This window comes from Rutidosis leptorrhynchoides, chromosome 7 (assembly GCF_046630445.1).
Source record: "Rutidosis leptorrhynchoides isolate AG116_Rl617_1_P2 chromosome 7, CSIRO_AGI_Rlap_v1, whole genome shotgun sequence".
Classification (NCBI taxonomy): Eukaryota; Viridiplantae; Streptophyta; class Magnoliopsida; order Asterales; family Asteraceae; genus Rutidosis; species Rutidosis leptorrhynchoides.
The window spans coordinates 321374982-321447070 of record NC_092339.1 but is presented as its reverse complement, the minus strand read 5'-3'; the positions used below and the strand labels follow the sequence as shown (position 1 = coordinate 321447070).

Sequence of the window (72089 nt, the reverse complement as noted above, 5' to 3'; positions counted from 1 at the left end):
ATACGAAATTAAATGACCCCGTTATTAACAGTTCAATGAAGAAACTTTTTAAACGGGTTATTGATGCTAAAAGTAAGGGGAACTTTAAGTTATATAACCGGTTAGTATCCAATCTGTCACCTAAAGAAAAGGCAAAGCTAGTTGAATTTGTGGATATTACGGAAAAAGCTGGTCACTGGCTTAAAGCAAAAGTCACAGATATGCAAGTTGATTATGGTCCAAGAGAAATTGACGATGAAGTTAATCACAATTTCGACACCACAGCTACCTAAGTGTGGGGAGATTCAAGTGTTCTAAAAAGAAAATGCTCTCTAGAGTTAGTTGTTCTGTTCTCGTGTAGTTCCGAGAATGGAATCCGATTGGTCTTTTCCGCTAGCAGACACTAAAGAACTAGTTTTCTCCCCCCATTCTGAATTTTGTTTTTTTGTTTTTTAGGTTTTATATGAAATTAATATGTTTTCTTTTTAAGTTTTGTGTGAATTTAAAAACAAAAATTTACTTTATTTCATTAAGTTAAAAAAAATGATTTCTAAAATTCGTCGTGAGTTGAAGACTAGGTCGTTGAGCCGAAATTACTTTACCCGATGGCGGGGCGAAAAATTTTGTCATCATTATTTTTAATTTTATTGATTTAAAGTATGCAAAAAAAAAAAAAAATATTTGATTTTATAAATTTTTGAACGTGGGGTAATATACCCAACTTTAAAAATATGTATATATGTTTGTATTTTATCATGTAAACAACAGGGTAAAACAACGCACTTTCAAAGACTAACATTAAGTTCAGCAAAAGCTACTGATTTTGACGGCAAGATGCAAAACAACAAATGTGATATAATAAATGAAGGAATGATCGATGAGGCGCGCCATCTATCATTCGACGAGCTTTGTAATTACAAACTGGGTATTTTTAATCACTTTCCTACACTAATCACCCTCATGAATTTATAATTATAGTCTGATTTCATGCAAATGAGGGCATTGCATGATCTCAAGTGTGGGGAAGGGTTATAAATTTTCTCGGGTTTATACTTGGCTTATTTTCTAAATATTATGAAAATTTTAAAATTTTTTAACTAAATGAATTCAAAATCATGTTTATACATATTTATGAACGATAAAACTAGGTGTTAATGCCGAAATTATTGTTACCTCGAAAAGGACATAAATTGAGAAACAACTAAAACGCTTGAATTTATTTATTAAGATATAAAAAGACGCATGAAAAAAGCCAAGTGTGGAGAGAATGTACCAAGTTATTCAATTAAAAACTATCTATCACATGTTTTTGTAAAGTTATTGCAGGTGCTTTTACTTTGGACTAAATTAACTGGTTTACCCGATTTACTGTAAGAAAGATGGATCTACACGATGAATCAATTCCATCATTAAAAGGAAGTAAAGTCTTCCGAAAAAGACACGCGCTTCTTGATTTAGGTCATGAAGTTGTCGTCCAGACCAGCTGTAGGTTGACGAAAAATCTAGAAAAGTCATCACTAAAATCAGCAGGAAATCCACGGACCTCAGCATCAAACAGGGTTGCCAAGTGGTCAGATTTATCCTAACCATGAGAAGGATTTATCTCGTACAATGGGGAGGCACCGTGCAAATTAGCTTGATAAGACTAATGAATCAGATCCCCAGAAAAGGATAATCTCCTTAAAGATTAAAAATCAGCTTTTAAGACTGATAATACTCAATCCTAGAGATTGACCTTAAAGATTGAGAATTCAAACTCATGGAATTCGATGATATCTAAACTCGAGCTTGAACGAGAAAATATTTTGATCAAAAATACAAACCGATTTGTTTTCTGAAAAACCATTTTCAATGCGTTCATTACCATTGAACGTAAAATCCTAAGAAATTCACCTTGAATTCATTAGGTCACCTGAACCAAATCGGGTGTCAACCGTAAGAACGGTGGTTGCATAGCATGGTCGGAGACAGGACCTTGTGCCAGACCGAAAAATTATAGGATGATCTTTACTATCGCTCCTACCAAGGATAGTTCTAGCATCCGACACGTTAATAAGACCATAATCATCTGCATGTCATGGGACATTGCCTTAACAGTTTCTTGTTCATCGCTTTCCTTTACAACCGGACGGTAGTTTGCCGAAAGGTAATATACGGGACAAGTAAACTGGACGTGTTGCTTTCCTAATACAAGGTTAGCAAGTGGGTAACACAAAACCACAAGTGTTGAGCTAAAATTTTCAAATCTGAAACCCACACAACCCACAAAAATATTTTGCAAACACCGGTGAAGGGTTATTCCGGAAAACTTATCTAGGGTAAAAGCTAGATTAAATTTTCAAAAAGATCAAATGTTTTCATAAAGATCCAATTTCCTTAAGGATCTACATTTTAATAGTCATGTGGGACTGTAAACCACCTTTCAAATGTGCACTTTGCTTTGGAAACCGAAAGTAAATCGGCTATTTGATTGCAAGTGTCGTTGACCTAAACCCGAGGCAACTGTGGATGACACACCCACCTTTAACCATCATTACTGTCATTGTTTATACCGCTATATCAAAATCACTGATGTACAAAGTGTGATGAATAAAAAAGTGATTCATGTATGTTTTTATTTCAAGTTCTGTATTGCTTGAGGACAAGCAACGCTCAAGTGTGGGGATATTTGATAGTGCTCCAAATGAACATATATTTAGTAGCAATATCGTTCCAATATGTAAAGTTTTTAAATGTAATTTCCTTATTTTTAGTTGTAATAGTTAAATAAATAAGTGCGAAGACGAAAGACGCAAATCGCTCGAAAATGAAGATTTAAAGACAAAAACAAAGATTTGAAAGACCAAAACGTCCAAAAAGCTCAAATGTACAAGATACAATTAAAAAGGTTCAAATTATTGATGAAGAACGTCTAAAAATGACAAGAGTACAAGTTACAAAACGCAAAGTACACGATATAAAATAGTACGCAAGGATGTTCGAAAATCCGGAACCGGGACATGAGTCAACTCTCAACGCTCGACGCAACGGTGTAAAAATTACGAGTCAACTATGCACAAGAATAAAATATAATATTTAAATAATTCATAATAAGAATAATATTAAATAATAAAAAGTTGTTAATTTAGCATAGTTCAGGGGTCGTAAATGAAAATTCAATTTCATATTTTGCCTATAAAAGGCGATGATTGTCGATGTATTTTAGGCATCCCTTTTTCTATCCTAAAAATCTATTATCAATATCAATATCTAAAAATCTCTATCATAATGTTAATGTAATAAGATATAACAATAATCTTAATTTTAATTTTAAATTATGATAATAATAAGATTTATGATAGAGATCGTTTGAGTGTGTAAGTCGAAATTCTGTCCGTGTAACGCTACGCTATTTTTAATCATTGTAAGTTATGTTCAACCTTTTTATATTAATGTCTCGTAGCTAAGTTATTATTATGCTTATTTAAAACGAAGTAATCATGATGTTGGGCTAATTACTAAAATTGGGTAATTGGGCTTTGTACCATAATTAAGGTTTGGGCAAAAGACCGACACTTGTGGAAATTGGACTATTGACTATTAATAGATGGGGGGTATTGTCTAATTGAGTGACAACTCATTGGAGTCTGTCGAACCTATCTTCAAATTAATTATCCTAATAATTAATAATGATTATGGTTGTCCTATTTAGTGACGTTCATATGGAATCTATTATAATCATTTAATTAATTATTCGGGTTGGGTAATTGATTATTCAAACTGATCAAGTGGGTAAATTAATATTCATATCTAATCAAAACAGGGGTAGATTACATACAGTGATAACTGGTGTAATTGTTGACAGAAGTGATAACCGCGTCACAGTTTAAATCCTTAATTAGTTGGAATATTTGACTTCGGGTATAAGGGTAATTTGACGAGGACACTCGCACTTTATATTTATGACCGATGGACTATTATGGATAAAAACCAGATAGGTATCAAATAAACCATGACAAAGGACAATTAACCCGAGTAACAATTAATTAAAATCAAAACGTCAAACATCATGATTACGGAAGTTTAAATAAGCATAATCCTTTTATTTCATATTCTATCGCAATTTTATTTATTGTTATTTTATTTATCGTCATTTATTTATTTTACGCACTTTAATTATTGTCATTTATCTTTACGCTTAAAAATATAAAATCGACAAACCGGTCATTAAACGGTAAAAACCCCCCTTTTATAATAATATTACTACTTATATATATATATATATTTATATAAATATAGTTTTATAAAAATATAGTACGTAATCACTAGCTCCCTGTGGAATGAACCGGGCTTACTAAAAACTACACTACTCTACGATTAGGTACACTGCCTATAGTGTTGTAGCAAGGTTTAGGTATATCCCATCCGTAAATTAATAAAACTTGTGTCATATTTTGTAGTATTTCCTAGTAAAATAATACTATTTCGTACCCTCACGCTACAACATCACCCGACACCCACTAGTGATCCCGGCGCTTCTACTTCCGGAGCTGGTACTAGTGCACCTCCCCCAGTGTCTGCTCCCGGACCCTCGAGGTCACAGCCCCGCATTGGTGGTATTGAGATCCCCGCGGAGTTCGGGGAAGGGCCGTTTCGTAACCACATGCGCACACCTTGCCGACGCACTCCCGACGGATGTTTAGTCGTGATTCCTCCAGGCAGACACAGACAGATGTTGGCCGCCTTCGGACGCTTCAGATTACCAGCTCAGCCACCAGTGTCACCACCACACGATTCAGATGACTCATCATCCGTCGATTCTTCATCATCAGACGACTCCAGCGATGATGAGGATCCTGCTGATAGACCTATTCAGGCACCCTCCACCCCGCCGAAGAAGCGGTACAGTTCCGACGGCACCGTCATTCCAGGGGTGAATGGAGGTCGTGCTTTTACTGACGCTTTTTGCCATCGCCGTAGGGTTACTGCTCGTAAACGAGTTGTGCCATACCCTGCCGACCCACAGATACGTAAGGTTCCCCATTATGTATTGACTATTCCTGGAACCGTACCACCTAGATTCAGATACGGACCACTTACATCTAGGGACGTACCGTCTACATCCGGAGCCAGACCATCTACATCAGCACCACCGGCACCACCCGCCCCACCTGCACCGCTTGCCCCACCAGCTCCCTCTAACGAGGAACTGATGAGGGAGACTGAGACACTCCGAGTTTGAGTCACTGAGCTCGAGGAGCAGTTGGCTCGAGGAGCAGTTCACCCGCCTTCACCGTAGGACCTTGTATTTAGATTTCATGATGTAATCTAGATATAGTTTCATGTATTTCATATGTATTGTACGAACTTATTCAGATGTATGAAACTTATTATTATTAATGAATGAAACTTTGCATTATTTAATTCTTACACGATGTTCTATTTACATTGCTGTACGATGATTCTGTGGTATTTGTACCTAGATGCATTATTTAATAACATGTGATGTTTTGATTCCATGTTGGTCACTATATACTGTATTATTACTACTTGCATGCTGGATTTTGACTTGGGTCAAAATTTTTGTTTAGAATACCATGGCTAACGGAAGATCCACACCTACCGCCGCCCAGATTGAGGACATGATCAACGAACGGGTCGCTGCAGCCCTAGCAGAAAGAAATCTCGAAGCTCCACCACCACCGCCACCGGTTATTCCACCCGTTCGAAATGGGTGTACATACAAGGAATTCCAGAGCTGCAAACCGCATAACTTCAGCGGCACCGAGGGACCAGTTGGTCTCACCAGATGGTTCGAGAAACTTGAATCAGTATTCCAAGTTAGCAACTGTTCGAAGGATAATAAGACCAAGTTTGCATCTTGCACGCTATCTGACGGCGCGCTAACGTGGTGGAACACGTTAGCTCAAGCGAAAGGTATCGATGAGGCGTATGCTACGCCATGGGAGGAATTCAAGGCGGCTATGATTGATGAGTATTTTCGAAGAACCAAAATTCAGAAGATGGAAATTGAATTCATGCAGTTGAAGGCCGTAGGGAACGACCTTAACAGTTAAAATCGTAGGTTTTTGGAGTTAGCATTAATATGTCCGACCATGGTCACCCCCGAATTCAAGCGCATGGAGAAATACTTCTCGGGACTTCCTAAGTCCATCAAAGGAAATGTCACCTCATCCAAACCACCGAATGTTCCCGAAGCAATGCGCATGGTGCATACTCTCCTGAATCAAATCATCCTTGATGAGCCGGAGAAGGCTAAGTTTGAAGCCGGTAGTAGTGAAAAGAGGAAATGGGATAACAACCACAACAACCACAACAACAATAACAACAATAGGGGTAGAAACTATGATCAAAACCCGGCGAAGCGACATGAAGGGTTCAGGCAAAACAACAACAACCCCAACCCCAACAACAACAACTCCAACCCGAACTACAAGGGCACTCTACCACAATGCAAGAGGTGCTACAAGCACCACACCGGGTATTGTAATGCTGTTTGTGAGAAGTGCAAGAAGAGCGGGCACATCGGTAGAGACTACAAGACTACCACGATGACAGGGAGGCCGAACACCAACGGGCCGAAAAAGTGTTATGAATGCGGGCAGACAGGCCATTTCAGAAACGAGTGCCCGAACAAACGAAAGGATGGCGGACCACCGCGTGCTAGAGCTTTTAATGTTAATGCAAGGGATGTACGCGATAACCCCGACTTGGTGACAGGTATATTCACAATCAACAATCTTTTAGCTTCTGTCTTGTTTGATACTGGTGCGGATAGAAGTTATGTATGTAGACATTTTTGCGATAAGATTAATTGGTCATTAGTCCCGTTAAAAGAGAGTATGCTTGTCGAGGTCGCCAATGGAAAACTTGAAAAGGTTGACCATATTAGTCGTGGAGCTATTATCAACATAGCTGGTGCAGATTTTGAAATTGATTTGATACCTATCAAACTGGGAAGTTTTGACGTGATCGTCGGTATGGATTGGTTGAGCAAGATAAAGGCCGATGTTATCTGTGGAGATAAAGCACTTCGCATACCACAAGGAGATGGCGAACCACTGGTTATCTATGGAGAGAGATGTACCTCGAAGTTGAACCTCATTAGTTGCGTGAAAGCGCAAAAGATTATGAAGAAGGGACGTTTTGCTGTCCTAGCACATGTGAAAGCAGTAGAAACTGAGGTAAAGAGCGTGAACGACGTTCGAATTGTGAACGAATTTTCCGATGTCTTCCCAGAGGAATTGCCTGGATTGCCGCCGCAGAGAGCCGTAGAGTTTCAGATTGACTTAGTGCCAGGAGCTGCACCTGTAGCTCGTGCACCCTATAGACTTGCACCTTCCGAGATGCAAGAATTACAGAGTCAACTACAAGAGCTACTTGACCGAGGATTTATCCAACCAAGTTTCTCACCTTGGGGCGCACCGGTTCTGTTTGTGAAGAAGAAGGATGGATCCTTTCGTATGTGTATCGACTACCGTGAGATCAACAAATTGACTATCAAGAATCGGTATCCTCTTCCACGAATTGACGATCTTTTTGATCAACTACAAGGATCGAGCGTTTTCAAAGATCGATTTGCGATCCGGATATCACCAGCTGAGGGCGAAGGAAAGTGACGTGATGAAAACTGCATTCAGGACCCGTTATGGTCATTATGAGTTTCTCGTGATGCCATTCGGTTTGACAAATGCACCTGCCGTGTTCATGGACCTCATGAATCGTGTCTGCAAGCCTTACTTGGACAAGTTTGTTATCGTCTTGATAGATGATATCCTCATTTACTCTAAGAGCGAAGAAGAACATGAGCAACACCTCCGATTAGTGCTTGAACTCTTAAGATAAGAGAAACTTTACGCCAAATTCTTCAAGTGCGAATTTTGGTTGAAGGAAGTACAGTTTTTGGGTCATGTTATGAGCGACCAGGGTATCAAAGTTGATCTCGCCAAGATTGAAGCCATCAGCAAGTGGGAGACCCCCACTACTCCAACGCATATTCGCCAATTCCTAGGTCTCGCCGGTTATTACCGAAGATTCATCGAAGGATTTTCTCTGATTGCGCGTCCTTTGACCGCGCTGACTCACAAGGGCAAGAAGTTCACTTGGGAACCCGCACACGAATCAGCATTTCAAACTTTGAAGAAGAAGTTAACCTCCGCACCTATCCTATCACTTCCTGAAGGCAGTGACGACTTTGTTGTTTATTGTGATGCATCGAAGAGTGGTTTTGGTTGTGTACTGATGCAACGATCAAAGGTTATTGCCTATGCCTCCCGCTAATTGAAGATTCACGAGCGGAACTACACTACACATGATCTTGAACTTGGAGCCGTTGTCTTTGCACTCAAATTGTGGAGACATTATCTGTATGGAACTAAGAGCACTATCTTCACCGACCACAAGAGTCTCTAGCACATCTTTGATCAGAAGCAACTAAATATGAGACAGCGTCGATGGATTGAGACGCTCAACGACTACGATTGTGAACTCCGTTATCACCCTGGCAAGGCCAATGTTGTAGCTGACGCTTTAAGCCGAAAGGAGAGGACGGCACCTCTTCGTGTTAGGGCTCTGAACATCACCATTCATTCGAACCTCAACAACCAGATCAGAGTAGCCCAAGTTGAGGCTCTCAAGGAGGAGAATATATCTCATGAACATTTGAACATACTTGTCTCTCGATTCGAGGTTAGGGAGTCTGGACTCCGATGTTATGCTGGAAGAATTTAGGTACCTCTTTATGGAGATCTACGGAACCTGATACTTGATGAAGCACACAAATCGAGATATTCGATTCATCCTGGAGTGGGTAAAATGTACCACGACCTTAAAGAACAGTATTGGTGGCCGAATCTTAAGAAGGACGTTGCAACTTATGTTGGGAAGTGCTTGACTTGTTCGAAAGTTAAGGCCGAACATCAGAGACCTTCTGGGTTACTTCAACAGCCGGAAATCCCACAATGGAAGTGGGAAAGGATCATAATGGATTTCATTACTAAGCTGCCGAAGACGGTGGGCGGATACGATACTATTTGGGTTATTGTTGACCGCCTTACCAAATCTGCACACTTCCTAGCGATGAAGGAAACTGATACAATGGAAAGACTTGCCCAATTATACATCAAAGAGGTTGTATCTCGTCATGGTGTACCTTTATCGATCATCTCTGATCGCGATCCCCGTTTTGCTTCCAGATTTTAGCGTTCTTTGCAAGAAGCCATGGGAACTCGTCTTGACATGAGTACTGCTTATCATCCTCAGACTGACGGGCAAAGTGAACGAACGATTCAGACCTTGGAGGACATGCTGCGTGCATGTGTCATTGATTTTGGAAAGGCCTGGGAAAGGCATTTGCCACTCGCCGAATTCTCGTACAACAACAGTTATCACTCTAGCATTAATGCTGCACCTTTTGAAGCATTGTATGGCCGTAAGTGCTGATCTCCTATTTGTTGGGCCGAAGTAGGCGAAAAGCAAATCACCGGACCCGAGGTAGTCCACGAAACCACGGAGAAGATTGCTCAGATTCAAGCTAGACTTAAGACTGCCCGTGATCGTCAAAAGAGTTATGCCGATCTTAAACGTAAAGACTTTGAATTCAACTTTGGTGATCGTGTAATGTTAAAGGTTGCACCTTGGAAAGGTGTGATCCGTTTTGGAAAATGTGGAAAGTTGAACCCACGATACATTGGTCCTTTCGAGATCTTGGAACGTGTTAGACCAGTTGCATACCGTTTGGATCTACCAGCACAATTGAGCTCAGTTCATCCTACCTTCCATGTATCGAACTTGAAGAAGTGTCTTGCTGCACCCGAACTTATCATACCATTGGAAGAACTTACTATTGACGACAAACTCCACTTTGTGGAGGAACCTGTTGAAATTATGGATCGTGAGATCAAAAATTTGAAACGCAACAAGATTCCGATTGTACGAGTACGATGGAATGCCAAACGAGGACTTGATTTTACTTGGGAGCGAGAGGATCAAATGATGCGAAAGTATCCTCACCTTTTCCCGACTCCTCCATCTACTTCAGCTTAAATTTCGGGACGAAATTTTCTTTAACAGGTGGGTAATGTAACGACCCTGGAATTTCCAATGTTTATTTATTAATAATTATTATTATTAATACGTATGATTAAACGAATGTACGTTATTACATTTACATGTTGCCATGATTGCCCGAACTTGACTTTTAAGTGCCCGAAACGTCTTTGTGACACCCGGAACTTGCACGAATAATATTTTCAAGTATTATTTACATTCATGATTAGTTTATTATTCATTTTAATTAACTAAGGCTATTAGTTAGTTACTTGGGCTTTAATTGGTTTAACTTGTGATTTATTTGAACTTGGGCTTTGATTATTTAATGGACTCATGAATTAAGACTTGCAAGCCCACCCTACATTATTAATGGACTTAGTTAGCCCATGTCATTCACTTGTAAGTATTATTTAGTGAAAGGAACTAGTTAGTTAAGAATTGGAATCTAGTTTGCATGTAATCCCCATGAAACCCCACCTATTAACCACCTTTGTAAGACTTTTCATGCAAGAGACCACTAAACAACCCCCCCCCTCCCCTTGATGAAAACCAACGGCCATATGGCCATATGGGGAGTTCAAAATCTTTTTTTTTTTTACTACTTATTCTCATGTATCTTCATTTCACTCACACACACTTACTTGCTACTTCACTTTTCTCTTATCTTTTCTCTCTTTTTCTCTAAAAGATTGTAAGTAACTTGTGACTTTTCTTCTCTTCTTTCTCTTGCAAAACCATAGCACTAAACCCTCATCATCATCATTCTTTTGTTTAATGTTACTTGTCTTTGATTATTATTTACTTACTTGTAGTTACTAGTTGTTGTTCTTTACTAGTTTCAAGAATCAAACTTACTAGTTTCATTCTTCATTTATCTTGTAATTTCAAGAACACCCAAGAACTAAACTTACTAGTTTATGTTCTACATATATTGTTTCAAAAGATATAAGCTCATTGTTGTTGAAATCATACTTGTAAGTCATGGAAGTAAACTTAAAGTTTACTTTACTTAAAGATCAACTTTGGTTGAATCTTTAAAGTATGAGCAACCCTTGAACTAATTACTTGTTTAATTAACTTGTTTCTTTATTTTATACACTTTAATTTCATGTAGTTAGTTTATATGGTCAAGTACTACAAGTTAGTCTTGATCTCATATCTCTTGAACAAATTAAGTTAACTTTGAAAGTTCAAGAACACACAAATAAGTTTTCCTTAAATATAACTTTGGATCTAGACATTTGAGTCTTGGATCTTCAAGATCAAACTAAGAACTATGTTCTACTACTTATGATCTTGATTAGTTAGTTTACTTTCAAGTTTGTAACTTGTTATTAGCTTTAAAGTCCATGTATGTGTTAGATCTAAGACCTTGATGCAACTTTGGTTCATCAAACTTCATACAACTCTTAAGTGAGTTGTGCTTCATGTCTTAGACTTGCACATGGGTTATGATGGTCAAGACTTGGTTAAGATGATGTAGATACATCAATGAGTTGTACACTTGAAGCTATATGCATCAAGGATGAGAACCATGATGAACATCAAGCACCAAGACCACCGGAACCCTTTTAAACTCACTGTTCTGTCCAAAACCTACTGACCTGATGCTTCTGGAACAGACCAGTAGACCTGGGCTATTCTAACCTTGATTTTTAGATAGAACTTTTCGAGTAGATAACTTTTCATATAGGACTCGTCTTAATCCGAGTTACGGTTTAGTATTTATGGCCCTCCGATCGTTACTATGTCCTTTAACGTTGTGCAGAAATTTCTGACCTACTCGTACTTAGACCGTCGCCACGGTCAAACCAAGACGATTTTGCTTCTGTAAATTTTACCACACTTAAGGGACTCATAGACGGAGCCGTGGCCACTGGTCTCACCTTAATTCAGTAAGGGTAGAGGCCGTGGTGACTGACTGAAGTCAGACTTTGTTTTAAACTACTTTCATAAACGAAACCTACTTTACGCCTTTTGTTTAATGATGATTGATGATGACCCTTAAGACCTTAATTACATACTTTTAAACCTATTAAGACGATTTACTGACTTAGTACTATTTGACTTAGGTTGAGGACTTCGGACCATTTACTTGCACACCTCTCCCGACTACTACTTTACCGCTACATATCATTGTGAGTTATAGCATTCCTTTTTTACTTTAACTTATTTTGGGAACTGAGAATACATGCGAATTTTATGTTTTACATACTAGGCACGAGTACTTAAACTTATATATGTGTGGGTTATATAACGGCAGAAACATTCCCTTTAGCTCGGTAACGTTTAATCATTGGTTTTTGAACCGTGAACGCGAATCTTAGATATGGATCCATAGGGTTTGACATCCCCACTCGGGCTAGTCGCGCTAGCAGTCAACGAGTGTTTAATACTTCGTAAACATACGCACTTACCAAGTGTACTTTCAGGGGGTATTTTAAACGTTAAGTTAGTTACCAAGTGCCCACGGTTAACATATACTTTATCATACTGTTTTGAAACGCTCTTTGTAGCACTGAAATCTCGTGGCCTACCTTACATACTGTTAAACTTTTACTACAGCTCACCAACCGTTGTGTTGACGTTTTTAAGCATGTATTTCTCAGGTGCTTGAGGTTGCTTCCGCTGTGTACTAGTCGTGCTGTAGAACCCGCTGCTTAGAGTTGTTATCGCATGACTACTTATCTTGCATTCAAACTTATTTACTTTTGAAACTATGTTATGTAACGACCTTTGGGGTCACGTACACTTATTAATCTGCTTCTACTTAGTGAAGCATGCTTTTGAAATGTATAACATTTGATGTCGGTTATGACATCACCTTTTTATCGTGAATGCAACTTCTTTAATTACAGCATATAGTACTTAACCTTGTAATGATCCTGTGGTTGATGATTCGTACACGATGGTTTTGTACGGGGCATCACATTTAGGATTCGCGTCAATTAGGGTGTCTGTTCCCTAATTCTTAGATTACCAGACTTAATAAAAAGGGGCATATTCGATTTCGATAATTCAACCATAGAATGTAGTTTCACGTACTTGTGTCTATTTTGTAAATCATTTATAAAACCTGCATGTATTCTCATCCCAAAATATTAGATTTTTAAAAGTGGGACTATAACTCACTTTCACAGATTTTTACTTCGTCGGGAAGTAAGACTTGGCCACTGGTTGATTCACGAACCTATAACAATATATACATATATATATCAAAGTATGTTCAAAATATATTTACAACACTTTTAATATATTTTGATGTTTAAAGTTTATTAAGTCAGCTGTCCTCGTTAGTAACCTACAACTAGTTGTCCACAGTTAGATGTACAGAAATAAATCGATAAATATTATCTTGAATCAATCCACGACCCAGTGTATACGTATCTCAGTATTGATCACAACTCAAACTATATATATTTTGGAATCAACCTCAACCTATAGAGTGTCTATGGTTGTTCCGAAATATATATAGATGTGTCGACATGATAGGTCAAAACATTGTATACGTGTCTATGGTATCTCAAGATTTCATAATATACAATACAAGTTGATTAAGTTATGGTTGGAATAGATTTGTTACCAATTTTCACGTAGCTAAAATGAGAAAAATTATCCAATCTTGTTTTACCCATAACTTCTTCATTTTAAATCCGTTTTGAGTGAATCAAATTTCTATGGTTTCATATTGAACTCTATTTTATGAATCTAAACAGAAAAAGTATAGGTTTATAGTCGGAAAAATAAGTTACAAGTCATTTTTGTAAAGGTAGTCATTTCAGTCGAAAGAATGACGTCTAGATGACCATTTTAGAAAACATACTTCCACTTTGAGTTTAACCATAATTTTTGGATATAGTTTCATGTTCATAATAAAAATCATTTTCTCATAATAACAACTTTTAAATCAAAGTTTATCATAGTTTTTAATTAATTAACCCAAAACAGCCCGCGGTGTTACTACGACGGCGTAAATCCGATTTTACGGTGTTTTTCGTGTCTCCAGGTTTTAAATCATTAAGTTAGCATATCATATAGATATAGAACATGTGTTTAGTTGATTTTAAAAGTCAAGTTAGAAGGATTAACTTTTGTTTGCGAACAAGTTTAGAATTAACTAAACTATGTTCTAGTGATTACGAGTTTAAACCTTCGAATAAGATAGTTTTATATATATGAATCGAATGATGTTATGAACATCATTACTACCTCAAGTTTAGTAGGTAAACCTACTGGAAGTGACAAGAAATGATCTAGCTTCAAAGGATCTTGGATGGCTTGAAAGTTCTTGAAGTAGGATCATGACACAAAAACAAGTTCAAGTAAGATTTTTACTCGAATTAAGATAGTTTATAGTTATAGAAATTGAATCAAAGTTTGAATATGAATATTACCTTGAATAAGAAAGATAACCTACTGTATATAACAAAGGTTTCTTGATCTTAGATGATTACTTGGAATGGATTAGAAAGCTTGGAAGTAAATTAGTAAACTTGAAGGGATTTTTGAAGTGTTCTTCCTATGATGATTATAGCTTGATTCTTGAAGTGATTTTTGATGAAGATGATGATTAACTACTGGAAAAATACGTTCATAATAGTATGTGTGTGTTGAGAGAGAATTAGAAAGAGAATTGGAAGTGAAATGGAGTGAATGATGAGTGGTAATTGGTGAGTGGTGAGTGGGGTTAAAAGGAGTTCTAGTTAGTTGACTAGCTCATGGTAGAAGTTAAAATTGATTAGTCATACATGACATAATCAAGAGTGGAATCCCATGCTAGTTCCTATTGGTATATACCCATAGTAAGTACGTTTTGAAGCTATGTATAATACGGGTAAGAATACGACTAGAATTCTTGATGCAAGAAAAGAATGGGAAAGTAACTGTAACCATTTTCGTTAAGTATGAGTGTTTTGATATATGTCTTGAAGTCTTCTAAAAGTATTTTAATACATCTAAATACACTACATGTATATACATTTTAACTGAGTCGTTAAGTCATCGTTAGTCGTTACATGTAAGTGTTGTTTTGAAATCTTTAAGTTAACGATCTCAATTAATGTTGTTAACCCATTGTTTATTATATCTAATGAGATGTTAAATTATTATATTATCATGATATTATGATATATTAATATATCTTAATATGATATATATACATTTAAATGTCGTTACAACGATAATCGTTACATATATGTCTCGTTTCGAAATCCTTAAGTTAGTAGTCTTGTTTATATGTATATAACTCATTGTTAATATACTTATGGAGATACTTACTTATCATAATCTCATGTTAACCATATGTATATCCATATATATATCATCATGTTATTTTTACAAGTTTTAACGTTCGTGAATCGCCGGTCAACTTGGGTGGTCAATTGTCTATATGAAACATATTTCAATTAATCAAGTCTTAACAAGTTTGATTGCTTAACATGTTGGAAACATTTAATCATGTAAATATCAATCTCAATTACTATATATAAACATGGAAAAGTTCGGGTCACTACAAAAACTAGTTCTTTAGTGTCTGCTAGTGGAAAAGACCAATCGGATTCCATTCTCGGAACTACACGAGAACAGGACAACTAACTCCAAACAGCATTTTCTTTTTAGAATATTTGAATCTCCTCACACTTAGGTAGATGTGGTGTCAAAATTGTGATTAACTTCATCGTCAATTTCTCTTGGACCATAATCAACTTGCATATCTGTGACTTTTGCTTTAAGCCAGTGACCAGCTTTTTCCGTAATATCCACAAATTAAACTAGCTTCGCCTTTTCTTTAGGCGACAGATTGGATACTAACCGGTTATATAACTTAAAGTTCCCCTTACTTTTAGCATCAATAACCCGTTTAAAAAGTTTCTTCATTGAACTGTTAATAACGGGGTCATTTAATTTCGTATCAACTATGGGGTTCTTTATTATCAAGTCATCATTAGGTGTTACTTCATTTTCCCCACACTTAGGCGTTCTATTATTGTTACGCATTACCGTTGGAGTTGGTAAAACAATATGGTTCTTACCAATCGTTTTTGTCGGTTCAACGGTTTTGGTTTGTGGATATTTAGACTTTCGAATCATAAAGGTGATCGATTTCTCATCATTACTAAGTGTCATTCTACCCTTTCTTACAGCAAATAACGCCCCGGTGGACGCTAAGAATGGTCGACCTAAAATTAGAGGAACGTTTGAGTCCTCTTCTATGTCAATGACAATGAATTCGACTAGAAAGGTTAAATTACCTACTTGAACGGGTAGGTTGTCAGCAATTCCAACTGGGTGCTTAATGGTTTGATCAAGGAGTCGAACACTCATATCCGTTGGACTTAACTCACCTACACCTAATCTCTTATATAATGAAAGAGGCATAATACTTACACTCGCACCTAAATCTGCTAGTGCATCATACATGACACAATCACTAAGTAGACAAGGAACAATAAATTCACCTGGATCACCTATCCTAGGTAGAGGATTTGGTGGAACTGTCTTCACCGGGTTTACTTCTACTGTTTTTGTTTCTTGCACTTTTTTATTCTTCTTCTTCTTCTTCTTTCCAGAGGTATCACAAACTTTATTACCTATTACTTGCTCATACTCAACTCCTTTTCATGGAAACGGGATGGGTGGTCTGTATGGTGCCACCACTGGCTTTACATACTCGGGTGGTGGTGGTGGTGTAACTTCTTCATTGTTACTTACATCTAAAACTTTCCCATCTTCTGGTATTGGTTTTTCAGAATTTGTTGATATCATGTTAACATTTTCATTCCGAGGATTTACTTCAGTATTACTCGGTAGCTTTCCTTGTTTCCTTTCACTCATCAATCTTACAAGAGTACCTACTTGTTTTTCTAGATTCAAAATGGAAGCTTGTTGAGTTCTAAATGACTGATCAAACCTCTCATTCGTTTGGGTTTGAGTTTCAATAAATTGTGTTTGAGATTCAACTAGCTTAAATACCACTTCTTCCAGATTTGACTTCTTCTCTTCGGTTTGTTGTGGTGGTTTATACAAGCCAGGTCTTTGTTGATTGAAAGTGTTGTTTTGAGTTGGTTGGTTATTCGTACCTTGTTGGTTGTACGAGTTATTGTTGGTTCCATTTGGATTGTAAAGAATGTTTTGATTTCGATTGAAGTTTAGCCTTGGCGGTTGATAATTATTTCCCGATGTAACACCCTAGGCAAATCCCACATCGCCCACGAACATGAGTGATCATGGGATTATAAGGTAATACTCACGCTTAAATGACACAACGCGTTTTAGGATCACAGGCTGAGTAGAAATGCGAGAACATTGTGGTTAAGTGTGCTCGGGCGAGAGCACTACCAGGATGGGTGACCTCCTGGGTAAGTGCTTCTCGTGTGTGGTCGCCAAGAAAAAGTCGTGCGCCTGCGGGCAAAGCGGACAATATTGTGGTCATGTTAAGCTGGGGTGTTACAGAATGGTATCAGAGCCACTCATGTGCCGTTGGGGGTGGTGGGGCAAACCTCATCGAGGACGATGAGTCCCTAAGGGGGGGTGAATGTAACACCCTAGGCAAATCCCACATCGCCCACGAACATGAGTGATCATGGGATTATAAGGTAATACTCACGCTTAAATGACACAACGCGTTTTGGGATCACAGGCTGAGTAGAAGTGCGAGAACGTTGTGGTTAAGCGTGCTCGGGCGAGAGCACTACCAGGATGGGAGACCTCCTGGGTAAGTGCTTCTCGTGTGTGGTCGCCAAGAAAAAGCCGTGCGCCTGCGGGCAAAGCGGACAATATTGTGGTCATGTTAAGCTGGGGTGTTACAGAAATATAGGGACCCATTCATATACATTATAAATGATTCACAATAGTTGATTACATCGCGAGGTATTTGACCTCTATATGATACGTTTTACAAACATTGCATTCGTTTTTAAAAGACAAACTTTCTTTACATCAAAAATTGACGGCATGCATACCATTTCATATTACATCCAACTATAATTGACTTAATATTAATCTTGATGAACTCAATGACTCGAATGCAACGTCTTTCAAAGTATGTCTTGGATGACTCCAAGTAATATCCTTAAAATGAGCTAATGCACAGCGGAAGAATTCTTTAATACCTGAGAATAAACATGCTTTAAAGTGTCAACCAAAAGGTTGGTGAGTTCATTAGTTTATCATAATCCATCATTTTCGTAATAGTAATAGACCACAAGATTTCAGTTTCTATAAATATCCGTACACTCGCAAGTGTATAAAAGTATTCTATAAGTTGTAGGCACTCGGTAACAAGCCTTAACGTTCATGTTTTACCCTCTGAAAGTACACCGAATCAGGTGTGTTATATAAATCTCGAAGTACTAAAGCATCCCATAGTCAGGATGGGGTTTGTCAGGCCCAATAGATCTATCTTTAGGATTCGCGCCTACCAGTCATACACCAGTAGTTATAGTTACCAAGCTAAGGGGATATTTCTGGTTTAAACCCACGTAGAATTAGTTTTAGTACTTGTGCCTATTTCGTAAAACATTTATAAAAACATGTATTCTCAGTCCCAAAAATATATATAAAAGGGAGCAAATGAAACTCACAATACTGTATTTCGTAGCAATTATGTATATGACGGCACTGAACAAGTGCAGTGTTTGTCTCGAATTCACGAACCTATATTAAGTATATATATTTATATGTTGGTCAATATCTGTCTAACAATTTAGGTCAAGTCGTAGTGTATCACAATCCTAATGCTCGAGACCGACATGCAAAAGTCAACAAAAGTCAACTTGAGCCAAAATGACTTCCAAAATCTATACATGTTTATTATATAACTTATATATAGTAGTTTTATATATTTAAATATATTTATCAGATCTTATTATACTAAATAATACACGTCATTTATTAATAAATAAAAATTTATATTAAAATTCATATATGATAAAAATATACTTTTATATATCTCAAATAATAAAATTTATAAAATTCACTTAATATCATAAAAATATAGTGGTATGTATTATTAATGTAATTACATTACGTGTGGTAAAAATATCTTTGTACGCATATTTATTTGATAAAATAATATTGATAATAATAATAATGATAAAAATAATAAAATGATAGTTTCAATAAAAATATTAATTTTTAGTAATAAAGATAATTTTAGTAATAACATCAACTGATAACAGTTATAATAATCGTTTTAATAATAATATTAAAATTAATGATAATTCAGTTGACCATATCTTTTAATCCGTTCATCGAAACCACACGATTTCTAAATGAAAAGTTATTAATTTTTTCTTCGGATTTTCAACGACATGCATATCATATAACTTATCTCAGTTGCATATGTATCGAATTCGTGATTTATCATAAAATATTTAACGACGAAACTAAGCATACAAACATGCATAATCATATATACTTGAGCACTAGTCAGGGATACACTATTAATATATAAAAGATAAGATATGAATGCTCACGTATCAATATTTTGATTCAATATTGCAGGAAAGTACGTAGACGCAACGAAAATGATAAATGTTAGGTTGACCTCACGAGCAATACCCTCGATCAATACCCATAACCTTCATAGCTATAACCCATAATTTCCTTAGCTCTATCCCATTTGAAAACTTATTTTGAAATCGTCTGAATATAACTCCGTCGTAGTATTTTATGTATACTAATAATATCTTGAAATAATACTAAGTAAATATATATATATATATATATATATATATATATATATATATATATATATATATATATATATATATATATATATATATATATATATGTAATTCGATTGAGAGAGTTTAGAGAAATATATTTTCAAGTTTCTATGAAATAATGAAACCTATTGAATTCTATTTATAATAGATTTTTGATTTATTAAAGTGAATTATTAAAGTATGAATTATTAAAGTTAAAGTAAAGTAAAAGTAAAGTAAAGGTAAAGTTAAAGTATAGTAAAAGTATAAAACTATGTACGTATAATACACGTATAAAAATATATATAATATTAATTTAAATTGTTATATATATATATATATATATATATTTAATAAAATATAAATATCGTTATCTTTATCATACTGGTTAAGTAATGAGTTGTCAAAAAAAATAGATTTCTTAAATCACAGTGGACCTCATAACATAGGCCCGTAATCATATCATAATGTATCTGATAATTCAATCATTTGATATTATCTCTTAATTCTGTTGATAAATATATCGAAACAAATATGTTTATGTAAAGTATCATATATCTGATACTTTGTTAATGTTTTCAGTTAATATTATATATTATATATACATATCTATATACACATAATTGTTCGTGAATCGTCGAACACGGTCAAAGGGTAATTGATTACATGAATGTAGTTCCAAACTTTTTGAGATTCAACATTACAAATTCTGCTTATCGTATCAGAAACATATAAAGGTTAAGTTTAAATTTGGTCGGAAATTTCCGGGTCGTCACAGTACCTACCCGTTAAAGAAATTTCGTCCCGAAATTTGATCGAGGTCGTCATGGCTAACTATAAAAATGTTTTCATGACGAATATGAGTTGATAATTAGAGTTTTATCATCATTGAGTAATATAGATAAAACAATTTGATTACGCGAAGAGTATAAGTGAAGCTATCGCAAGAGAGTGAAATGAGTAAACGCATATTAACCAATGACGTAGTTATGATTGATTTCCGGAATTCATGGAATTTAAAGAAAATCTTTGCAATAAGATTTGGTTCTTTGGCGATTAAGGAAATCAGGATCTTCTTTGATTAAATGCGATAATCTGTCTCGATTTCTCTGTCTGATATTTTACTATAATTCCACCCCCTTCGTTTCTTTATTTCCACAGCTCACACCTTCTAGTCTTTCTCCCCAATTCATACTTTAAAGCATTCGTTAATATGCTTCATCCAGTATTGATTCTTGATATACTTTTAACTTTCATATCTGTCATTCTTCTTTTTCATCTACCACCGGAGGAAGTTATTTTCTTCTACCATTACCTTGGGGTTATTGTGTTTTTCATTCTCCCGTGTCTTTATATTGCTATACGCATTGATATACAAGGTTTGTAATTTCGGGGTTGTTATCGGGCTTTATATTCTCCATTATATTTCGGAGCTTCATGCTTTCGTTTTCTCTTCCCGACCTTAAGTCAAGCGGATAATGGTCCAGAATTTGTAGATACGAATTTTTGGATGAACATAGTTAATGTTCCAAGAAGAAAATCGTAATGGCACGATCTTGATTTGGAAAATTACCAGAATATCCTAAAATATAGAGCTATCAAGATGATATGTTCTTAATATGTTTGGAAATTGGGTAGAATGTAAGAGTCGTGTAAATAGTACATGATGACGGTATGTTCTGTGAATCATCACGTTCCATTAGAAACTCAGTATAACTTACTGTAATATAATCACATTGATCAAGTGTCATTATATTATACTAACTCATGCTTCAGTTCCCAATACTACTTCAAAAACATTCCTATTTTAAATTCGAATTTTTTTTTCTTCAGAATTTAGAAACTAACACAGTTTCTTTTTATGTTGTAACGCAGATATTGCGAATAGATAGAAGATTTTGGATAAGAATAGTTGTGAAAATATCTTCAGGAATATCGAAGATATTTATAATAAAAGATACGATAATATCTTAGAATTCTTAACATAGATGGATGATGAAGAAGATTTGTCTGTGAAGGTTTAGAATAAGAAGTAAGGTGTTTGCTAACTATTTCAGTAGACTCTGAATCATTTGGATCCTTTGAAGGCAGGTTTAGTCTTTGTGATTTGTCCACAGCCTCCTTCATGGTCTGCTCAATCCGTTTTCCAGTTTCAAACCTTCTCTTTTTCTCAGCTTTACCACCATACTATTCTTTATCATCAAACTTTTGACTGTTAAAGTCGTTTACAGTTTTTGCTGCTTCATCAGCATTTTTCCAATTTCGGAGAACTAGTTCATAGTTTGGGATGTTTTTCAGAAAATTCACATTCAAAGTATGTAAGTCTAGGAGATAGACGTTATATGTATAACTTTTGACGTAAAATTGTCGCGAAATTCAAAATACTGATTGCTAATTCCCAGTAGTTGGTGTGACAATTATTGTTACAGGATGTAGGTGAGTACATGATGGGGTTTTAATGAATAAGTATAGTGGATTTTCGGAGAGGCTTAAGTCGAAGGTTAATGAAGTCGTTGATAAGTTTACTACTAATGTTTTGAGATATGAAAGGTTCTTCAGTAACGATGGTGAAAGGGCAGCGTATCTATCGAAGTTATAATAAAATTAGTTTTACTGAAAAGTCGAAGTTGACTTGTTGGAGCTGTGACAAAACTGGCTATTTTGAAAAGAATCGTAAGGTTGTTTTTGCTAATAAATGCTAAAGAATTCAATGCGGGTACGTGTTAAACTATGACTTTTGGTTCGAGAGTTTTTCAGGTACAAGACTTCGGGTAATGTGTGATTGGATCATCATCTCGATTGTTCCTTATTTGAAGTGTCTTTCAAAATTTCGAAGCATTTTAAATGCAGCTTGTCATTGTCAATATCCAAAGGATAAATTCGTCATAAATCTCGATTGATTCTCGTATCCTTTTGAGTGTTACAATTAAAAGTGATGTTCTATCACAGTTTTGAAGTCAAAGTATAGCTTTGAAAAAATGTAAGGATCTAAGAGTGATGGTTTTGCTTATATCTCGAGTTGCATTCTGAGATTTCAAAAATCAGAATAGGTGATTGAATTTGAATGAGTATGGTTGTTTTGATTTCTTATAAAAGAAGGTATACTGTTGTGAAAATAGGGAGTATAGTTGATGATTTACTGAATTAGAATCGAAGAATGTAATATATTAATTGTGCATTTATATATCTCTCGGGTATTACCTACCCGTTAAAAAAAATGTCACAAATAATATTTTGAACAAGAATTTTTCATTACAGTCTTTATGAAAATATATGTATGTATATTTTCTTCAGATGTAATACAGATTTAATGAGTTAATATCATATTAAGCTCATTTGATTTTCGACTTGGATTAGTAAAGAATAATCTCTAAAACATTAGAGATTACATAATCTTCGCGGAGTATTTCGCTAATGTAATCAATACTTCAATGTTTATTCTTATAGATATTTCCTTAGTGAATTATGCTGATGCTCATAGAACTCTTGCTAACTTCACAAGATACGAATGTTGTTTTCCAGTAAGTTTCGAGTACATTGAAGATGAAAGTGTAAAATCAAACATGTTATTGAATGATACACTTGGTTTATTATGAAACCAAATTCATTTAATTGAATCAAAGATTGTAGTTACGATGGTTAGGTTGTTAACGAAGGATGTACATCATAGCATATTAGTAATATGAATTTAACTGAGTAGTATCTACCCTTTTTCAATTCAAATTCAATAGCTTAGTACGAAAGATTTTTATAGTTTCAGCATTCATATATATAAAATATATATATATAATTTCTTCAGAAGAATGAGTTAATACTTCATAACTCGTTGATACAAAATACTCGTTGATCAATGATGATGTCCACAGCGATTCTTGAATTGACGGAACTAGTGATGTTATAGGTGCTGCTAGTGTTGATGATGCTGACAGTACTGACAGTGATGGTGGTGCTGACGATATTGTTGATGCTGATGATACAGCCGGTAACTACTGGTGATGCTGCTAAAGCTTGTGGTATTGAGGCTTGCAATGTGGATGTTACTGGCGGTATTGGTTATGCTGCTGGTGCTGCTGATGGTGTTTGTAATCCTTGCATCATGTGTTCCAAAGCCACTACTCGGGCGCGAAGTTCTTTAATTTCTGCTAGTACACCAGGATGATTGGCGGTTGGAACGAGCGGATGAATAAGATTCGCAATATGGGATAGTATATAATCATTACGAGATACTCTAGCAATGAGTGAGAAAATAGTGTCTCGAACAGGTTCGCCGGTAAGTGCTTCAGGTTCATCGCCAAGAGGGCAATGTGGTGGATGGAAGGGATCACCTTCTTCTTGTCTCCAATGATTAAGTAGATTATGAACCCATCCCCAATTCATCCAGAATAGATGATGGCTAATTGGTTGATCCATTCCGGTCACGCTGCTTTCGGAGCTCATGTGAAAATCCATATCGACATAGCTGTCGGAATCCGAGGAACTCGAACTGGTTGAGGGATCCATCTTGTATGATCAGGGAAAGAATTTTTTTGGTATGAAATAGATTGTAGAATTTAGATTTGGTATTCTTCAATATATAATTTACATATGTATATATAATACCAAAATTCCATAAATTACGGAGGAATCTTTGAAAGATGTCAGTCAAAGTTCACAGTAACAGATATGCTAAGATAAGAATTCGTCTATACACTATTATGCAATAAATGTAGGAAAACGCGTCTAGACTTAAGAATGATAAGCAGGTAATTTCCTAAGGATGGTAAGTAGATGATTTCCGACTAAAAATGATAAGCAAAACTTTTGACATGCTGACACGGTCGAAGTCCAGACTCACTAATGCATCTTAACAACTATCAGTTAGACACACTAATGCAAGACCTGGTTCGCTAAGACCACCGCTTTGATACCAACTGAAGGTTGGGGACGCATCCCACTCAGTGCCTTCTCAGCTAACCGCTTGTGACCACTGAGTGTACCTCAGACACTGATTTTACGGCCCGCCTCTCGGCAGTACAGCCAACCCTAATAGGGACCGCGAGGAGTAAGAGCCAATGCTTCGTCACAGGTAACACTGTGAGAACCCCCTCTACGATTAACCCGCTAATAAACGGCATTAAACCAGCTCTGATACCAACTGAAGGGACCCGTTCATATACATTATAAACGATTCACAATAGTTGATTACATCGCGAGGTATTTGACCTCTATATGATACGTTTTACAAACATTGCATTCGTTTTTAAAAGACAAACTTTCTTTACATCAAAAATTGACGGCATGCATACCATTTCATATTACATCCAACTATAATTGACTTAATATTAATCTTGATGAACTCAACGACTCGAATGCAACGTCTTTCAAAGTATGTCTTGGATGACTCCAAGTAATATCCTTAAAATGAGCTAATGCACAGCGGAAGAATTCTTTAATACCTGAGAATAAACATGCTTTAAAGTGTCAACCAAAAGGTTGGTGAGTTCATTAGTTTATCATAATCCATCATTTTCGTAATAGTAATAGACCACAAGATTTCAGTTTCTATAAATATCCGTACACTCGCAAGTGTATAAAAGTATTCTATAAGTTGTAGGCACTCGGTAACAAGCCTTAACGTTCATGTTTTACCCTCTGAAAGTACACCGAATCAGGTGTGTTATATAAATCTCGAAGTACTAAAGCATCCCATAGTCAGGATGGGGTTTGTCAGGCCCAATAGATCTATCTTTAGGATTCGCGCCTACCAGTCATACACCAGTAGTTATAGTTACCAAGCTAAGGGGATATTTCTGGTTTAAACCCACGTAGAATTAGTTTTAGTACTTGTGCCTATTTCGTAAAACATTTATAAAAACAGCGCATGTATTCTCAGTCCCAAAAATATATATAAAAAGGAGCAAATGAAACTCACAATACTGTATTTCGTAGCAATTATGTATATGACGGCACTGAACAAGTGCAGTGTTTGTCTCGGATTCACGAACCTATATTAAGTATATATATTTATATGTTGGTCAATATCTATCTAACAATTTAGGTCAAGTCGTAGTGTATCACAATCCTAATGCTCGAGACCGACATGCAAAAGTCAACAAAAGTCAACTTGACCCAAAATGACTTCCAAAATCTATACATGTTTATTATATAACTTATATATAGTAGTTTTATATATTTAAATATATTTATCAGATCTTATTATACTAAATAATACACGTCATTTATTAATAAATAAAAATTTATATTAAAATTCATATATGATAAAAATATACTTTTATATATCTCAAATAATAAAATTTATAAAATTCACTTAATATCATAAAAATATAGTGGTATGTATTATTAATGTAATTACATTACGTGTGGTAAAAATATCTTTGTACGCATATTTATTTGATAAAATAATATTGATAATAATAATAATGATAAAAATAATAAAATGATAGTTTCAATAAAAATATTAATTTTTAGTAATAAAGATAATTTTAGTAATAACATCAACTGATAACAGTTATAATAATCGTTTTAATAATAATATTAAAATTAATGATAATTCAGTTGACCATATCTTTTAATCCGTTCATCGAAACCACACGATTTCTAAATGAAAAGTTATTAATTTTTTCTTCGGATTTTCAACGACATGCATATCATATAACTTATCTCAGTAGCATATGTATCGAATTCGTGATTTATCATAAACTATTTAACGACGAAACTAAGCATACAAACATGCATAATCATATATACTCGAGCACTAGTCAGGGATACACTATTAATATATAAAAGATAAGATATGAATGCTCACGTATCAATATTTTGATTCAATATTGCAGGAAAGTACGTAGACGCAACGAAAATGATAAATGTTAGGTTGACCTCACGAGCAATACCCTCGATCAATACCCATAAACTTCATAGCTATAACCCATAATTTCCTTAGCTCTATCCCATTTGAAAACTTATTTTGAAATCGTCTGAATATAACTCCGTCGTAGTATTTTATGTATACTAATAATATCTTGAAATAATACTAAGTAAATATATATATATATATATATATATATATATATATATATATATATATATATATATATATATATATATATATATATATATATATATATATATATATATGTAATTCGATTGAGAGAGTTTAGAGAAATATATTTTCAAGTTTCTATGAAATAATGAAACCTATTGAATTCTATTTATAATAGATTTTTGATTTATTAAAGTGAATTATTAAAGTATGAATTATTAAAGTTAAAGTAAAGTAAAAGTAAAATAAAGGTAAAGTTAAAGTATAGTAAAAGTATAAAACTATGTACGTATAATACACGTATAAAAATATATATAATATTAATTTAAATTGTTATATATATATATATATATATATATATATATATATATATATTTAATAAAATATAAATATCGTTATCTTTATCATACTGGTTAAGTAATGAGTTGTCAAAAAAAATAGATTTCTTAAATCACAGTGGACCTCATAACATAGGCCCGTAATCATATCATAATGTATCTGATAATTCAATCATTTGATATTATCTCTTAATTCTGTTGATAAATATATCGAAACAAATATGTTTATGTAAAGTATCATATATCTAATACTTTGTTAATGTTTTCAGTTAATATTATATATTATATATACATATCTATATACACATAATTGTTCGTGAATCGTCGAACACGGTCAAAGGGTAATTGATTACATGAATGTAGTTCCAAACTTTTTGAGATTCAACATTACAAATTCTGCTTATCGTATCAGAAACATATAAAGGTTAAGTTTAAATTTGGTCAGAAATTTCCGGGTCGTCACACCCGACCTTTGGTTCATGTAGACAACATTCTCACGTTGTTCCATCGTTTGTTCAATGTGACAGTCTTTCATTAAGTGTGGTCCACCGCATTGCTCACAACTGATTCGTATTGCGTGAATATCTTTATTCATCTTTTCCATTCGTCTCTCGAAAGCATCTATTTTTGCGGAAACGGAATCAAAGTTATGGCTAGAATCGGCTCTAGCTGCTTTAGATGATCTAACGATATCTTTTTCTTGGTGCCACTCATGTGAGTGGGAAGCAGTGTTATCAATAATTTTGTAAGCATCAGTTTCGGTTTTCTTCATAATAGAACCACCAGCTGCTGTGTCGATATCTTTTCGTGTAGCGATGTTTACGCCTTTATAGAAGATTTGCACTATTTGAAAAGTATCTAATCCGTGTTGAGGACATCCTCTCAACATCCTTCCGAATCTTGTCCACGCCTCATATAATGTTTCATTTGATTTTTGCACGAACGTGGCAATTTCTCCTTGAAGTCTCACGGCTTTAGATGCCGGAAAGAATCTTTGAAGAAATTTCTCAACTAAAACATCCCATGTGTCAATCGTTCCTTCAGGTAATGATTCTAACCAATCTTTGGCTTCTCCCTTTAAAGTCCATGGGAACAACATAAGATAAATAGTTTCATCCTCAACTTCTCGGATTTTAAAGAGATTACAAATCCGATTAAAAGTTCGAAGATGTTCGTTTGGATATTCTTTTGTTGTACCACCAAATTGGCACTGATTGGTGATCATGTGTAGGATTTGTCCTTTGATTTCAAAATCTGATGCTCTAACATCTGGCTGAATAATGGCGTGACCTTGGCCCGTGCGTGTGGCTCTCATTCGGTCTTCCATACTTAGAGGTTCCAGATTTTCCATAATTGAATTTGTTGAATACGAATCACTAGAAGATTCTGATTTAATGGTTTGTGGTTCAGGAGGAATGATTAGTGGTTCTGGATCTTGGAATTGTCCCTGAATATTCTCCGGATTCTCAATTGTGAGGTCGGGTTCAAAAGATGGATTATCGGAAATTTGAGTTGGAGTTCTTGGTCGACTAGATGATGATTCTAAAGAAAAATCAACGGCGACAATATTGGCTAGATGTCTTGATCGAGTTATAGGTGGTGAACGTATGAAAGGTGGAGAACGTTTTACTCGGTGCATTCACTGAATATCCTATTAGTTTTTAAAAGGAAAGAAAAATTATATAAGTTATCCAATTAATAGACATTTCTGATTTTGCCCACGTTTCGAATAGCCAAAAGATGCAGCAGAGGGGCAGGATTCGTTTGGTCTCAATATAATTGAGTACTGTTTGGCTCCAATAACCCGGTCCACGTACAAATCCAACTATTACTACGAACCAGAAAATTTTGATGTCTATCAATTTAACCACTTAAAATAAATTTTCGTAATTTTAAGAAATTTAGATAAGAAGTAGAATAAAAATCTTATCCTAAAACTAGAATAGCGAGAAATTAGAAAGAAAAAAAACGCGTCGAAAAAGGTCGAAAAATAAAAGGTCGAAAAATAGGCGTCGAAAAATAAAAATAAGAAAGTAGCGCGAAAAACGGCGTCGCAAAATTCTAAAGCACATAAATCTTAGTCTAAGGAATAAGCACTTAAGGGATTTTACGACAAACCTAAAAATTCTAGAAATAAAAATAACTATGGCAAAACTAAACTTAATACTAAAAATTGTAACTAGAGTCTAAAAATCTAAAGGTAATAAAAAAAAAACTTTTTTTTTTAATTTTTTTTTATATTTCGTTTTTTAAAGATTTTAAAATTTTTAAAATTTTTTTTTTTATATATTTTTTTTAAAAAACTTTTTTTTTAAAAAAAATTTCTTTAAAAAAAACGATTTTTTTACAATTTTTTTTTATTAAAGGAATTAATAATTTTTTACTATTATTATTTTTTTTCAAAACTTTTTTTTAACTCATTTACTATTCATGAATAGTAAATAAAAAGAAATTAATTAATTTACTATTTACATGAAAGCGACATGATAGAAATTATTAATTGCAAGTTACATAATATACCCCTGAAATATTTAATAAATATGAGTTTTTAAAACTATTAAAACTTTTATAATTCAAAATAGTAAAGGAAAGAAATTAATTAATTTACTATTCACATGAAAGCGACATGATAGAAATTATTAATTATAAGTTACATAATATACCCCTGAAATATTTAATAAATACGACTTTTTAAAACTTTTAAAACTTTTACGTATCAAATTTGATTCTAAAATATTATTATATTATTATATTTTATTTCAATATTATTATATTATTATATTTATTAAATTATTATATTTAAATTAATATATCTTTAATCAATCAAAAACTAAAAAAAAACTTAAATACCCCGTGAAAACACAAAAAGTGTCCCCGAAATTACTTTTTTTATAACTATATTTTTACAGATATAAATTAAAAATATAGCGTTTTAGCGTTCCCCGGCAGCGGCGCCAAAAACTTGATGATGTAGCGTGAGGGTACGAAATAGTATTATTTTTACTAGGAAATACTACAAAATATGACACAAGTTTTATTAATTTACGGATGGGATATACCTAAACCTTGCTACAACACTATAGGCAGTGTACCTAATCGTAGAGTAGTGTAGTTTTTAGTAAGTCCGGTTCGTTCCACAGGGAGCTAGTGATTACGTACTATATTTTTATAAAACTATATTTATATAAATATATATATATATAAGTAGTAATATTATTATAAAAGGGGGGGTTTTACCGTTTAATGACCGGTTTGTCGATTTTATATTTTTAAGCGTAAAGATAAATGACAATAATTAAAGTGCGTAAAATAAATAAATGACGATAAATAAAATAACAATAAATAAAATTGCGATAGAATATGAAATAAAAGGATTATGCTTATTTAAACTTTCGTAATCATGATGTTTGACGTTTTGATTTTAATTAATTGTTACTCGGGTTAATTGTCCTTTGTCCTGGTTTATTTGATACCTATCTGGTTTTTGTCCATAATAGTCCATCGGTCATAAATATAAAGTGCGAGTGTCCTCGTCAAATTACCCTATACCCGAAGTCAAATATTCCAACTAATTAAGGATTTAAACTGTGACGCAGTTATCACTTCTATCAACAATTACACCGGTTATCACTGTATGTAATCCACCCCTGTTTTGATTAGATATGAATATTAATTTACCCACTTGATCAGTTTGAATAATCAATTACCCAACCCGAATAATTAATTAAATGATTATAATAGATTCCATATGAACGTCACTAAATAGGACAACCATAATCATTATTAATTATTAGGTTAATTAATTTGAAGATAGGTTCGACAGACTCCAATGAGTTGTCACTCAATCAGACAATACCCCCCATCTATTAATAGTCAATAGTCCAATTTCCACAAGTGTCGGTCTTTTGCCCAAACCTTAATTATGGTACAAAGTTCAATAACCCCGTCTTAATATTTTAGCCCAACATCACGATTACTTCGGCTCAAATAAGCATAATAATAACTTAGTTACGAGACATTAAATTAAAAAGGAAGAACATAGCTTACAGTGATGATTAATCGCGTAGCGTTGCACGGACAGAATTTCGACTTAAAACCCGTAAAATATTTCTTACAATAACCCAACTAAACCATAACTTTATTATTAAAATTAACTTATATTAAAATTATAATATAAATATATATTACATATACAGAAGAGAGAAAGAAATATGAAGAAAGGTGTACATAAATCGATCAAATGAATTGCCTTTTATAGGCAAATATTGAATTGAAATTTTCACTTATGACCCCTTAACTATGCTCAATTAACAACTTTTTATTATTTATTATTATTCTTATTATGAATTATTTAAATATTATATTATATTCTTGTGCATAGTTGACTTGTACTTTCAGCTCCGTTGCGTCGAGCGTTGATAGTTGGCTCGGGTACCGGTTCCGGATTTTCGAACGTCCTTTCGTATAATTTAATATCTTGTACTTTGCGTTTTGTAACTTGTACTCTTGTCATTTTTAGACGTTTTTCATCAATAAATTGAACCTTTTGAATTGTATCTTGTACATTTGAGCTTTTTGGACGTTTGTGTCTTCAAATCTTCGTTTTCGCCTTTTGTCTTCGCACTTATTTATTTAAACAATTACAATGAAAATATAATACAATTACATATGAAAACCTATTATTTAGAAGGGATATTGCTATGAAATATATGTTCCTTTTTAGCCTTATCACCATCCAAGGATCCTTTGAAGCTAGATCCATTTTTCTCATTTTCAGTAGCTTTATCCAGAAAACTTGAGGTAGTAATGATGTTCATAACATCATTCGATTCATACATATAAAGCTATCTTATTCGAAGGTTTAAACTTGTAATCACTAGAACATAGTTTAGTTAATTCTAAACTTGTTCGCAAACAAAAGTTAATCCTTCTAACTTGACTTTTAAAATCAACTAAACACATGTTCTATATCTATATGATATGCTAACTTAATGATTTAAAACCTGGAAACACGAAAAATACCGTAAAACCAGATTTACGCCGTCGTAGTAACACCGCGGGCTGTTTTGGGTTAGTTAATTAAAAACTATGATAAACTTTGATTTAAAAGTTGTTCTGCTGGGAAAATGATTTTTCTTATGAACATGAAACTATATCCAAAAATCATGGTTAAACTCAAAGTGGAAGTATGTTTTCTAAAATGGTCATCTAGACGTCGTTCTTTCGACTGAAATGACTACCTTTACAAAAACGACTTGTAACTTATATTTTCGACTATAAACCTATATTTTTTCTGTTTAGATTCATAAAATAGAGTTCAATATGAAACCATAGCAATTTGATTCACTCAAAACGGATTTAAAATGAAGAAGTTATGGGTAAAACAAGATTGGATAATTTTTCTTGTTGTAGCAACGTGAAAATTGGTAACAAATCTATATTAATCATATCCTATCTAACTTATATTGTATTATACATGTATTCTAATATATTATGTAATCTTGGGATACCATAGACACGTATGAAAATATTTTGACATATCATATCGACCCATGTGTATATATTATTTGGAACAACCATAGACACTCTATATGCAGTAATGTGAGAGTTAGCTATACAGGGTTGAGGTTGATTCCAAAAATATATATACTTTGAGTTGTGATCTAGCCTGAGACGTGTATACACTGGGTCATGGATTGATTCAAGATAATATATATCAATTTTTTCGGTACATCTAACGTTGGACAACTAGTTGTAGGTTACTAACGAGGACAGCTGACTTAATAAACTTAAAACATCAAAATGTATTAAAAGTGTTGTAAATATATTTTGAATATACTTTGATATATATGTACATATTTGTTATAGGTTCGTGAATCGACCAGTGGCCAAGTCTTACTTCCCGACGAAGTAAAAATCTGTGAAAGTGAGTTATAGTCCCACTTTTAAAATCTAATATTTTTGGGATGAGAATACATGCAGGTTTTATAAATGATTTTATAAAATAGACACAAGTACGTGAAACTACATTCTATGGTTGAATTATCGAAATCGAATATGCCCCTTTTTATTAAGTCTGGTAATCTAAGAATTAGGGAACATACACCCTAATTGACGCGAATCCTAAAGATAGATCTATTGGGCCTAACAAACCCCATCCAAAGTACCGGATGCTTTAGTACTTCGAAATTTATATCATATCCGAAGGGTGTCCCGGAATGATGGGGATATTCTTATATATGCATCTTGTTAATGTCGGTTACCAGGTGTTCACCATATGAATGATTTTTATCTCTATGTATGGGATGTATATTGAAATATGAAATCTTGTGGTCTATTGTTACGATTTGATATATATAGGTTAAACCTATAACTCACCAACATTTTTGTTGACGTTTAAAGCATGTTTATTCTCAGGTGAATATTAAGAGCTTCCGCTGTTGCATACTAAAATAAGGACAAGATTTGGAGTCCATGTTTGTATGATATTATGTAAAAACTGCATTCAAGAAACATATGTCGATGTAATATATTTCTATTGTAAACCATTATGTAATGGTCGTGTGTAAACAGTATATTTTAGATTATCATTATTTGATAATCTACGTAATGCTTTTGAAACCTTTATTGATAAAATAAAGGTTATGGTTGTTTTAAAACTGAATGCAGTCTTTGAAAAACGTCTCATATAGAGGTCAAAACCTCGCAACGAAATCAATTAATATGGAAAGTTTATAATCAATATGAACGGGATATTTCAACCTGGGCTACTGTAAAGATGATTTTCAGATATCTCTGTTCGAGTAGATAACTTTTCATTTAGGACTCGTCTTAATCCGAGTTACGGTTTAGGATTTATGGCCCTCCGATCGTCACTATGTCCTGTTAACGTTGTGCTGAAAATTCTGACATACTCGCACTTAGACCGTCGCCACGGTCAAACGAAGATGAGTTTGCTTCTGGAATTTTTAACACAGCTAGAGGACTCATTTACGGAGCCATGGCCGCTGGTCTCACCTTATTTCAGTAGGTATAGAGGCCGTGGTGACTGACCGAACTCAGCCTTTGTTTTAAACTCTTTTCATGAACGAAACTTACTTTACACCTTTTGTTTGATGATGAATGATGATGACCCTTAAGACCTAATTTACATACATTTAAACTTATTGGGACGATTTACTGACTTAGTACTATTTGACTTAGGTTGAGGACTTTCCGGACCTACGTACTTGCTTATTTCCCGACTCGACTTTACCACTACTTTACCACTGTGAGTTATAGCATCCCTTTTTACTTTAACTATTTTGGGAACTGAGAATACATGCATATTTTACGTTTTACATACTAGACACGAGTACTTAAACTTATATATGTGTGGGTTATACAACGGCATAAACATTCCCTTTAGCTCGGTAACGTTTAGTCATTGGTTTTTGAACCGGTGAACGCGAATCTTAGATATGGATCCATAGTGTTTGACATCTCCACTCGGGCTAGTAGCGCTAGCATTTAACGAGTGTTTAATACTTCGTATATATACGCACTTGCCAAGTGTACTTTCAGGGGGTATAAACGTTAAGTTAGTTACCAAGTGCCCACGGTTAACATATACTTTATCATACTGTTTTGAAACGCTCTTTGTAGCACTGAAATCTCGTGGCCTACCTTACATACTGTTATACTTAAACTATAGCTCACCAACCTTTGTGTTGACGTTTTTAAGCATGTTTTTCTCAGGTGCTTAAGGTTGCTTCCGCTGTGTACTAGTCTTGCTGTAGACACCCGCTGCTCTAGAGTTATCACCGCATGAACTGTTTATCTTGCATTCATAACTTTAATACTTTTGAACTATGATTTGTAACGACCTAAGGGTCACGTACTATTATCTTTGCTTCCGTTCATAGAAGCATACTTTGGTTGTAAACACTTGACGTTCGTTATGACGTCACCTTTTATCATGAATGCAAACTTGTTTTGAAAACGCATATAGTGTTTGACCTTGTAATGATCATGTTGTTGATGATTCGTACACGATGGTTTTGTACGGGGCATCACACAAAAGAAAAATAAGGTGAGACTCAGATTCGATCCTTGAACTAACATAGAATTAAACAGTACATTAACCAATCAGCTAGAAAATTTTAAAACTAAAACACAAAAGACAAATACAATATAAAACTAGGATTTTACTAACGACAACTTTAGGACTGTTATTAACATGCATTAAATAGATGTACATGGCGATTACTATCATTTTCTACTTGGCGGTTATCAAGGTATACAATAATCTATAGTGTGTTAACGGTTAAAGACGACCAAAACCCTTAAATTAGTACCATTTGAAGTAGAAAAAAATATCTGTTTAGTTGATCGCTTAGTTTTAACCCGTTTTCCATGCCAAGTTCATGTGGTTTTTTTAGCACAATACGACCATCTTTGTAAAATTAATTATTATTATTATTATTATTATTATTATTATTATTATTATTAGAAAAATGATAAACGTAGTCTAAGGGCTATACTTAAGCATATCAAATATAATTTTATTCCATATTTGTAACTCAACTCTATAATGAGTAATATCAATACTAAATTTATATAAAAAAAGTCGATATTAAAAAAGAAATATTTCTACTTTGTAATTAATTAAACAAAGTATATATAAACTTATTTATAGTAAGTTCAAACGGAAAAAAAAAAAAAAATCATTTTCTTGGGTTTTGCTTGAAACTATAAAAACACATTTCACCATTGCCGGCGATATATCTTTATCTTTTCTGCGTCGTTGCGGTTCTATTTATTATGTCGTCGAAAATTACAACATCTGAAGGTGAGGAACACGCTTTTTATTCATCACATAATTATCAACCATAAATACATGTTATATTTAAAGTAGGTTTTAATTTCGCCAGCTACATAAAATTGGGGTTTTCAATTTTCAGAAAAAGTTAAATCAATCAATATGTGCATAATAAGATTGTCTGTCAGTTTGTGAGTTTGATTTTGATAGAAACTATGATTTTAATGTCTTATTCGTGCTCATGTTACTCTGCTTGTTTCCTGCAGATTGAATTTAGTTATTGAAGCTTTTAAAATGGCATCTGGAGGCATTATTAGTATTCCGTCAGATATAATTACTGAGATCCTATATCGTCTTCCGTCCAAATCTGTTGGTCGTTTCAGGTGTGTTTCAAAAGATTGGTTATCTCTACTTACGTCACCACAATTCATCAAAATCCATGAAACTACACTCAACCAAAGTCATATCATTTATCAAGTGAACAGTTCTATTATACCTTATTTAATTCCATTTCATCAGTTCGAAGAAGAAGAGGCATTACCAGTAGAGTTTCACTTAAAATTGCCTTATTTCACACCCGTTGTTTATGGTTCTTGCAATGGCCTTGTTTTGATGTCTTATCATCACGATGATTTTGTGCCTGATATGCTGGTAATTTCAAACCCTACAACTAGAGAATATGTGGAATTGCCAAAATGTGATTATGGTTCAGGAATTATGTTTGGCTGGTATAGGATTGGATTCTTTTATGATGCCGAGAGTAATGATTACAAGGTTGCTACAATTTGCCGTGTTCATCGTTCTTCTAATATTCATACTATCTGTATTTATGTTGATGTTTATAGTCTTGGAACTAATACTTGGACGCGGGTGACTGATTATCCTTATAAACATCGGTGGACATCTAAACCAGGTGGACTTGTTAATGGTTTTTTACATTGGATAATCAAGGGTTTTAATGATCTACCGATTCTCGTTGCCTTTTGTTTAGCAAATGAGAAATCCAGTGAAGTGTCCTTACCTAATGATTTAGATATACTGTTCAAGTACCATGTTTCCGAACTTGTTAATTTTGATGGAAAGCTTGCTATTTTTGTGGAAGGTGAAATTTGGTTGATGAAGGAGTATGGTGTGAAAGAATCTTGGACTAAGATTACACTACATGGATTAGATGAAACTCCTATATCAATTAATGAACTGAGGATTTTTAATTACAATGAAAAAATTCTGCTGGTAGGCGACAATCAAATGTTGATGTATGACATTGAAGAAGGAAAGTTATGCAAACATATGTATGCTTCTCGGAATATCGGGGACTTGAAAGTTAGGGCTATGTGTGTTGAAAGCCTTGTGTCATTGAAATCAAGTGGGACGAGCTAAAAATTTGCATATACAAGTTAAGATATATGCATAGCAGTAGGCTTATTCTTCATTTTACAATTCTCCTTATCAATTCAATTCATGGGGAGATTGCATATCTTATATTCTTGATGTAACGCATAATTTGAATATGTTTTAAGTGGTTTGAATGATCATCCTGTGTCTGAGATGCATGAACGAACAAGATTTTCACCCTAAAACTTGTTTGTATTCATATCATTATTAATATGTTTACTGATGCATACATCAATTTAAGGCTTTCACCCCCTGTTCGTGCCTAAAATGATATTTAAACAGTGAACTACAATGTACCAATTTTACATGAGAATGGTGGTTATGCATGTGGCCTAAAGGATAGAAAGAGCACTTGTATGTTATTATGCTTGGAACAACTACAATTTCAAGGTTCATTTAAAAAACAGCAAATTGGTTGGAATCGACTAGTTTTAGCGACTTCAAAAAGAATGCCACTGAGATTTTATGTGATAACACTTCAACAATCAACTTAGTTTAAGATGCATGGTAGGAGTAAACATATTGAGTGGCTTGTCTTATTGAAATTCAGGGGTACGAGTGTTGAAAGACTCGTCTAAGTTAAATTAAGTTTAACGAGTTAGAAATCTGTAAATTACAATTCATGTTGTCGATTTAGTTCATGTAAGCCATCACTATGTTTTAAGTGTTGTTGGCTGTATTTTAAGCTTAACTTACTACATTGAATAGGTATCAGTTCATAATAACACTTTGCATATTGACATGTAGGTTCGTTTTTATAAATAAAGACACTATTTGCTAGAAGAAATTACCAAAAAGACTAACACTTCGCATATTGACATATTTGGATTACCAACACAATTTCGAAGCTGATCCAAATAGTACGAGTACTTATCTAGTGAAATACTGATGAAAACAGACAACAATATCACGGTGAATGTTATCAGAGTAAATAACGTGGGTGATCATAAACACGATAGGTGATAAATATAAGTGAAACCTTACTTCTAGTTCTGCATATGCGTACAACCTTTGCTTTAGTGAAACCTTACTCCAGCCAATAAGTAGGTTAAAAGAAGAAGAAAAAAAAATTGTGAGACGCCATGAAAATGGTAGAATCAAATTTTCATGAGTTTTAACCTGCCTGAAGTTTAATTTAGGCTCTAAATGACAGTCAAGTCGCCAATAAATTGATGGTTGCTGGTGACTCCTTAAATAGAGCCAAAGAAGGGTAATAAAGTCATTTACATTTATTCAATCAACTCATTCAACATAAAAAGTAAACAACAAATTGTATTCTCTCATTATTCATTCTGTCATATGTACTCAAACAGAAACTAATGAAGCCCCTTAGTAACGTTACATCGTTGGTGCCTTTAAGATTTTATATAAACTGTATTGAACTGATTAATGAAGCCACTTTGTAATGTTACATGTGCCTTTAAGATTTTATTTAAACCGTATTGAACTAATTTTGAACTATATGTTATAAGTTTTTTCTTTTGGCGAAAAAAAAACGAAGACTTATATAAAACGGAAAACGTTTTAAAAAATAAAAAACAAATTCCACAAGAGATGCAAGAGAAGCCCGATGAGGCTCGTACCTATAAAGCGGCTAAATATACGAACTATCTTTACCGACCGAGCCTCATATGTTATAAGTTTGTAACAAAAATAGTATGCAACTATTAAAGTTTGTATAAAATGGAATGGTAGTTGTGGATTGTATTTACGTTAAATCTTAAAATATATATTGTGGTTAACGCTCTAAATTCTGTTTTGAAATTGTAACACTGTATCCACCTATGTTTTGAGCTTATAATTTTATAAACCAATCATGAAAAACTGATGAAATAGCTTGTTCCTTAAGTTGATTAAAGTTCATGCACGTACTAGTTTACAATATGCCCTCTATAACATCCCCCTACCCCCTTTCGCTTCAATTTTTGCTACTTTTCTTTCCCTCGATTTCATTAAAGAACAAATTCTATCACGCTGCAAGTAACTTCTAACTTGTAAGACCATAGATAATGGGGCTGCATTCCCCCAAATGTTCATGAGGTGTCAAGACAAACGTCCCCACAAACGCCCGGAATGGAGAGTTTGTGGGCGTTTGTCTTCAGACGTTGGTCGGCGGATCACGGAGAGAGGAAAGGGGCAACTTGTGACATGGCAGCATGAAATTGGTTATGAGTATTTTCTCACTCCCACTTTTAATTATTTACACCTCAAATACCAATCAAATTTTACCACATCACCGTCAAACTTCTTACAAAAGCACCCCATTACAACTCCCCCTTTTCCCAGCCACCTTTCCCAGCCATGGTCCAGTCATTGACTTGGCCCAAAAAATACACCTTACTCACTCCACGTCACAATCACCGTTATCTATGGTCTAATCAATTTGTTCTTTTAGAATATGATACAAACACAATTGAAGATGTGGTTTAAACAAATATTCAGAGTAACAAGGACTGTACATACAATATATACACAGATCCAACCGAAACCAACACATACAACATCAATCGACTTGTTAAAATGCAAGGCAACAGATTGTGGAATATTGGTCGATAGATCACTGGTCGCTTACTGCATGGTTTAGTTTCTTTTTCAATATAAACTTTGTAGGAGTTTTCGACAAGGCAAAATTCCCGTTATCATCTATCTTGCCATAAGAAGCAAGACTAGGAGCCATCACAATCTTGCATTTACTTGATGTATCACACCCCATTTCAATTCCAAAGTATGACAAATGGTCTGATATACTATTTCCCGACACTGATCTGAAACGTTCATAAGTATTGATAAATCAATTGGTGTTGTTTGTTTTCAGTTTACAAATCTTATTATGTCTTATGTTTGCGCGCTCGCAAATATTTTTTTTACTGAATAAAATGTTTTATTCTGTCTGCAAACTTGCACACTTAGAAAAATGCTTTTTAGTTGTGTAGACAGGATCCGATTATTTTGCAGACACAAAAACAAACGGTCTTTTCAGCTTACACACCTTTAGACCACATCGTCTCTACAGACATCGCAGACTTAAGGCAAAAACATCTTAAAAAACAAACCGCACCTAACTTTGCAGTTTATATAAGGGATGGTAATTCTGGATCGTTTACTTACAGACAGGTCTATTTGAGTTGCGTTTTATCTCAAAAGGGTCATACAACGATATTAGGTAAACAGCTTGATGTTACCTTAAGTCATTAGATAAATATCGTTGCAAAATTGTCCTTTCTCATCAAAATTAACTCGTTATATATAAACATATGAAAAAAGGCTTACCTGCTACAATTAGGGTCTTCACCAGAACCGTCACATATCATTTCAACCGGATAAATAAGAAATCCAAATCCAATATTATAGAGCCACACCTGCATTTTGATGCATCGTAAAGTTAAAAATGAGAACATGAAAATAATATGTTCAATAATACTTTGGTCAGATTTCGTTAGAATATAAATATACAGACACAGAAGGGGGAAAAAAAAAAAAAACACACACAATGAATTATTTAAAGTCAATTGATGAATGATGGTCATTTCAGTGTTCCAGAAATCGGTTTTACTCGGCGATTAATCGCCAATTAAAAGGTTTTTAGAGACCTCCGTATCAATTAATCAAGATCGGCCCCAAAAACCAGGTCAAAGTATGGTCAACGCCAATTAATCGGTCAACAAACAAATACTACCACTAATAAGAAAGTTCAAATGTTACCTCTCTTGGGAAATGATGATATGTCTTCTGTGGGAAATACTGATAATACGGAGGCAAATGTGGGACCAGATCGTGTGCATGTGTTACTCTAAACGTATTTGGCACAACTTCACTATAATACGATGCAAAAGCAGCATTACCAATTCTAGGCATTCCAAATGTCGTAACCTGAACGTTCTTCGATCCGTACATGAGCTGTAACACCATAAACAATCCTTCAATCTATATCTATATTCTATATCATAATTAAAAAACCTACAAAAGCCGCATATAGTTACCGCAAGGTCCAGTCCACAAAATGCAGCCATAGCGCCTCCCATTGAATGCCCCGTCACCATAATTTTTAGGTCTCCGTATACTTCTCTTGCTCTACTAACGCCATCTAATATACCCGGTCTTACAGTTGTATTATTGTAAGCATTAAAAAATCCATGATGCACCTGAAAATATGGACTTAAGATGAAACAATCATCAAAAAAATAGCACAAAAAGCAAAATTATTGCAACGTGCACCCACCTTGCCATTTGTGCACCCGGGATAGTCAAAGTCAAGCTGCTTCCAGAATAAATCCTCGATCCAATTCTGTATACTGTAATCACATACTGCTTCATGAGAAATAATATATATTCTGCAATATTTATATTAGTAACTGAAGTGAAATGACAACTACACCTAGTTTCTTGGGTGCCTCTGAAAGCAATGACGATAGCATCAAGATCATCTGCAACCCCAACAAAGGCCTGTAATCGGTATTCAAGTCAGTACATACAATTAATGGACCTCGAAAAGGGTACGACATAACGATGAAACCTTCTCGAGTAAATGAGTAATTTACCCATTTACTAAAACAGAAGATTATAAACAATAACTAACTTGCTGACGTCAGCATCTACCATCTTTTTTTAAATTGCTACTAAAACGCTACAAAATGAATGTACCTGCAGGCAATTCTGAATATCAACAATGAGCTCTATCACTTCAAAACCCTGCATTAACATTACGCCAAAAGATTATTGATCAAAATGTACAACCAAAACTCAAAAAAAAAAAAAAAAAAAAAAAAAAAAAAGAAAGAAAGAAAAAGAATTGTGCAGATGTTATAAGTATCCTTCCAGTATAACTTTTTTAAAAAATTTAGTTCCTGATTAATAAGTTAGCGCACCAACAAGTACCTCGGTCAGGCCATCACATCTAGAACAAGTCCATGTAAAAAGGTCAATCAAATCTGACATGTAAACCTGCATAGATGAAGGCAACTTCTATTATTATCATTGTTAACGTAATAAATCAGAAAGATCTTATCTTGTTAAATATGTTAGCCATATGCCAGTTCATAAAGAAATATAAATATATAATATGAGTGAACTTACAGCAGAAGCATATTGCCCCATAGTCACGGCAAGTGTGTGGTTATAAAGCTGTGATGAAACCTTACTTTTGATATTAAGTCCTGTGTAAACGTAAAAGTTGAAGAATAAGTAGTCTAAGAACCGAAAAAAAAAAATAGACATCATTGTACTTGATAATAGTAAATACATGAATTGAACTTGTAACGGAAATTGAAAAAAAAAACTTTAGACTTCTTATTCTACGGTAACAAACTAAATTCATTTACCATCAAACAGTCTTGTATATCTATAAAGGGAATTCTGCTCCATTTTTGTATATATTAACGAGAATGAGTATATTATGAGGTCATGTATAATATTATTTACTCAACATATAATTTACCAATTTGTTCAAGGTATGATAGAATAACAGGCTATCAGCTACACATATGTGTTCCCCAAACATATGCCCCCGTGGCAAACATTAAGATGCATTTTCATAAACTCAAAAAAAATTTAATTACCAGAATTTGAAACTAATGGATTAATACATACACAAATTAGGTAACTATTAAATTGAATTAATGTTTCTAACAGGGTCGTTCCGTCGATTCCGATTTTTCATATGGACACCGTTCAATTAATAAAAAATAGGTGTTTTGTATACAAAAGTTTTAAATATATGTATGAATAAGTTCTAGTAAATACTACTCCGTAAAAAATTAGGTTAAGTACCAGCATCAATCAGAACAATCTTTTTCATAAGTACTACATATAGCTTAATTATAGGCCCCTTTGGATTATGGGCCCTGTGCAAGCGCACGTGTTGCACGCCCTCAAATCCGCCTGGTTTCTAAAAAGATAATATTGATAGTTTAGAAAATTTCGAGTTCATTAAATGCAGCTTAACGTGTACACGGGCACACGTTAGCAAAACCCTTAATAAAATTATGTCAAACAAGGAGTAGAATTAAAATAACCAAATTCAGCCATTATTCAGGCAAGCACCATTATCATTAGGTTTCCTTTTTGTGTAAATCAAATTCTATAATAACAATAAATAAATAATCAATGAACAAATCAGACACACAAACTAATAATGGCAACAAAAAATCAATACATAAAGTCCATTGACCAGATATTACCTCTGCCAGTAGAACTAACCAATAAACACATTATTATCAGCAACGTCATCCACCATCTTCGTTCCATATATATATAAATTAACTGTAAATGCAAACAAACAGTAACAATAACTCAACTCAAACGGTAACAATAACTCAAACGGTTACGAAATTATAAATTGATGGCAAATTTACATGCTGATTCATGGTGATCGTATAAACCCTAATTCCCGAATCACTACGGCAGCCGTCAAGATGTTGGGGGATGAATTGAAATTGTATAAATTGTAAATTTGTTGATTCAAATTAGGTAGTCTTTATTGGAGGACTATGTGTGTTAATTTAGTAATCTAAATAAAGATGGAATTCGGAATGATAAGGATGGACAATGGCGTGTTGTTGATGTTCATCCGACCGATGAACGGTGAATTGTATATATGTCTCCAAAATAATTATTATTGTATAATTGTATATTGTATATGTATATTGTATATTGTATATGTATATTGTATATTGTATATTGTATAATTGTATAATTGTAATTGTATATGTATATTGTATATTGTATATTGTATATTGTATATATTTATATAAATATAAATAATAATAATAATAATAATAATAATAATAATAATAATAATAATAATAATAATATATACGTAGTGAAATGACTCGTGAAACTACGGGTTTATTTAAACGAAACAGTTTAATGATATATTTTAGGTATTAAGTGAACGTAAATGTTAAAAGTTATTTAGTTTGATAACCCGTGAAACCATAGAGTCCGACTAAGAAACTCGTCAGTTGAACATTTCATCAAAAACATAAAATGCATATTAAACAATTCATATCAAATCATTATAGATAATATTGATTGTCATTTTATTTTAAAAATTTAAATTAAAATATAAATTTAAAATTGGTTTCCTTATGCCTAGCTTTTATACCTTCTCGTACTCAATTAAAAATAATCTATAGTTAATATTATTAAATAATTCAAAATTATTTAATTTTAATAATTAAAATAACTATTAATAAGATCTACTTTTTATATATAATAACAAACACAAAAATAGGTCATCTTATCTAATAATAACTAATCCTAGCCTTCCATTTCTAATTAACCACTAAATCTAGACCATTGAAATATCTAAATCATGATTATGATTTACTTTATATATAATATCTAAATCATAATTAAAATAACTATTAATAAGATCTACTTTATATATAATAACAAACACAAAAATAGGTCATCTTTGTGATGACCCGGAAATTTCCGATCAAATTTAAACTTTAATCTTTATATATATCCGACACGATAAGCAAAAATCTGTAATGTTGAGTCTCGAAAGTTTTGAAACTATATTTCTGTAGTCAAATATCCTTTGACCATGCCAAACGATTCACGAACAATTATGTGTAAATAAATATATATACATATACATGTGTGATTATTAAATTGAGATATATTAATAAAACATTGAACGGATTAGTTAATATAAATATAAGCTATGAGATCTATTTTATGAACTTGGAAATGCTATCAAGATATTGAATAGATAATACTTTACATGAACGTATTTGTTTGATGTAAATTTATCAACGAGATTAAAAGATAATATCAAATGATTGAATTATCAGATACATTGAATTATGATTTCGAGTCTCTGTTATGAGGCCCACTTTGAATTAGAAAACTCTTACTTTTAACGGTATTCGGAATAAATGGTAAAGTGATTTACAAGTAAGAACAAAGTATCACTTATTGGGAGTTAGACAAAAGTTAGTGGAGAATTGAATTTCATAACACTCGATTTATCATATAGAAGGAATAATTGGGATAAGATTCGTTGACTAGATAAACCCATTTGATATGTTATATTAAGATATTTTATTTAGAAAGTTAAGGAAATTAAACTAAACATTTACGCATAAAAGAATGAAATCAAATTAAGTTTTAAAGCGTAAACGTTATAGGATTTTCGATTATGTAAATGATCTTAAATTATATAATTAGTTTTGAAAGGATAACTAGTATGTTATTAGATAAATATTTTAAAAATGTGTATAAGATTATAAATTTTAATTTAAACTAGTCATAAAACGTTTTGATTTTTAAACTAATATTAATGAATAGGCTTTGTTAAATAACAAGATTATGAATTATAAAAGGAAATGATCAAAACACTCAAAAGATTAAGTTACACTTTGAGTGGGTTAGTTTTTAATTAATTTAAGTCTAGTTATTAATAAAGGTACGTGTCACAAAATGTTTAATTTAAAATAAAATATTTTGACAAACAACGAGACTTTGATTTATAGAAGGAAATGACCACAACGCTCAATTTTATAAGTTATATTTTTATAAAGGTAATTTATTATTGAGTAAGTCAAAATTTTGTAAAAGGTACACGTCACGTAACGTAAAAGGCTAGTTTTCTAAACGTACGAAAGTGCGCCCGAAAAACCGAAAGTGGTACATGAGTCGTGAGACCACGACAGTGTCATTTTTGTAAAAATTATATTTTTACCATGCACGTAAATATAATATAATATATAATTAATTATATAGATTAAATATTAATTTATATATAATAATATTATCTATAAAACAAGACTACCCTTCAAAACCACGTTCTTGAAAACCATGTTCGAATATCCTTGCAATATCTATTTGTGCGTATATAGTGGCAACATATATCTATAAAAATCAACTCGATCAGGATTCAGTTTTCACTCTTTATCTCTCTCACGATATATACACATATATTTATATTATAAATATTATTATTAAGATTAATATTTTTATTAATCTAATTATTATCACTAGAAGTATTATTATTAGTATTAATATACATAAAATACTACGACGAGGTCATGAGCGGGTCATTTCAAGACAAGTTTTATGAGTAGGATAGGGCTAAGGAAATTATGAGTTATGGCTATGGAGGTGATGGGTATGGTTCATGGGTATGCCCTTGAGGTCAAATTGGTAGTTATCGTCTCCGTCGCGTCTACGTACCTTTCCTACAGCATTGAATCTCAATATTGATACGTGAGCACTCATAACTTAACTTTTATTTACTAATAGTGTATCCCTGACTAGTGCTCGAGAAAATAGAATTATGCATATTTGTATTTTTGATATTGCCCTTAGATAGGTTATGTTGAATCCTGAATTAGTTACACCTACGGTTGAGATAAGGTATAAGATATGCATGTCCTTGGAAAGCTAGCGAAAAATTAAAAACTTTTCATTTAGATATCGAATGGATTCGATGAACGGTTAGAAAGTTATGAATTAAACAATTAATTTCGTAATTAAAAATGCTGATAATAATTAGTGAACTAATTTTCTGGGTAATAAAAAGTGGTTATTTGGATTCTACTCGTCGAGTAGATGAATTTTCATATAAAGCACGTCTCGTTTCGTTGAACGGTTGTCAAGTTATGGATAAAAGAAGTTTTGTAAATTTTGATGAAACGTCGTTACGGAAACTGAAATTCTCGTTGATCTGCGTTGTTTCATATTAAAACAAAATTATCACTGAATTCTTTGCTGTAAGATGTAACAAACGACTCTGGTCGTTTGTCAATTCGAGTCTCGACGATTTTTCTAAAAATCGTCAAAGTTGACTGTTTGGTCACATTTTAAAATTCTAAAAAGAGCTGAAACTTTTTTATTAAAAATGTCAGTTTTGTATCAGTTGTCATGGTCGGCCTGATGTGTGTTTACTTTTGCCAAAAATCATGTTATATCTTTGTGGTAACGAGAATTTGAAGGTTTTGACCGTTTGTCAATCCGAGTTTCGAGGAATTTTCTAAAAATCTCCAAAGTAGGCTACTCGGTCACTTTTGTAAATTTATTAAAGCTGAAAAATTAACTTTGAAACACCGAAACCGCGTTGGCAACTACGAGTTGTCTAGGTTTAGTTTACTTCTGTAAAAATTTATGCTTAATCTTTTTGGTAATGTGTAACTTTTATCTTTGGCCGTTTATCAATCGGAGTTCCGATAATTTTTCTAAAAATCGCTGAAGTGGCCGTTTAGTCATGTTTGACCGAAAAATCATTTTTGTATAAGTTATTATATTTTTGCATGCGACCTCGTTTTTACTTTAACCTTTGACTTTTGCACATTAGTCTCGAGCATTGGGATTGTGGTACACTATGACTTGGCCTAGTTTATTAGACAAATATTGACAAATACATAAATATATATAATTACTATAGGTTCGTGAATCCGAGGCCAACCCTACACTTGTTCAATGATGTTATATGTATTTTTACTACAAAATACAGTATGGTGAGTTTCATTTGCCTTTTTACCCTTTATATTTTTGGGCTGAGAATACATGCGCAACTTTTATAAATGTTTTACGAAATAGACACAAGTACGTGAAACTACATTCTATGGTTGAATTATCGAAATCAAATATGCCCCTTTTTATTAAGTCTGGTAATCTAAGAATTAGGGAACAGACACCCTAATTGACGCGAACTCTAAAGATAGATCTATCGGGCCCAACAAGCCCCATCCAAAGTACCGGATGTTTTAGTACTTCGAAATTTATATCATGTCCGAAGGAGGATCCCGGAATGATGGGGATATTCTTATATATGCATATTGTTAATGTCGGTTACCAGGTGTTCAATCCATATGAATGATATTTTTGTCTCTATGCATGGGACGTATGTTTATGAGAAATGGAAATCTGAAATCTTGTGGTCTATTAAAATGATGGAAGCGATTGTTTAAGTTAAACTAATGAACTCACCAACCTTTTGGTTGACACTTGAAAGCATGTTTATTCTCAGGTTTGAAAGAGATCTTCCGCTGTGCATTAGCTCATTTTAAAGATATTACTTGGAGTCATTCATGACATATTTCAAAAGACGTTGCATTCGAGTCGTTGAAGTTCATTAAAGATTATTATTAAGTAAATGACAGATTAGGTCATTTATAGTTTGGATATTATGAAATGGTATGCATACATGTCAACTTTCGATGTAATGAAAGATTGTCTTTTAAAAATGAATGCAATGTTTGTAAAATGTATCATTTAGAGGTCAAGTACCTCGCGATGTAATCATATGTTATTGTATTCGTCCCTATGGATTGGGTCGGGTCGCTTCATGTGGTATCAGAGCGGTGGTCTTAGCGAACCAGGTCTTGCATTAGTGTGTCTTACTGTTAGTTGTTAATATGCATTAGTGAGTCTGGACTTCGACCGTGTCTGCATGTCAAAAGTTTTGCTTATCATTTTGTGTCGGAAATCATCTACTTATCATCCTTAGGAAATTATCTGCTTATCATCTTAAGTCTAGACGCGTTTTCCTGCATTTATTGCATAATAGTGTATAGACGAATTCTTATCTTAGTGTATCTGTTACTGTGAACTTTGACTAACATCTTTCAAAGATTCTCCGTAATTTATGGGATTTTGGTGTTATATATACATATGCAAATTATGTAATTGAAGAATACCAAATTTAAATCCTACAATCTATTTCATAACAAAATTCCTCCCCTAATCATACGAGATGGATCCCTCAACCAGTTCGAACTCCTCAGATTTCGACAGCTATGTCGATATGGATTTCCATTCGAGCTCTGAAAACAGTGTGACCGGAATGGATCAACCAATCGGTCATCATCTATTCTGGATGAAATGGGGATGGGTTCGTAGCCTCCTCAATTATTGGAGACAAGAAGAAGGTGATCCTTTCCATCCACCAAATTGCCCTATTGGCGATGAACCTGAAGCACTTACCGGCGAACCTGTTCGTGAAACCATCTTCTATCTTATTTCCAGAGTATCTCATCACGATTATATATTATATCAAATTCTAGATTTTATTTATCCGCTCGTCCTAACCGACAATCATCCCGGTATACTAGCAGAAGTTAATGAACTTCGTGCTCGCGTGATAGCTTTAGAGCTTATGGTGCAAGGATTACAAACACCATCAGCAGCACCAGCAGCATAATCAGTACCACCAGTAGCATCAACATCGCAAACCTCGATACCCTAAACAACAACAGCATCACACGCCTCAACATCATAATCTATATCTCGGATATCAACATCACACGCACCATAGATACCAAGGAGTACTAACAACAACAAACGATGAAGTATTGATTCATAACTTCATCAGAAGAACATTCTACGGTGATTATGTAATCTCTAAAGTCTTAGAGATTATCTATTTCCACCCTAACCCTAAATCAGATGAGTGAACCAAAATGATTCAAGGAAGAATCAAAACCCTAATAAGAATAGTGCGCGATTTACAAACTAGACTTGTTATACAAGCATCGCTAGTAGTTACCGGAAGTATCATCAGCAGCAACAGTACCGTTAGCATCACCAGTATAGTCAGTAACGTCAGCATCGTCAGAATCAACAACACTTATGACATCACATATTCCGTCAGTTCAAGAATCATTGTGGAAACCATTACGAATTAATAACGAGGATATTGTATCAACGAGTCATGAAGTATTACCTCAGTTCCTTCGAAGAATTTATATGTATATCCTATATATACATATATATAAATTTTTAACCATAAGAAATCTTTTCGTACTAAGCTATTATGTATGGAACTTAACTATCCGGTTAATTCAAATTACTAATATGCTATGATGTACATTCTTCGTTAAAAATTTAATCATTGTTAACCACAATCTGTGTTGCATCTCAATGAATTTTATTTCATAATAAATCAAGTGTATTATTCAATAACATGTTTGATTTTACACTTTAATCTTTGATGCGCTGAAAATTTTCTATATCACATCAATCGTACCTTGCGAAGTTCGCAAGAATTCCACAAGCATCAACATTCTTCACTAAGGAAAAATCAATAAGAATAAATATTGAAGTATTGATTACATTAGTGAGATACTCCGCGAAATTTTGTAATTCCTAATGTTTTAGAGATTACTCATTTCTAATTCAAGCCAAAAAAAAAAAAAAATCAAATGAATTTAATGTGATTTTAAACTCATTAAATCTGTATTAAATCTGAAGAAAATATACTCACATATATTTTCATAAAGACTGAAATGAAAATTCTTGTTCAAAATATTAATTGTGAAAATTTTTTTAACTGGTAGGTAATACCCGGGAAATATATTAAATTACAATTAATATGTTACGTCCTTCAATTCGGATCCAACAATCATCAACTATACCAACATGCATTCTTCTATAGAAATCAAAACAACCATACTCATTTGAATCTAATTACATGCTCTGATTTTGGGAATTTCAGAATTTAACTCGAGATACAACCGAAATCATTATTCTTAGATCCTTACATTTTTCAAAACTATACTTGGAATTCAAAACTGTGATAGAACATCACTTTTAATCGTAACACTCAGATGAATATGAAAATCATTCGGGAGTCAGGACAATTCCATCATTTGGATATTGACTATGACAATCTGCATTTAAAACCCTTCGAAATTCCGGAAGACACTTCAAACATTGAACAATCGAGATGATGATCCAACCGCACATTATTCGAAGTCTTGTACCTGAAAAGCTCTCGAAACCAAAGTCGTAGTTTAACACGTACCCGCGTCGAATTCTTTATCATTTATTAGCAAAAACAACATTTCGATTCCTTTTCAAAGTAGCCAATTTTGTCACAGCTCCAGCAAAGCAACTTCGACCTTTCAGTCAGACCAGTCTTATTATAATTCCGATAAATACGTTGCCCTTTCGTCATTATTACTGGAAAACCTTTCATATTCCACCATATTACCACCAGTGTTTAATCATCTAAAACACAATTCTTCTGAATCCACCTCAGATTGATAATCTATGATTCAGATATTATTGCATTAAATGCAGAGGAAACATAAAAATGGTAGATGGTCTGAACGGCCAAAAGTTTGATGATAGAAGATAGTGAACTGGTAAAGCTCAGAAAAAGAGAATATTTGGAACTGGAAAACGAATTGAGCAAAGTATGAAGGAAGCAGTGGACAAATCACAAGGACTAAATCTGCCTTCAAAGAATCCAAATAAATCAGTGCCTGCTGAACTCGTTAGCAAACACCTTACTTCTTATTCTAAACCTTCACAGACAGATATTCTTCATCATCATCATATCTTAAATATTATAAGATATCTTTGTATCTTCCATTATACATATTCTCCATATCTTTGGAGATATTTTCACAACTATTCTTATCAAGTATCATTTATCTCTCCGTAATATCTGCAACATAAAAGAAACTGTGTTAGTTTCTAAATTCTGAAAAATTTGAATATGAATGTTTTTGAAGTGGTGTTGGGAACTGATGCATGGGTTAATATAATATAATGACACTTGATCAACGTCATTATATTACAGTAATTCATGCTGAGTTTCTAATGGACGTGATGATTCACAGGACATACCGTCATCATGTGTCATTTACACGACTCTTACATTCTATTTAACCTCTAAATATATCAAGAAAATATTTCTTGATGATTCGGTCTTTTTCAGGGTATTCTGGTAATTTAACAAATCAATATTTTACCATTACCATTTCCTTCTCAGAACAATTACTATGTTCATTCTGAAATCTATACATACGAATTCTGGACCATTACGAGAGCTATTTAATCGCAAGAAGAAGAAACGAAAGGACAAAGCTCTGAAATAGAAATTCGGAGCATAAACCGCAGCAAATAGAAGAGAGCATTAACTATGGATGACGATGACTATAGAAGACAGAAGCAGGGATATCGAAATATAAGGGAGAGTGTAAAATCTAACAACAACCCGGAAATTTACAACCCGTATATATCAATGCATATAGCAATGTAAAGACATGGGAGAACTAGAAACACTATAAACCCAGGAGTATAGTAGAAGTAAATAGATTCTTCTGGTGGCAGATTAAAAAGAAGAATGACAGATATGCAAGTTAAGAGGATATCAAGGATCAGGATGGGATGGAGCATATTAACGAATACTTTAAAGTAGGAATTGAGAAAGAAAGAATAGAAGGTGCGAGTTATAAGAAATGGAGAGGGTGGATTTATAGGAAAATTTATAGACAGAGCAATCACAGCAGATTATCGCGTATAACCAAAAGAGGATCCTAATCTCCTTAATTACCGACGAATCAAATCTTTTTATGGAGATCTTCTTCTAAATTCCTTAAATTTCGGAAGTCAATCTTGACTACGCCACCTGTTAGGTCAAACCTGCATTTATTCATTTTCACTCTTAGGTGATAGCTTCATTCGTGCTCTTCACAAAAACAAATCGTTTTATCTATATCACTCAATTATGATAAAACTCTATTATCGATTCATATTCGTCATGAAAACATTTTATTAGTTAACCATGACGACCTCGATAAAATTTCGGGACGAAATTTCTTTTAACGGGTAGGTAATGTGATGACCCGGAAATTTCCGATCAAATTTAAACTTTAATCTTTATATATATCCGACACGATAAGCAAAAATCTGTAATGTTGAGTCTCGAAAGTTTTGAAACTATATTTCTGTAGTCAAATATCCTTTGACCATGCCAAACGATTCACGAACAATTATGTGTAAATAAATATATATACATATACATGTGTGATTATTAAATTGAGATATATTAATAAAACATTGAACGGATTAGTTAATATAAATATAAGCTATGAGATCTATTTTATGAACTTGGAAATGCTATCAAGATATTGAATAGATAATACTTTACATGAACGTATTTGTTTGATGTAAATTTATCAACGAGATTAAAAGATAATATCAAATGATTGAATTATCAGATACATTGAATTATGATTTCGAGTCTCTATTATGAGGCCCACTTTGAATTAGAAAACTCTTACTTTTAACGGTATTCGGAATAAATGGTAAAGTGATTTACAAGTAAGAACAAAGTATCACTTATTGGGAGTTAGACAAAAGTTAGTGGAGAATTGAATTTCATAACACTCGATTTATCATATAGAAGGAATAATTGGGATAAGATTCGTTGACTAGATAAACCCATTTGATATGTTATATTAAGATATTTTATTTAGAAAGTTAAGGAAATTAAACTAAACATTTACGCATAAAAGAATGAAATCAAATTAAGTTTTAAAGCGTAAACGTTATAGGATTTTCGATTATGTAAATGATCTTAAATTATATAATTAGTTTTGAAAGGATAACTAGTATGTTATTAGATAAATATTTTAAAAATGTGTATAAGATTATAAATTTTAATTTAAACTAGTCATAAAACGTTTTGATTTTTAAACTAATATTAATGAATAGGCTTTGTTAAATAACAAGATTATGAATTATAAAAGGAAATGATCAAAACACTCAAAAGATTAAGTTACACTTTGAGTGGGTTAGTTTTTAATTAATTTAAGTCTAGTTATTAATAAAGGTACGTGTCACAAAATGTTTAATTTAAAATAAAATATTTTGACAAACAACGAGACTTTGATTTATAGAAGGAAATGACCACAACGCTCAATTTTATAAGTTATATTTTTATAAAGGTAATTTATTATTGAGTAAGTCAAAATTTTGTAAAAGGTACACGTCACGTAACGTAAAAGGCTAGTTTTCTAAACGTACGAAAGTGCGCCCGAAAAACCGAAAGTGGTACATGAGTCGTGAGACCACGACAGTGTCATTTTTGTAAAAATTATATTTTTACCATGCACGTAAATATAATATAATATATAATTAATTATATAGATTAAATATTAATTTATATATAATAATATTATCTATAAAACAAGACTATCCTTCAAAACCACGTTCTTGAAAACCATGTTCGAATATCCTTGCAATATCTATTTGTGCGTATATAGTGGCAACATATATCTATAAAAATCAACTCGATCAGGATTCAGTTTTCACTCTTTATCTCTCTCACGATATATACACATATATTTATATTATAAATATTATTATTAAGATTAATATTTTTATTAATCTAATTATTATCACTAGAAGTATTATTATTAGTATTAATATACATAAAATACTACGACGAGGTCATGAGCGGGTCATTTCAAGACAAGTTTTATGAGTAGGATAGGGCTAAGGAAATTATGAGTTATGGCTATGGAGGTGATGGGTATGGTTCATGGGTATGCCCTTGAGGTCAAATTGGTAGTTATCGTCTCCGTCGCGTCTACGTACCTTTCCTACAGCATTGAATCTCAATATTGATACGTGAGCACTCATAACTTAACTTTTATTTACTAATAGTGTATCCCTGACTAGTGCTCGAGAAAATAGAATTATGCATATTTGTATTTTTGATATTGCCCTTAGATAGGTTATGTTGAATCCTGAATTAGTTACACCTACGGTTGAGATAAGGTATAAGATATGCATGTCCTTGGAAAGCTAGCGAAAAATTAAAAACTTTTCATTTAGATATCGAATGGATTCGATGAACGGTTAGAAAGTTATGAATTAAACAATTAATTTCGTAATTAAAAATGCTGATAATAATTAGTGAACTAATTTTCTGGGTAATAAAAAGTGGTTATTTGGATTCTACTCGTCGAGTAGATGAATTTTCATATAAAGCACGTCTCGTTTCGTTGAACGGTTGTCAAGTTATGGATAAAAGAAGTTTTGTAAATTTTGATGAAACGTCGTTACGGAAACTGAAATTCTCGTTGATCTGCGTTGTTTCAGATTAAAACAAAATTATCACTGAATTCTTTGCTGTAAGATGTAACAAACGACTCTGGTCGTTTGTCAATTCGAGTCTCGACGATTTTTCTAAAAATCGTCAAAGTTGACTGTTTGGTCACATTTTAAAATTCTAAAAAGAGCTGAAACTTTTTTATTAAAAATGTCAGTTTTGTATCAGTTGTCATGGTCGGCCTGATGTGTGTTTACTTTTGCCAAAAATCATGTTATATCTTTGTGGTAACGAGAATTTGAAGGTTTTGACCGTTTGTCAATCCGAGTTTCGAGGAATTTTCTAAAAATCTCCAAAGTAGGCTACTCGGTCACTTTTGTAAATTTATTAAAGCTGAAAAATTAACTTTGAAACACCGAAACCGCGTTGGCAACTACGAGTTGTCTAGGTTTAGTTTACTTCTGTAAAAATTTATGCTTAATCTTTTTGGTAATGTGTAACTTTTATCTTTGGCCGTTTATCAATCGGAGTTCCGATAATTTTTCTAAAAATCGCTGAAGTGGCCGTTTAGTCATGTTTGACCGAAAAATCATTTTTGTATAAGTTATTATATTTTTGCATGCGACCTCGTTTTTACTTTAACCTTTGACTTTTGCACATTAGTCTCGAGCATTGGGATTGTGGTACACTATGACTTGGCCTAGTTTATTAGACAAATATTGACAAATACATAAATATATATAATTACTATAGGTTCGTGAATCCGAGGCCAACCCTACACTTGTTCAATGATGTTATATGTATTTTTACTACAAAATACAGTATGGTGAGTTTCATTTGCCTTTTTACCCTTTATATTTTTGGGCTGAGAATACATGCGCAACTTTTATAAATGTTTTACGAAATAGACACAAGTACGTGAAACTACATTCTATGGTTGAATTATCGAAATCAAATATGCCCCTTTTTATTAAGTCTGGTAATCTAAGAATTAGGGAACAGACACCCTAATTGACGCGAACTCTAAAGATAGATCTATCGGGCCCAACAAGCCCCATCCAAAGTACCGGATGTTTTAGTACTTCGAAATTTATATCATGTCCGAAGGAGGATCCCGGAATGATGGGGATATTCTTATATATGCATATTGTTAATGTCGGTTACCAGGTGTTCAATCCATATGAATGATATTTTTGTCTCTATGCATGGGACGTATGTTTATGAGAAATGGAAATCTGAAATCTTGTGGTCTATTAAAATGATGGAAGCGATTGTTTAAGTTAAACTAATGAACTCACCAACCTTTTGGTTGACACTTGAAAGCATGTTTATTCTCAGGTTTGAAAGAGATCTTCCGCTGTGCATTAGCTCATTTTAAAGATATTACTTGGAGTCATTCATGACATATTTCAAAAGACGTTGCATTCGAGTCGTTGAAGTTCATTAAAGATTATTATTAAGTAAATGACAGATTAGGTCATTTATAGTTTGGATATTATGAAATGGTATGCATACATGTCAACTTTCGATGTAATGAAAGATTGTCTTTTAAAAATGAATGCAATGTTTGTAAAATGTATCATTTAGAGGTCAAGTACCTCGCGATGTAATCATATGTTATTGTATTCGTCCCTATGGATTGGGTCGGGTCGCTTCAATCTTATCTAATAATAACTAATCCTAGCCTTCCATTTCTAATTAACCACTAAATCTAGACCATTGAAATATCTAAATCATGATTATGACCTCATAATCTTAAGTTTAGCAATACCGAGACTAAAATACCCTTAACATTAGAAAAAAGACGGGATAAAAAATATCCATCTTATTAACCTAATTCCTCTCTTCTAATGTTCTACCTTATTCTTAATTCCTCCTACGTCACACTGATTCATCAAATTCTTGAGTTAAATTGGGGACCCAAAGATCACCTGCACATACAAATTTGGTCAATTATGACCTGCACGTACGCCGCCATCAAATTCTTTCGATGATGACAGATGATGACGACGATAATGATGAGTGATTTCATAAACCCATCTTGAAAACTCCGTGGTTGCCTCAGATCTGAATCAAATTGAAGGTAACAATCACAAATTCGTATATTTAGATCCCCTTTACAAATTACAAATTCGTATATTCAGATCCCCTTTAAAATTTGTTAAAGTTTTTGAACCTGATTTTGAAGATCAGTTATGGTCCCACTTTAATCGTCTTCCTGTAAGGTAATTTTGAAATTATTGTTAATTTGTTCAATACATTAATTTGTTATGTTAAAGGAATTTATTTCAACAACAGAGTTCACACCTAATCGCTCATCAAGATATTTCAATTCGCAATTAATCGTTCATCAAGGTATGTTTCATCAACTAAAAATTGGTTTGCGTACCTGAAGAGCTTTTGAGTGCTGATGCTGCAACAATTGCTCTTAAACTTCAACTAATATAGGTAGTTGTTATTAGTAGCTTTTATTTCTATGTATGTATTGTTTGTTTCAGAACCTTTTTTCAGTTGCTTAATGTGGGTAGAAGGATATTTCGTCTTTAATTGCGTTGCTTGCAGGTTGGATTTAGAACTTTTTATAATATTTTTTTGTTGCGTCTTGAAAATAGGTTACATGGGTTGTGTTCACAATGTCAGAGACATCAAAATTACTGGAAACACAACAGGAACCAAACAAAACACGGGACGAGTGAGATCGTAAATATAAAGTAAGGGGGTAAAAACACATCACATTTTTTTCGTATATTATTATATATTACAAGAGTTACACAACCGCTACACTCTAGGACTTAGTTCACATCTTACAATTAGGTAAAAGTATTAGCAATAGCAGGTGGGTATCCTCGAGTTTTAACCTTGACTATTACCCTTATATGAATTTTAGAGGTTTGACAATGGTAGTGTGGGTTACTGTTCTATTGGTTACTGTTTTATTAGGTTTATTCACATGATTTTCTTTTGATATTATGGATTTATGGGTATTATTTCAATTTTTAAAGCCGAACCAGCTAGATGTTTAGTAGTTTAGCTCTTGGTTTGTGTATATACTATACTGTTGAAATGAAAAGGTTACATCTTTGAATCTATCAAAACCTAAAAATACATGTCTATATAATGTATAACAAATGTGAATAGTTAGGCTTTAACCATGCGTTTTAGTCAAGCAATATAGCTGCCTTCTGTAGTCAGTTTCCATTAACCCTTATGCGAGAAATTTGTAGTTATAAATCTTTCAGAACCCACAACTTAAATTGAGTTATTTAGGAGAGACATGCTTCTTTCTGGGATTGCGTCTTCAGGTGCTACACATTTCGCAGTTGAACACAATATATCCAATTAATGAATTAAATTAATATTATGTCCATTACAAATTTAAAATTTTTATGTTATGCAGACGTCAGATGATTTATGGGCTAAACATTCGAATATGGTTCACCCGAAGCCTCACAGAAGGGATACATCAGCTTGGAAGGCTATTCTAAAGGTACGTTAATGCCTTTATATTATGGGCAGTGATCATCAACCATATTATATGTTAACATTTTTGGACAATTATATGTTGAATGCTCACATATAAACTTAATTACGGAGTATATGATATCTGCTTTTTCGTAGGTTATCGAGAGTGGGGAAAAGTTAGGACTAAAGCATTTTAGGCCCGTTAAGCCTTTAGGATCGGGAGATACGGGTAGTGTTCATTTGGTCGAGTTATGTGGAACTGGCGAGTTTTTTTTTTGCAATGAAAGCAATGCATAAAGGTGTTATGATTAGCCATAACAAGGTGTGAAAAACATTAAATTTGTAATTCTGTTATGCGAAAATCAGTTTTCGTAATATAACCTTTTTTTCTTTTGCTACACAAAATAGGTGCATAGAGCGTGCGCAGAAAGAGATATATCGGATGTATTAGACCATCCTTTTCTTCCAGCATTATACGCTTCATTTCGGGTTTTTTTTATTACTCCGTTGTATCGATAAATAGAAAATTTGGTTAACAGACGAAAATTAATTGCAGACTCCAACTCATGTTTGTTTGATAACTGATTACTGTCCGGGCGGGGACCTTTTTATGCTTTTAGACAGACAATCCATGAAGGTCTTAAAGGAAGACGCTGTTAGGTAAAAATACTGCTTAAATATGATAAAGTTGAAAAAAAAAAACACTTATTTGTTTTTTGTAATAATATATAAAGTATTATTAGACTTGTATTGATGTGTTTATTTGTTATCATTTGCTCAACAACTATATACCAACATTCTATGATTGTGTCCGTTACAGAAAACTACACAAATAATATAATATTTCACATTAAGTAATTTCTAACTAATACTTGCTTAGTCCCATAAAATAACCCCGCGAATTCGCGGGCATTAAGCTAGTTTAATAATAATAATAATAATTAATTAGTAAGATTTTTAATTTTAATTCAAAATTATTTAGATTAATGACATGTTTGTTTAAACAAAATAGTTTAATGATATGTTTTATGTATTAAGTGAACGTAAATGTTAAAAGTTATTTAGTTTAATGACCCGTGGAACCACATCGTCCGACTAAGAAACTCATCAGTTGAACATTTAATCAAAAACCTAAAATGCATATTAAACAATTCACATCCAATCATAAGGGATAATATTGGTTGTCATTTTATTTTAAAAGTGTAAATTAAAATATAAATTTAAAATTGGTTTCCTTCTGCCTAGCTTTTATACCTTCTCGTACTCAATTAAAAATAATGTATAGTTAATATTATTAAATAATTTAAAATTATTTAATTTTAATAATTAAAATAACTATTAATAAGATTTAATAATAATTAATTAGTAAGATTTAATTTTAATACAAAATTATTTAGATTAATGACATCACCCACCATGCTTAGATTTTTTTTCTTTTTCTTTTTGATTTTTTCTCAACAAATGAATTAGCCTAATAATGACATCATCATTATAGCATTTTAATATTAACTATAGATAATTAGTAACTTATAATTCATTCATAATAATATTCATAATAATAAAAGTAAGAGAGGTGATCCTCACACACCACTTTTTTTTATCCATGTATACTTAATTACTTATTTTACCCTTAATTATACTTACAATAATAATATAAGTTCAAGTCCCTAGATTAATCTAAAGACATAACTGTAAGTTTATAAGACAAAAGTATACATGAATCAAAAAGTGGTGTGTGGGATCACCTCTCAATAATAATGATAATAATAATAATAATAATATAATAATAATAATAATAATAATAATAATAATAATAATAATAATAATAATAATAATAATAATAATAATAATAATAATAATAATAATAATAATCCTCAATCCCAATATAATTGTCCAAACTAAACTTGACTTTTAAGATATTTTTTTTTCAAGTTTGACTTTAAATAATTTTACTTGCATAGTTCAATAACTTTTTCTTTAATGTTGGTATTTAACTCTTATGCAAAAATATTTAGTACGTTAATGACGGTTTTGTTAGGTCACCAAAATAATTAAGGATTTAATTATGACAAAACTGTAATTTATTTGCACTAAAATGTTATGTGCAGCTAGCACAAGTTTGTTTATGTATAGACAGCAGATATTGCTGTGTCTAGTGTTTAGTTTGCTGCTTAGTCTACCAGCACAAGGTAGACAGTGTTCTTCAATCAGCACAGGATGTATACTCAGCAATTCAATAATATCAAGTGACTTAGCAATGAAGAACCAGCATAGCTGGAATGCAGCTTACTACACAAGACAACTATGCTCCATTACAAGCATAGTGGTTTCCTGAGTGGTCTACATCAATCGTACTATTCAACAGAAGTCAAAGACAAAATTGAATAGAAAAGGACACGCGTCGGCGGCTGACAAGTGACCTTACAAGACCACGTGGAAATGCAGAAGTTTAACGCATGTGCAGACATGTGTTATACTTTGTCAACGCCTAGGAAACACAACATTCTATTTGTTTAAACAAATAGTAGTGCCAAACCGAATTGGGATGTTCCTGCAAATAGCTACCAAAGAGGAAAGAGGAAAGCACGCTGTCTGATGTAGTTGTCCCCACAAGTACAGCCATCCTATGTATCAGTGGACAATGGAACAATTACACGGATAAAAGGACTACTATAAATTGTTGTATTCACTATTGTAACAACTAGTGGTGTAGGTTTTATAAATTAGAGTCCAAAACGTGTAATAGTTTTAAGTTTATGCTCATAGCTATACTAGGTAAATCTGTATCAACCAACTATCATTCCGCCAAGGATAGTTGTAATTCTTTGTGATTTAATCAATAAAGAATAACAGTTGTGTTGGTCCCTTGATTAACAACAGGAGTATTGTAGAGGGGGGGGGGGGTGGGTGAATACAATTTCTTTTAATTAACTAACCAATTAAACACAATTTAGTATTCAAGCATGTAATTTAAATAGAGTCAAAGGTAATTTTTCAACTGTTATTCTTTATTGATTAAATCACAAAGAATTACAACTATCCTTAGCGGAATGATAGTTGGTTGATACAGATTTACGGGTATAGCTATGAGGATAAACTTAAAGCTATTACACATTTTGGACTCTAAATGATAAAACCCACACCACTAGTTGTTACAATAGTGGATGCAACAATTTATAGTAGTCCTTTTATCCATGTAATTGTTCCATTGTCCACTGGTACATAGGATGTCTGTACTTGGGGGGACAACTTCATCAGAGAGCGTGCTCTCCTCTTTCCTCTTTGATAGCTATTTGCAGGAACACCCCAATTCAGTTTGGCACCACTATTTGTTTAAACAAATAGAATGTTGTGTTCCCTAGGCATTGACAAAGTACAACACATGTCTGCACATGCGTTAAACTTCTGCATTCCCATGTGGTCTTGTAAGGTCACTTGTCAGCCGTCGACGCGTGTCCTTTCCTGTTCAACTTTGTCTTTGACTTCTGTTGAATAGTACAATTGATATAGACCACTCAGGAAACTACTATGCTTGTAATGGAGCATAGCTGTCTTGTGTAGTAAGCTGCATTCCAGCTGTGCTGGTTCTTCATTGCTGAGACACTTGATATTCTTAAATTGCTGAGTACTCATCCTGTGCTGATTTGAAGAATACACTCTACCTTGTGCTGGTAGACTAGGCAGCATACTGAACATTTGACACATCAATATTTGCTGTCTATACATAAACAAACTTGTGCTGGCTGCACATAACATTTTAGTGCAAATAAATTATAGTTTTGTCATAATTAAATCCTTAATTATTTTGGGAACTCAACAATCTCCCCCTATTTGATGATGACAAAACTTATGACATTTAGAGAAAATACTAAAGCCAGCACTGAGGGACCTAATGAAAAATAGGCAGTAAACTTGTCCCTTTTAAGTTTGTTTTTGGGATCTTTTGCTAAGTTATCTATATCTTATAACTTGATATGATTTTGAAGATAAACTCATTTCATTTTCATTACAACAGAGTATATACAGTAATTACAATACATCATAATGAAAAATGAAGTAACAAAAGATATAATTTGAGCACTAGAAGGCTATCTGTCTCTGTCTTTATCCTTTTCTAGTTCATCACCGGATAACTCTTCTTCTTTCACTTTCCAGGCAGCCCAGGCTTCAAGAAATAGGATAGGTAGCTCAGCAGGGTCATAAACTGGAACATGAGGAGGTAGAATGATGGGATCTCTTCTGTGTGGGCCTTCACCAGTAGATTTCTTTCCTTTAGACTTTTGAGAGAGTACTTCTTCTACATTCACTACTGGTGCATTCCCAAATTTTGTTGCTTTGTTGAAGAGTTCTTGGAGTTCACGTTTCAGTGTATCTTTAATACCACTTTTAGCCTTACCAATAAAGTACTCCAATATCTCCATCCATTCACTGAATCCGAAGGTTCTTAATTCAGTGTAGTCTATCCTCTCTTGAATTTTATTTTCCCTGTTGATACTGAAAGCTCTCTTTGTGCCTCTGTGCACTTTGATGATCTTGCTGGGATTTGATCTCCTGGTTAGTACATCACCATACTTGCTCCTATAGTAGTGATCAGATAGCTCTATTGTTCGTTCAGTTTCTATAGGGGCAGTATCAGGTGCTTTCTCAGCAGCTTTCAGTTCATCAAAAGCTTTATCCTGTTTCTTAACAATAGCTTTGGCTAATTTGAGGGACTCAACCTCTTGCTTTCTATCAGCAGCCAACTTAGCTTCTTCCTCCTGAAGCCTTAGCCTCTCAGCAAATTCGGCATCAGCATCCTCCCTTCTCTGCCTTTCAACTTCTAGACCCAAAAGATAGTCATCGGCAGTAATGTTCAGGTATTTTAATGTTTCAATCATTTTCCTACCCTCAACAGTTCTAAGAGCATCGCGATATTGCCTTAGATCCATACCCAGTTGCCGAGCCTCATGAAATTGAGCTTTCTCTTCATCAGTATGTAGCCTTTGACCACTGTTATTTAGAGGATGATGCAGCAATCTAACTTGGCGTATCCTTTCAGAAATAGCTGCTTGTCTTTGCTCAAGCAATTCAGGTACAGTGATCTCCAGCCTGTAAGCCTCTCTTTCATCTGGATTCATCCTTCTTAGATCTGGCTCACCTCGGGCAACTGAGTCATCTTCCCAAGTTGTGTGTTTATCATGACGTTTTGGGGAAGATGGAGGACACATGATTGATTCTGCTATGCCAGAATAACTTACTGAGAACTGATTAATACGTTCATACTGTGTTCTATCAAAATAAGCAAGAGTTCGGGGAGAGATAGGTGATTGAACAAACAGATGATCTCCTCTGCCCCAGACTGTAAAATCAGCAGGATCAACAGTATCAGTATCTTGTTTAACACCCAGCTCAGCCCCCTTGACTGGGTCTTCAACACTTGTTTCACCCAGCAGCACACTACTTGCTGGGTCTTCTATCACAGCACTCCTTGCTGTGTCTTCAGTACCAACTGACTGATTAGTATCAGCTGGCACAACTGCCACAGTATCTTCATCAGCTGCCTCAAATAGGGGTCCTTTCCTTAGGGGCTGGTTGTCCCTAGGAGCAGATTTCACCCTTTGTTTGTCGATTGGCATGGGTTCAGCTGATGGTTCTTGTGTAGATACTGGTTCTTGTGGAGGCAGATAGGGAACAATTGCTAAGTGTTCCCCCTGAGTATCATCATCATCAAGGTTTATAATTTTTGCTGGCTGTTGTTGTGTAGCTGGCTGAGCAGAAGATACTGGTCGAGAGGAATGGCTGGTTTCTAACATTGCATCTAGCCATTTTATGAATACATCAGCTCTCACTCCTCCTAACTCAGTAGAAGCTAAGTAATCTCTCACCTTTTCAGGTGTCATCTTCTTAATTCTATCTGCTCGCTCAGCATACAACTTTGCTTTCTTTCTATCATATTTGATCATGAACTTAGCATTTCTTTTCAAAGCAGCCCTTTTGTGTTCTTCAATGCTGAGTAGTTCATCATGAATTTCACGCTTTTCAGGATTGAGGGATTGTACACACTCAATTTTATGTTGTTTCAGAGCAGCATATGCCTCAAATTTAGCGTTGAAAGCAGCATCTAGTTCCTGCTGTCTCTTCTGATGCCGCTCCAGTTTTCTTTTCATTTTACGTTCAATGGTTTGAGAGATAGCAAAAGATTCAGCAACAGCCAATTCAGAAACATCACTCGGCTTACTGCCAGAACCAATATCATCTACAGATGTGGCAGACACACTGGGTTGAGATTCACCAGCTGCCTGGACACCTGCTTCAGTATGAGCATTGCTGGGCTCAGTGCCAGAACCTTGACCAGTACCATCACCACCATCACCATCCCTCCTTTGATGTTTTGGAGCCTTTTCATGCTCGTGCTCCCCCTCAGATTGTTTTCTCTTTTTAGATTTCTTTTCAGACTTCTTCTATCCCTTTTTGTCATCAGCAGGGGCAGAAGCAGGAGCTGGGGAGACTTGTGTATCAAGGTCACTATCAGACTCAGGAACAGAATAAGCAAATCTGTTCCAGTCAGCATCAGCATGAGATAGATAGGCACCAGGATCTACGCCATATTGTCTGAGGCATAGGTTTGAAAATTGAACTTCATTCCTAGCAACACCCATGGCCATTTGTTGGACATCAACCCTAACATCAGCTTGAAGAGCAGCCATTCGTTGCATTACCTCCACCATTTGTACATAAGCTGAGGCAGGAATCATAGTAGCCATTTGCTGTTCCTGCGAATCCAATCTCTCTTCCAATACCCTATTTGTAGTGACCCGAACTTTTCCATGTTTATATATATTAATTGAGATTGATATTTACATGATTAAATGTTTCTAACATGTTAAGCAATCAAACTTGTTAAGACTTGATTAATTGAAATATGTTTCATATAGACAATTGACCACCCAAGTTGACCGGCGATTCACGAACGTTAAAACTTGTAAAAATGACATGACGATATATATATGGATATACATATGGTTAAAATGAGATTATGATAAGTAAGTATCTCCATAAGTATATTAACAATGAGTTATATACATATAAACAAGACTACTAACTTAAGGATTTCGAAACGAGACATATATGTAACGATTATCGTTGTAACGACATTTAAATGTATATATATCATATTAAGATATATTAATATATCATAATATCATGATAATATAATAATTTAACATCTCATTAGATATAATAAACAATGGGTTAACAACATTAATTGAGATCGTTAACTTAAAGGTTTCAAAACAACACTTACATGTAACGACTAACGATGACTTAACGACTCAGTTAAAATGTATATACATGTAGTGTATTTAGATGTATTAAAATACTTTTGGAAGACTTCAAGACATATATCAAAACACTCATACTTAACAAAAATGGTTACAGTTACTTTTCCATTCTTTTCTTTCATCAAGAATTCTAGTCGTATTCTTACCCGTATTATACACAGCTTCAAAACATACTTACTATGAGTATATACCAATAGGAACTAGCATGGGATTCCACTCTTGATTATGTCATGTATGACTAATCAATTTTAACTTCTACCAAGAGCTAGTCAACTAACTAGAACTCCTTTTAACCCCACTCACCACTCACCAATTACCACTCATCATTCACTCCATTTCACTTCCAATTCTCTTTCTAATTCTCTCTCAACACACACACTATTATGAACGTATTTTTCCAGTAGTTAATCATCATCTTCATCAAAAATCACTTCAAGAATCAAGCTATAATCATCATAGGAAGAACACTTCAAGAACACTTCAAAAATCCCTTCAAGTTTACTAATTTACTTCCAAGCTTTCTAATCCATTCCAAGTAATCATCTAAGATCAAGAAACCTTTGTTATATAGAGTAGGTTATCTTTCTTATTCAAGGTAATATTCATATTCAAACTTTGATTCAATTTCTATAATTATAAACTATCTTAATTCGAGTAAAAATCTTACTTGAACTTGTTTTTGTGTCATGATCCTACTTCAAGAACTTTCAAGCCATCCAAGATCCTTTGAAGCTAGATCATTTCTTGTCACTTCCAGTAGGTTTACCTAATAAACTTGAGGTAGTAATGATGTTCATAACATCATTCGATTCATATATATAAAACTATCTTATTCGAAGGTTTAAACTCGGAATCACTAGAACATAGTTTAGTTAATTCTAAACTTGTTCGCAAATAAAAGTTAATCCTTCTAACTTGACTTTTAAAATTAACTACACACATGTTCTATATCTATATGATATGCTAACTTAATGATTTAAAACCTGGAAACACGAAAAACACCGTAAAACCGGATTTACGCCGTTGTAGTAACACCGCGGGCTGTTTTGGGTTAGTTAATTAAAAACTATGATAAACTTTGATTTAAAAGTTGTTATTCTGAGAAAATGATTTTTATTATGAACATGAAACTATATCCAAAAATTATGGTTAAACTCAAAGTGGAAGTATGTTTTCTAAAATGGTCATCTAGACGTCGTTCTTTCGACTGAAATGACTACCTTTACAAAAATGACTTGTAACTTATTTTTCTGACTATAAACCTATACTTTTTCTGTTTAGATTCATAAAATAGAGTTCAATATGAAACTATAGCAATTTGATTCACTCAAAACGGATTTAAAATGAAGAAGTTATGGGTAAAACAAGATTGGATAATTTTTCTCATTTTAGCTACGTGAAAATTGGTAACAAATCTATTCCAACCATAACTTAATCAACTTGTATTGTATATTATGTAATCTTGAGATACCATAGACACATATACAATGTTTCGACCTATCATGTCGACACATCTATATATATTTCGGAACAACCATAGACACTCTATATGTGAATGTTGGAGTTAGCTATACAGGGTTGAGGTTGATTCCAAAATATATATAGTTTGAGTTGTGATCAATACTGAGATACGTATACACTGGGTCGTGGATTGATTCAAGATAATATTTATCGATTTATTTCTGTACATCTAACTGTGGACAACTAGTTGTAGGTTACTAACGAGGACATCTGACTTAATAAACTTAAAACATCAAAATATATTAAAAGTGTTGTAAATATATTTTAAACATACTTTGATATATATGTATATATTGTTATAGGTTCGTGAATCAACCAGTGGCCAAATCTTACTTCCCGACGAAGTAAAAATCTGTGAAAGTGAGTTATAGTCCCACTTTTAAAATCTAATATTTTTGGGATGAGAATACATGCAGGTTTTATAAATGATTTACAAAATAGACACAAGTACGTGAAACTACATTCTATGGTTGAATTATCGAAATCGAATATGCCCCTTTTTATTAAGTCTGGTAATCTAAGAATTAGGGAACAGACACCCTAATTGACGCGAATCCTAAAGATAGATCTATTGGGCCTAACAAACCCCATCCAAAGTACCGGATGCTTTAGTACTTCGAAATTTATATCATATCCGAAGGGTGTCCCGGAATGATGGGGATATTCTTATATATATGCATCTTGTTAATGTCGGTTACCAGGTGTTCACCATATGAATGATTTTTATCTCTATGTATGGGATGTGTATTGAAATATGAAATCTTGTGGTCTATTGTTACGATTTGATACATATAGGTTAAACCTATAACTCACCAACATTTTTGTTGACTTTTAAAGCATGTTTATTCTCAGGTGAATACTAAGAGCTTCCGCTGTTGCATACTAAAATAAGGACAAGATTTGGAGTCCATGTTTGTATGATATTGTGTAAAAACTGCATTCAAGAAACTGATTTCGATGTAACATATTTGTATTGTAAACCATTATGTAATGGTCGTGGGTAAATAGGATATTTTTGATTATCATTTTTTGATAATCTACGTAAAGCTTTTAAACCTTTATTTATGAAATAAAGGTTATGGTTTGTTTTAAAAATGAATGCAGTCTTTGAAAAACGTCTCATATAGAGGTCAAAACCTCGCAACGAAATCAATTAATATGGAACGTTTTTAATCAATAAGAACGGGACATTTCAGTTGGTATTCGAGCGTTGGTCTTAGAGAACCAGAAAATTTGCATTAGTGTGTCTTATCGAGTTTGTTAGGATGCATTAGTGAGTCTGGACTTCGACCGTGTTTTCTTTAAAAATGATTGCTTAACATTTTTGTTGGAAACTATATATTTTTAACATATGAATATTATGTGATATATTAATCTCTTAACGTGTTTGATATTATGTGATAGATGTCTACCTCTAGAACAAGTCCCATTGACTCACCTAATAATAATGAAGAGTCAAATGTAAATTGGAATGATTTGTGGACTGATTCACAAGTTCCCGAAGAGGAACCGGAAGAAGAGTCGGAACCGAAAAAAGAATCGGAACCGGAAGAAGAATCGGAACCGGAAGAAGAAATAGAACCGGTGGGGGAAATAATAAAACGGTTAAGTAAAAAAGAATCCTCAACCAACCGACCAAGGTTAATTATGGTCAATGGTGTTTCCGCCAAGGAAGCAAAATATTGGGAGGATTACCAATTCTCCGATGAATCGGATTCCGACGAGAATTCCGATGATGTTATAGAAATTACCCCAACTGAATTTAAAAAGGCAAAAGAAAATAATAAGGGAAAGGGCATAAAAATAGAGAAATCTAATTCCAACCCCGATGAACTTTATATGTATCGTCAATCCCCGAAGTCCTTAAGTTGTAACAATGACCCGGGAACCTCTAAACCACCAGGTTTTTCTAAACCAATGTGGACAACGACGGCTCGTATTAGGGGAACATCATATATCCCTAGAAACTTGGCAAAACGAACCAAAACCGAACAAGAAGAAATGAGCGAGTCGGAATAAGATAGTTGTATTCGTGTGATGTAATATATGTAATATAGTGTGCTTATGCTTTATGATATATGTAAAAATTGCTTGTATTAATAAGTATTTTTTTTATGAATCTAACTCTTGTCTATTTTACAGTATAAAAACACAAAATGGATAGACAACCCAATATTTTAAGAGACCTACCCGGAGACATGATTGATGAAATCTTGTCTAGAGTCGGTCAGAATTCCTCGGCACAACTATTTAAGGCGAGATCAGTTTGTAAGACATTCGAAGAACGTTCCAAGAATGCCTTGGTTTATAAAAGGCTTTCGTTCGAAAGATGGGGGATATCACATTGGGAAATCCATAAGTTACGATGTGTTTACTTTGACGCATATATTGCGGGGAACCCAAATGCTATTTTACGCAACGGGTTAAGAAATTATTTTGACCCAGTATATCCGAATATAGGACTTCGTGATTTAGAAAAAGCGGCTAACATGCAACATAAAGAAGTATGTTATGCTTACGGGTTAGTAATGTTCGCTTCTCACCAAAGTGAGAACAAGAACATCGGGCTACAACTATTAAACAAAACGTTCCCACAAGTGACGGAGTCGGTAATTGGGGTAAGAAATGAGGTTTTTAGGTTATTACGAGACTGTTGGTCATTACGTAACCCTCGTCCCTTTGACGACGTTACAACACGCTGTCTTATCAACGGCCATAACGGTTATGTTCCACAAGACCAAGGATGGGAAGTAGTCCTAGTAAAACCAGAATGCATGACTTGTTTCTGGACGTATGAATTACGTGTCTTTATTGCCTTTGCTGAACGACTTGTGTACTAGCTAGAATTATCTTCACAACTATCTTGTATCAAAGTTATTGTGTGCTATATTTCATGCTTTATGTAAAATAAGCGGTATTGTAAGTTTGTAAAATATTGTATAAAAGTTTGAACGCGAAATATTATTACAATCAGTTTTTCATATAGAATTGTAGTAGTTGAATTGTATATTAGCTACTAAGTATGAACTTAACGGGTAGGTACTACCCGAATTTAAACTTATAAAACGCTAATATGAAGAAAAAGCTTTTATAAATGAGTTCATATTATGCTACGAAATACTATTAACTACTCTTAATATTCTGTATGATTAACTTGTTCCATTTGACTATTTTGAAGGAAATGGCACCGACTACTCGACACACCGTGAATATGAATGAAGAGGAATTCCGTACTTTTCTAGCTTCAAACATAGCCGCAGTACAGGCTGCGCTACTGATGTGGTAGCGGAGTGGTATAAAATACTATTAAATTTTACCAGGAAATACTATTAAATACGATACAATTTTACACAAGATATTTATTTATTTATAGAATGGATATACTTAAACCTTGCTACAACACTTATAGGCAGTGTACCTAATCGTACAGTAGTGTAGTTTTTAGTAAGTCCGGTTCGTTCCACAGGGAATCTTTTTTTAAACAAAGCTCAACGCTATATTGGTTTACTTTTATAAAAGTACAAATATATATATATATAAATAATATTATTATTATAAAGGGGGGTTTTTACCGTTTAATGACCGGTTTGTCGATTTTAAAACTTTAGTCGCAGTTAAAACCAAATGTAAAATATTAAAAATAAATACAAGACTTAAATTAAAGCATAAAGTAAATAACGATAATGAAATTGCGAATAATAAAAGTGCGATAAAATAAACTTGTGATAATTAAAAAGTACGATAATTAGAAGTGCAATTAAATATAAAATAAAGGAAATTAAATATGAAATAAAAGAATTATGCTTATTTAAACTTCCGTAATCATGATGTTTGACGTGTTGATTTTAGTTTTATGCCCATGGGTTAATTGTCCTTTGTCCTGGATTATTTAATATGTCCATACGGATTTGTCCATAATAGTCCATCAGTCATAAATATAAAGAGCGAAAGCCTTCGTCAAATTATTCTTATTCCCGAAGTCAAATATTCCAACTAATTGGGGATTCGAATTGTAACAAGGTTTTAATACTTTGTTTAATGAATACACCAGGTTATCGACTGCGTGTAAACCAAGGTTTTACTACTTTGTTAACAATTACACCAATTACCCTTGAATGTAATTCACCCCTGTTTCAACAAGTTTATTAACTATTAATCCAGTTCCGTATCCGGTAAAATGAATAATTATTGGTATTTATAGATATCCCGCCCACCGTACCCAGTCAAGCGTATGTGGTTATATATAAATACATCAAATTATAAGTTTGTATATTAAATTAACAAGGTATTGTTTAGTTAATATAAAACCCATTAATAGCCCATAGTCTAATTTCCACAAGTGTCGTTCTTTTGTCCAAACCCCAATTATGGTACAAAGCCCAATCACCCAATTTTAGTAATTAGCCCAACATCATGATTACTTCGGATTAAATAAGCATAATAATAACTTAGCTACGAGACATTAATATAAAAAGGTTGAACATAACTTACAATGATTAAAAATAGCGTAGCGTTACACGGACAGAATTTTGACTTACACCCTTACAATATTCGCTAACATACCCTTATTATTAGAATTAAAATTAAAATTAAAATTAAAATTAAAATATAAATATAAATATTTACGATATATTGAGAGAGAGAGATATATATTATGTGAATTTTTACGATCAGAATGCGCGAGC

General features: G+C 33.4%; 2 protein-coding genes across 2 annotated transcripts; one reads left to right on the top strand and one right to left on the bottom strand.

The window, feature by feature from the left end:
- The first annotated feature begins 35820 nt into the window (after positions 1-35820).
- Positions 35821-37469, top strand: LOC139858856 (F-box/kelch-repeat protein At3g06240-like). The gene is made up of 2 exons (XM_071847691.1): positions 35821-35943; positions 36180-37469. The coding sequence occupies exon 2, from the start codon at positions 36208-36210 to the stop codon at positions 37291-37293; it is 1086 nt and encodes a 361-aa protein (XP_071703792.1). The 5' UTR covers positions 35821-35943; positions 36180-36207; the 3' UTR covers positions 37294-37469.
- A 2118-nt stretch (positions 37470-39587) lies between these two features.
- Positions 39588-43892, bottom strand: LOC139857232 (probable feruloyl esterase A). The gene is made up of 11 exons (XM_071845968.1): positions 43659-43892; positions 43485-43566; positions 42382-42461; positions 42184-42249; positions 41950-41997; positions 41684-41751; positions 41528-41600; positions 41289-41450; positions 41011-41205; positions 40579-40667; positions 39588-40073 (listed from the first exon to the last, which is right to left on the bottom strand). The coding sequence occupies exons 1-11, from the start codon at positions 43668-43670 to the stop codon at positions 39866-39868; spliced, it is 1083 nt and encodes a 360-aa protein (XP_071702069.1). The 5' UTR covers positions 43671-43892; the 3' UTR covers positions 39588-39865.
- Between the last annotated feature and the right edge of the window lie 28197 nt (positions 43893-72089).

Bases quoted from the DNA above. Each gene is read 5' to 3' on its own strand.
- LOC139857232 (XM_071845968.1), bottom strand. The intron at 41,998-42,183 runs GTACTTGTTGGT...ATGTTAATGCAG, and splicing joins GATGTGATGGCCTGACCGAG to GGTTTTGAAGTGATAGAGCT. The intron at 40,074-40,578 runs GTAAGCCTTTTT...TGAACGTTTCAG, and splicing joins GAAGACCCTAATTGTAGCAG to ATCAGTGTCGGGAAATAGTA.
- LOC139858856 (XM_071847691.1), top strand. From the start codon at position 36,208: ATGGCATCTGGAGGCATTATTAGTATTCCGTCAGATATAATTACTGAG.